Genomic DNA, 72,089 nt, shown 5'->3' with positions numbered 1-72,089 from the left:
TTTCAGTGTCAGAATGACCATATGTTTGCCGTCCAATAGCCGATGATAAGATAAAAAATCAATGTGCTCTAGTGGCGTCGTTAAATAAAACAAACTTTACTTTTTATACATAGTGAAAGTGTTCAGGCCACCTTATTTTCCTCGAATACCTCTCTTGTTTTTGCCCGAATATGAGGATTTTCTTCAGGACTGGGGTGGAGAATGGGGAGTTGACCCCGTGTCCCCTGTCTCCTACGCTTATGCGTCTTCAGCTAAACAAAAGGGGCATCTTTTCGTATTTGTCTGGGGTGGTAATAGGAGGAATCCAATAGAACAAGTATAATCTTAAAATGCGTATTATAAAAATGCGAGTGAAGTTTAAAATGTTAAAATGTATGTTATATAAATGTGAGTGAAGCTTAAAATGTTAAAATGTATGTTATATAAATGTGAGTGAAGCTTAAAATGTTAAAATGTATGTTATATAAATGTGAGTGAAGCTTAAAATGTTAAAATGTATGTTATATAAATGTGAGTGAAGCTTAAAATGTTAAAATGTGTATTATATAAATGTGAGTGAAGCTTAAAATGTTAAAATGTATGTTATATAAATGTGAGTGAAGCTTAAAATGTTAAAATGTGTATTATATAAATGTGAGTGAAGCTTAAAATGTTAAAATGTATGTTATATAAATGCGAGTAAAGATAAAATATGTAAAATGTGTATTATACAAATGCGAGTGAAGTTAAAATATGAAGTCGCCATAGGTGTTATAGCTTTAGCAAGTATGGATCCTCGTCTACAGACGTTTTCGCATTTGTTTGCCTTGAGAAGTCTAACGCCATATGATACCCTTTTGAAAATGGATATTAACACAATTAGGTTTTCTTTTGTTTTCTTTTCTGACGAATGTAACTGAATGAACAGAAGTCGCAAGTTGGTTATGTAGGTTCTTGTATTTTACTTTCCAACATAAAACATGATTAATAAGTTAACAACATGGATATATATATATATATATATATATATATATATATATATATATACTCTGTCAAAAAAGAAACGCATAGGTGATAGGGAAAGAAAAGTGTTTGATTTTACAAAATATCGTGGGTTTTTTACAATGTTGCTGAATGACCATGTTTGTTAATGTTCCTGGAATGGGACAGCATGCCCAAATGCACCCTAAAACAAGTTTAACGACGTTGTGGCACGTTGTGCAACAATTGCAGGAAATCGGCGTGAAATGGTCAGATTTTGGTGAATGCACGTGAAACTCGGTGGAAAGATTGGGGTAGTGATGGGTATTTGAAGCTGCAATGCTCGCAATGATGCCTTATTTCCATTTCGACGTAGACGAGTTACAAGATGCCAAGACTAAGCCTGCCGAATCAAAACATTGCAATAGGCCGCCTCCATTTAGGTGAATCGCAGTCAGCAGTCGCACGCCACATGAACGTCCATCAGAGCACCATTTCACGTCTCTGGGACAGGTACCAGCAGTTTCAATCAGCTGAAGTCCGGCCCAGAAGTGGAAGACCTCGTATAACAACTGCAGCACAAGATCGCTACATCCGGGTTCTGCACTTCCGTCACCGAACTGCCACAGCAACGAACACTGCTGGACGCATACCTGGTTTGAGAAGGGTGTCTGCACAAACCATTTGGAACCGACTTCGAGAAGCTGGTTTATGGACTAGGAGACAGTATGTTGGCCCCGTCCTGCGACGTCAACATCGACATTTACGTGTTCATTGGTGCACGAATGTACAGGGGTGGAACTTGGGAAACTGGCGGCGAGTATGGTTCAGCAACGAGTCACGTTTCCTTCTACAGCGACGTGATGGACGACAACGTGTTTACAGACGCCGCAATGAACGTTTTGCCAACAATTGCGTCGCCCAAGTTGACAGATTCGGTGGAGGGAGTGTCATAATATGGGAGCCATCTCATACACCGGCAAAAGTGAACTTGTGTTCGTACAAGGCAACCTGACAGCTGTACGCTACCGGGATGAAATTCTTCGCCGTCACATGCTTCCCATTTTGGATCGACAGAGAGAACTCTTTCAGCAAGACAATGCCAGGCCGCATACGGCACGTGTAACAATGGATTTCCTACAGAATGAGAACATTAATGTGCTGCCATGGCCATCAAGATCGCCAGATCTCAACTCCATTGAACATCTATGGGACGAACTGGACAGACGTGTACGCCAGCGTGACCCGGAGCCTCAGACGCTTCCGCAACTGACACATGCACTGCGGGAAGAATGGGCTTGGATTCCACGTGTCCGGATTCAGAGACTCATTCAGTCTATGCCAAAGAAGTGTCGCTCAATGATTGCTGCTGTTGGTGGCTACACAAGGTACTGATTTCAGCGCCTTCGTGCGACGCTGTTTGGTGACGAAAGCGCCTCCACTGCCGTCAGTCCATAACAAGAACATTGTCACATACTCATGTCAAATTTTACTGTGATATGATCATAAATAACAAAATTATGCCACTTTGTATTAAAGAGATAATTCCATGAATATTTCGCCTTTGCGGTTTTGGGTTTTTTTTTTGAGTATATATCTATGATCACAACCTATAGTCCTTCCCACAGCGAACGCCTTTTTTCATACTATGGAATTTACTACAAGTTATTTATTTCCGATTAATTTGTAAATTGCACACAAAAATAATATTTTTGTTTTTGTTATCTCCAAAACACTTTTAATTTTCTTCCTACGTCAAATGAAACGGAAGTTACTTAGAATTTGTTTTAATATAGAATGATAGGACGGCCAATAGGTGGACAACCTTGCCAACAAGCTACTGGAAGTTTAAAATCACTGTTAAATACGATGCCACTCTGCGATAATCACGCTATGTTTGCCACCTGTCCATATGTCGGTCTCGGATTTGGTCTGTTTAGGAAAGGATTCAGTTTATGTTTGAAGTTGATTATAAATGAATTTTTCCCCCTAGAAATTCGATGGTGCCAACAAATTTTTGATAAAATGTGCCTCTAATTTAATTTAGATGGGGGCTCGGGAGTGGTCTCAGCATTACTGGTAGTAGAAATATGACTACATACAGCAATATAACCTTTCAGTCCTGTTTATTCCAGTTCAAGCCCTCCTGCTAGTTTGTGTAATGTCCGTAGTTAGTGTGTATTTACTTTCTCTTTCATATGATCTATCTCAGTAGCTGTTATTTATTATGAGTAGTGCAGGGTAGTAGGCTGCGGAGGTTGGGTTCAGTACAGTATTAGGATATCCATATGTAGTAGTGTTGGTATAAAGTGCTCCTACTGGCAGTAGCTAGTGGAAATTTCCCTATTAGCTCAGTTGGTAGAGCGCTGGACTCTCGTACTGAGAGTCTGTGGTTCAAATCCCTTCAGTGGAGGTTGATTTTTCTGTTACACGTGGGAAATGTACACAAAACGGTCCGCATGGTTCATACTGGACACCTACCCCCATCCCCGTTCAGACCATGCTACGCCCCTGTACTGTCCATGCTTAGTATGTATTCCTCCTGTTCCAGATGTTTAAGTAGTCAGCGCACGACTAACGGTAAATTTCCCTGTACATATTATATAGGCTTCTGTTAATAAAATAATCTAATGTATAAGCTTATATATTATTCAATACATTTTATTTATTTAAAAAAAAAAAAATTATATTATTATTATTATTATTATTATATTTGTTTAGGGCAGGACGTAGCCCAGTAGTAAAGCGCTCGCTTGATGCGCGTTCTGTCTAGGATCGTTCTAGCCAGTGCACTACGACTGGTATATCAAAGGCCGTGGCATGTGCTATCCTGTCTGTGGGTTGGTGCATATAAAAGATATCTTGATACTAAAAGGAAAATGTAAGAGGTTTCCTCTCTAAGACTACATGTATGTCAAAATTACCAAATGTTTGACATCCAATAGCCTATGATTAATAAATCAATGTGCTCTAGTGGTGTCGTTAAACAAAACAAACTTAAACTTTTATTCTTTTTTAGTAACTTGTTTTCATTTGTTTTGTTTCAGTTTACCCTACTTCGTAGAGGACGGTCAAGTGTCCTTGTTACACGAGCTTGCCAAATCATTTTGACACTGCAGTTATTCAGGAGATTCCCGACATGTGATTCAAAATATAATACGTCATACGTGTTTACTCCAAATCGCCGTTATTATTTCTGATTTATAGACCGTCGCCATAATACAATTATTTTTACAAAATATCAATTATAAGCGGGATATGGTGGTTATGTAGATGGTTAGATAAAGAACTTTTAGGGGCAAATCAAATGTTTATATTTTCAGATAATACATTATTGGATCATTTAAAAGTGTATACCATAATAGCAAATCACATAGACAACAACAGTAGCATATCAATATAATTAAAATTAGCTCCACTATTACTACTGGTTAGACCAGTAGAGATAATATTAATCAGATTGGTAGTATATGTGGCTAAAACTGCTACACGCAGGGTTTTAATCAGCAAATATACTCCATGGATATATATATATTGTCACCCATCACATTTAAAATAAATCAGAAAAGAATTGGGGGTTAAGCTGCTCATTTCAGACATGAAAGGAAGCGTCTATGACTACCCTAGTTCCGGACAAAACTGTTCATCCTATGTTTAGTAGGTCCACGCACATGTTTCAAGCACATGCTGACATATTGACACTTGTTCAAACTAAATTACAAGAACTTACTGGCCAGATGAAACACCATTTTATATTTATCACCATTAGCAGGACTGGAAGCTTTAACTGAGGGATCAAAAGTTTAATGCACCTTGAACTTTGACCTGCTGAGATACTATTTGCTGTACTGTTACTTTAAGTAGAACGGTTAGAAAACTAATTTTATTCTGTTTTCTTTTTCAGTTTCAAAGTAATCTTAGTGACACTACTGACGATCCCAGTTCTGATTTTATCACAAGATGAAATAAGTGTTCCCGCAGCGAAGAGGCTTTCGACAACATCTCAGTCTAACCTGACTTGCAGTGTAATCAAGTCAGTTGCCAACTGCTCTAATAGAGGACTCTCGGACGTACCCACCACACTTCCGGCAACAATAACCGTTCTTCTAATGGACCATAACAACGTGACGAATATTACATCGAAAAACGTCGCCAGGTTTGAAAATCTCACTCATTTAGATATTTCTCATAACATAATTAACCAAGTGGCGGATGATTCCTTTCATGGCTTAACACATCTCCAGTGTTTGCACATGGAAGGGAATCGTGTTCAGTGTCCTGGTAAGGCTCTGTCTGTTCTTCACTCGCTAGAGGAACTCTGTTTAGATGGAAGTCCCAATATGACGTTTGGTGAACATTTCCAAAACCTGACGAAACTGACCTGTTTGAGTTTGTCTGGACATGAAGGTAATTGTAGCCTATTCAACATTTACAACAATACATTTAAATATGTCCCACATCTAAAACGGTTAAACCTCTCATTCTGTGATTTGAAGAATATTGATGCTGGAGCATTTGTGCCTTTAAAAAGCATTGAAGAGTTGGACATATCTGATAATAATCATCTGTGTTTCGTAAATTTTCAAAATGTAACATATGGTCTGATAAATTCCTCAATCCAAACATTAAAAGCCAATGCTATTGTTAAACCTTGGTCAGTATGCAACATATTACGCAAAGAACATTTACAACATTTGAAAAACACTGGACTTCAAAAATTGTTCTTTGATCACAATCGACTGGAATTCTTTGAAACTGGAACTTTATTCAACCTTCCAGAAACGCTTTGGTATATATCATCTCGTTTTAACTTGTTTACATTTGGCCCGTACCTGTTTCAGTTGACACAAATGACAGATGTCACTCATTTGTATTTGGGACAAAAACTACACGGACCAAAACTATATTTTCCGCATAGTCAAGACAACATACATAAAGGTATTGGTTTTAGTGACATAGACTCTGACAGTACTTGTCAATCTGGTAACAAATATCAATCAGTATATAACCGAGAGCTCATTGCCATACCAACACCATCAACTCAGAGCAGCAAACTCAAACCTATGTTGGTTATTGTACCACCAAATCTGCAGGTATTGACTCTTCCATGCGAAAAGATTCTTCTCACATTGGTTGGACAAACGTAACCACTAACAATATTACTACTATGGATTTAAGTTGTAACTTGTTCTCACAATGGATTGGCCCCGTGGAAGGGATGGAAAAACTCACAATACTTGACCTTTCTCATAACGTGGCTCAGTATGTATCAAGACGTTTCTTCTCGAGTTTTCCTCAGTTAAAAGAACTCAATATTTCTTCGAATAATATCGGCTCTGTGCTGCAAATGGGAAATAAGTCACTTATATTTGATAATCTTACATCTCTTGAGGTCTTAGACATGTCCTTCAATGTTATAAACAGTCTTCCAGAAAACATTTTTCAGGACTTGGTATCTGTTAAAACAATAAATCTGTCTTACAATTCTCTATATCTGGACCTGCCTCTGCGAGTGACTCACATGAAGAACCTTCAGTTACTGGATCTTTCAAATAATCAGATTCGATGGTTTTCTGACGTTCTTATGCAAGATTTTGACACACTGGCGGCTTCTCATAACATAACAATACATATGACATATAACCCAATTTCTTGCACTTGTAGTAATTTAGATTTTCTTAACTGGATGACATCATCAATGGTAATATTCATTGATGTTCATAATTACATTTGTGCTTTTGAAAACAAGTCGTTTAGTCCGATGGGGAAATTTGAAGATATTGTCATCAGATTGCAGAAGGAATGTTCCACTCATCTGGGACTGGTACTCAGTTGCATCTTTGTCATTGTCACTGTGCTTGTTATTATAAGTGGAGCCATGGCGTACAGGTACCGGTGGAATTTGCGATACTGGTACTATGCTGCTAGACTAAGACTAAAAAGTAAAATGCTGGTGGATGAGGAAGGTGAATCGTTTACGTTTTGTGCTTTTGTTTCCCATGCAGACGAAGATGACGATTTTGTTTTGAACGAAATGATAAATCGTTTAGAAACGGAAGATTCTGGATTAAATCTTAACATACATCACCGAGATTTCATGCCTGGACAAGTGATAGCATCGAACATACTGTCCGCAATTCAAGGAAGCAGAAAGACTATTGTAGTTTTGTCCACACATTTCTTGGAAAGTTATTGGTGTATGTACGGAATTGCAAATGGCAAACATGGAAAGCATAAAAACTGGACGGGACGTTTTGATCGTCATCATGTTTGAAGATATTTCAACAAGGAAAATACCCAAGGAAGTCTTGTATCATCTGAAAACAGATTCGTATATTACGTATCCCCATAACAGAGACGAGGGTCAAATTGATCTGTTTTGGAGGCGACTCATTGCAGCAATTAAAAGGACATAACAATACGTGTAAGAGTTATTTGCCCGTGACCTAAAAACATTGTGTAATTATAATCGGGATGATATACCTCTTGCAATTAAAACGATTCTGTAAATGTTTCATTTGATATTTCCTTTACATTTGATGATTTTCGTTTTCCAGAAAGGGACCGATGTATATTTTATTACAAAGGAGATAATACTATAAAATTATGTGATGATTTTTGTTTTCCAGAAAGGGACTGATTATATTTTATTACAAAGGAGATAATACTATAAAATTATGTGATGATTTTCGTTTTCCAGAAAGGGACCGATGTATATTTTATTACAAAGGAAATAATACTATAAAATTATGTGATGATTTTTGTTTTCCAGAAAGGGACTGATTATATTTTATTGCAAGGAGACGATACTATAAAATGATGTGATGATTTTCGTTTTCCAAAAAGGGACCGATGTATATTTTATTACTAAAGAGACATTACTATAAAATTATGTGATAATTTTCGTTTTCCAAAAAGGGACCGATGTATATTTTATTACAAAAGAGACGATACTATGAAATGATGTGCTGATTTTTGTTTTCCAGAAAGGGACCGATTATATTTTATTGTAAAGGAGACGATACTAAGAAATGATGTGCTGATTTTCGTTTTCCAGAAAGGGGATAGATGTATATTTCGATACAATGGAGGCTATTCTATGAAATGATGTGATGATTTTCGTTCATGAACAAGAATAATGTTGTACATGGAGAAAGATATTACGAACATTGCTTCTGTCAATGAGTATAAAACACTATCGACATAATAATTATGTTCATGGACTTTGGAGTAACCATAATATAGTGCTACCAAATATTGTTAAAAAGTAAAATATTTGCAAATTGAACAATTTGTTTATAAACGGTTATAAACTGAACACGTATATTTCAAGTAAACGTATTGTTCAACACAATAATCGGACTGAATATACGCATTGAAAAGCAATGTGAACTTTATGAAGTTGCGAGGGTTGAAAGCTGAACTGGTCTGTAAATATACTCTTCAAAAAAAGAAACGCAAAAGGGTACAAATGGGTTATAACTCCGATTTTATGTTTCCTACCGGTTCATGCTTTGTGAATATAAGGTCATTGCATGTCCCAAACACATTCCCACGGTTACATTCGATAAAACGCAGCTACTGTACAATAAAGTTCCAAAATGTGAATATTCGCAAAAACGCAGCCACGTGCAAACCATGTCACCACTGCACGTGCGTTGTCTGCACGTGCAACATGAACACCGACAGTATAAAAGTGCAGGGTGTTCGCTTGCTTGGCCTCTGTATCTGGCCGACAGTTGACAATCCAGGACATGCCACGTCTCGGTGAACCGCAGAGAAACAATGCCATCGGCCGACTAGACGCAGGCGAATCCAGAACGGCCGTTGCCAGGGCATTCCATGTGTCCCCAAGCACCATCTCCAGACTGTGGGACCGTTACCAGCAACATGGATCAACACGTGACCTCCCTAGATCCGGTCGACCACGGGTCACTACCCCCGGGCAGGACCGCTACATCCGGGTACGCCACCTTCGGGAACGATTGACTACTGCCACCTCCACAGCCGCAGCAATACCAGGTTTGCGCAGGATATCCGACCAGACCGTACGGAACCGCCTACGTGAGGTAGGAATTCGTGCCAGACGTCCAGTTCGAGGTATCATCTTAACACCACAACACCGTCGACTCCGACTGCAGTGGTGCCAGATTCATCGACAATGGCCTCAACTGCGATGGAGACAGGTGTGGTTCAGTGACGAGTCCCGATTTCTGCTCCGACGTCATGATGGAAGATGTCGCGTGTATAGGCGTCGTGGTGAACGTTATGCGGCAAACTGCGTGCAGGAAGTGGACAGACTCGGCGGGGGTAGTGTCATGGTGTGGGCAGCCATCTCACACACTGGCAGAACTGACCTGGTCCACGTGCAGGGCAACCTGAATGCACAGGTCTACATTGACCAGATCCTCCGGCCACACATCGTTCCAGTTATGGCCAACGCCAACGCAGTGTTCCAACATGACAACGCCAGGCCTCACACAGCACGTCTCACAACGGCTTTCCTACAGAACAACAACATTAATGTCCTTCCTTGGCCATCGATATCACCTTTTGTGAACCCAATTGAGCATCTATGGGACGAGTTGGACCGACGCCTCCGACAGCGACAACCACAGCCCCAGACCTTGCACCAGTATATATATATATATATATATATATATATATATATATATATATATATATATATATACTGTGCCGATATAATAAAACGTGTTTTATTAGTTAACGTACAATACTTGTTTGTTCCCCCCCCCCCCCCACACTCGCTCTCTCTCTCGCTCTCTCTGTGTGTGTGTGTGTGTGTGTGTGTGTGCGCGCGCGCGTGTGTGTGTGTCTACATTATATAGGCGGCGTTACCAGTGGGGTGGGGAATCTAATTTCACAATCAAACGTGTTTGTTATGTCTTTATGTTTAGTAACGTGTGTGGCCACCTCTGGCACCCACAACAGCAAAACAACGTCTTCTCTTGCGACTCCCTGACACGTGTGAACACTGCATTAGGCAATCTGCGCCACTGTTTCACCAACATGTCTCCTACATGTAGTTCCTGAAGAGTCAGAGGTTGGTTTATCAGATTTCTAACACGTCTCCCGAGTTCATCTCAGATGCGTCCTATGGGGTTGAGGTCAGGGGATCTTGAAGATCACTCCATGTTGATTCCTGCATTTCCACAGTAAAGGTAGTTAACGTTTAAAAGGCGTCAAAATTGGTCATAAGTAATGTACTTGAAGATGAGTAGCACGCAGCCGATTTCTAATTGTTTTGGCAGTGATGTCGCCGTCGGGCATCAGCATATGACGTCACACGTGGTCTTCCTGGCCGGGGTCGATCATTGCTCGTTGTAGTAAATTGAATTAGTATTATGACTATTGGTATATACATGTATGAGGTATAGAGTCTCGTTAATATGAATTGTTAATTAGGTGGTTTGTTACGAGTGATCTCCCTTGAGTAATGACTGAAATATGTGATGCAGCCAGACGAAATTGGTGGTGATAAAAAGTAAGGTTTGTTTTATTTAACGACGCCACTAGAGCACATTGATTTTTTTTTTATCTTATCATCGGCTATTAGACGTCAAACATATGGTCATTCTGATACTTGTTTTTTTTTTAAGAGGAAACCCGCTGTCGCCACATACTCTTTTACGACAGGCAGCAAGGGATCTTTTATTTGCGCTTCCCACAGGCAGGACAGCATAAACCATGGCCTTTGTTGAACCAGGTATGGATCACTGGTCGGTGCAAATGGTTTACGCCTACCCATTGAGCCTTGCGGAGCACCCACGATGCCACCAATCCCGGTTTGGTGGTGATAAAGATAATTGTTCATATGTTACTTTTGGTACTGTAGTTATTTGTGATAACTGATGTTCCCAATTACAAAACTCGCCTACTGCAACTCATAGCCCATGCAACATTCTGTATGGACTGTCCAACTTGCAGCTATTTTTGATAGCGATTTAAAAAGTTTGTTTTATTTAACGACACCACTAGAGCACATTGATTTATTAATCATCGGCTATTGGGTGGCAATTTCGACATATAATTTTAGATAGGACATACCACGGCCTTTGACATACCAGTCGTGGTGCACTAGCTGGAAAGAGAAATAGTCCACTGGGCGCACCGACAGAGATTGGTCCCAAACCGACAGCGCTTCAAGCGAGCGCTTTACCACTGAGCTACGTCCCGCAGCTGATTGCGATTTATACTGGGAACAAATATATCGATTCAAGGAAGGAGAAAAACTATCGTAGTTTAGTTCAGGCACTTCCTGGAAAGCCATTGGTGCATATACATCACATTCAAAATTTCAGTCGAGGAGTATTATATTGTGTGGCAGCAGTGTGTGTGTGGGGGGGGGGGGGGGGGGATGGAGGGTGGACATTCAGAAGGCCGAGCGCTCGCGAACAATTTGACTGGTATTGTCGTCTTCTGTCACATCACATTTAATTAACGTTCGGTGTAAAAACCAGTATAGCAAGCGACCGTGATCGTTCGCCCTTCTGAACATGCCTCAAGTAATAACCTTTTGATCATTGCTATGCATTATGTCAATAAGGAAAACCGCAAAGGAAAGCTTGTGTCACTTGGAAACCGAGTCCCATATTGGGTCATTATAACACTATTTAGTTAAAAGAAACGCGCTGCATGTTTCCAGTAGGAGCAAGGGATCTCTTTCCCACTGACAGGACAGTACATACTACGGTCTTTGATATACCAAATGTGGGGCACTGGTTGGGACGGAATATTGTTTTAGATATATACTAAAATATAGCCACAATGAGAAATTTTTAAAATCCTTTTTAGATGGAACTAACCTCATTCATTCATTCCCCTCACTCACTCACTCTCTCTCCCTCTCTCTTGGGTGGTGGAAGGGTGGGGTGGGTGGTGGGTGCAGACCAAGTTTGCCTAATTAAATTAAAATGTTCCAATCTGGATAGCAACGTTTATTCATATTTGCATTACTAACAAACAGTTATATAGAGTTTCAAACGAATCATGGTGCATTTTTACACGGATACTATTACTATTCTATCAGCAGAACAATAGAAATACATTGTGATAGTTTTCAGACTAGCTCATTTTGCCCGAACGTCTCCCCCCTCCTTCCCGAGGATCCGCGCCTGTAAAAGGTGGTAAAACTTTAGTTGTTTTTTCTGTATTTTCAGTTTCTATTTTTCTGGCTCTTTGGTTAAAAAAAAGAAGAAGTAAACAGATACAATGTTTACTAATTACAGTAAATTTACTGACTGGTTTTGTCATCTATTAATATTAATGAGACTGATTTATCCAATAGGTAAATAGTTCATAAATCGGCATGCTCTAGTAGTATCGTTAAACAAAATAAACTTGACCTTACTGACAGGGAAGTAAAATGTTTATCAAGAAAAATGACTCATATGTCGGGCTCTTAACAACCTAACACAAAGACACACTGCTATCGAGATCATAACTCTTTACCTCAGCTACTGTCCTATATAGCGTGTCCTTCTTTCTCCTTCTGTTTAAAATGAGGTATGTTATCATTAAATACTGCTGAGACGAACAAATCAAGAACTTTGTTTCAATTAGTATATTATATTCCATGGGCCAGACCAGAATTTGGTATCACCCAGAGGGACAAAGGCTCATAGGTTTTTTGGTTTTTTTTTTTTTTTTTTTTTTTTTTTTTTTTTTTTTTTTTTTTTTTTTTTTTGGGGGGGGGGGGGTGTATGGGTCTATGCATGTAGATAATAAAATAAGGTCATAGCCTTCCGTATCGAGTAGCTTTCTGTAATTTTCACACTAAAAACTGAATAGTGTGCAGAAAAAACTCCGAAGCAAATGTTTGAGGTAGGGAAAACTTAATTTGGAATAACTTTCGTTAGAATCACCCTATCATAGCAATTCACCACTCAAAATGTGTGTTTTGAAGCTCTCTAACGATTACATATCATAATATGCAAATGAACCACAAAAGTAAGTAATCAGAGGTCAAAATATCACCGATTTTGGGTCGAGCTCAAAATTTGTAGATTTTAGCTTTACCTCGTCATCTATTGGGACATTTGCCAAAATCATACCTAGAAATGGCTGGAAACTGTGTCAGAAGGAATTTCCAACCATTTAAAGGCTCCCATGTTCAGCCATCTAAAACAATATTGAAACGGAAACAAACGAGCCATGTTAAGTTTTTGCAGAAATTGATACTTTTATGATATATCAAATTTACCATCAACATTAACTAACACAACACCCTATTAGAACAAATAAACACTCACAATGTTTATTATGAAGTGCTCTTGTGGCATCTGATGTCTTTTTAAATGGACATTCCTGAGTTTGCTGTGGTTGTGTCCAAGCACCCTAATTCAGTTTTGTTTTGGGGGGTTTTCAGATCATCATGTAATGCTTGTACAAAGTCAAAATGACTGGAAATGGCAATTGAAATGGAATCAGCTGAATTACAAGGTGCTAAAAACATTCACAGTTGTTAGATAAAGTGGGTTTTTTTTTAAATCAATGGTGGCTGCTACAAATTGATCGCGCCCCACTTGTGACTTTTGCCACAAGGAAAACCCGGTTCATGAATACCATATCTCATTACAGCTAAACCGTTTGCACTGCTGGTGAAAAAAAACAACTGTAAATTTTAAAAACAACTCCTTGGCTATAACTAAGCTTAAGAATTTACTTCCTTTTCCAAATAATTAGCCTTCAGACGTGGATCTATGCAAAACCCAACAAACGAACTTCTTCCGGATATACAAGGGAGCTAACTGTATACTGCTACCTTCGACGCGTAGAAGCAAAGTTTTCTCCCCACAGTATAAACAACGATCTGAAAATCGTTCGGTACTGGTTTGGATGGGATCAAAAGAACGGACTTCATATCATACACGACATCAAGCTATACCATTTAAGTTCAATATTGCTATTATGTTACAATGAAAAATGACGTCACGCAATTGTTAGAGGCAATCGACGTTTGGCTCCCCACAGCATAAACAACGATCTAAGAATCGTTAGACATTGGTTGGGACTAGCATAAAGTCATAGACGTAAAATCTTACACGACATAGTGCTCTATGAACTAAAGTCAATATTTCCATTCTTTTTAAATAAAAAACAAATCAGGCATGGAATTGTGGATCCCCACAGCTAAAGCAACGATCTAAGAATGGTTGGGCACTGGATAGGATAAGAATAAAACCGTCAACTTAATATCCAATACTATAATATATAATATACGATATAGCGCCCCATACACTAATAAACTCAATATTACCAGTATGTTACAATGACAAATGACGCCAAACGTTTGACGGTTGGATGAGACGTTCGACTCCCCACAGCATAAACAACGATCTGTGAATCGTTGGGCACTGGTTGGGACAAGGATTAAACCATTGATTTTATATCCTACTATATCCTATTGGACGATAATAAAACAATCGACTCCATATCTTACACGACATCGAGCCCTATACCCTAAACTCAATATTGCCAATATGTTATAATAACAAATGACGTCACACACTGTTTAGACGTAACAAGCGTAGTTTCTCTCCTCACAGAATAAACATTGATCTAAGATTTGTTGGGCAATGGTTGGTATGAGAATAAAACAATAAACTTCATATTCTACATGCAGGCGCGCATGCAGGCTTTCTGAAAGGGGGGGGGGGGGGGGGGGGGGGGGGGGGGGGGGAGGGGTCCAAATTATTTAAAGCTAAAGTCTCTGGAATATTTTTTATTATTTAAAGGGACATTCCTGAGTTTGCTACATTTTAAGATGTTTCCGACAAATAAAATATTTCTACGATTAAACTTAGACATTAAATATATTTTCTTGTTTAGAATATCAGTGTCTGTATATTTAATGTGTTTCTGGTTGTCTTAAAGAAGCCCAATCTGGATTGCGTCTTCAAATAATTTCGTACGTATGAATAAAATACATTTTAGCAAATAAAATGAAATTTAACCTAGTACAAATATTAGAACGATTAGAAACACATATAATATACAGCCACGAATATATTATGCAGAAAAATGTCTTTTATATGTAATTACAATCATTAAAAAGTATCTGTTAGTCTATAACATCTTTAAAAATACAGCAAACTTAGGAATGTCCCTTTAAGTAATCTAAATGGGAATACCGTTAATATAGAACAGTTAATATAATCACGTTTCTCCTTAAAGGTTATGGTCGGTTTTTAAAAAAAAAGGCTTTGTTTCTAGGCAGGGGAAGGTGTCATAGTGTACGGAATCGTGGTCGATTTCAATGTAATTTGCTTTGTTTCTAGGCAGGGGAAGGTGTCAGTGTACGGAATCGTGGTCGATTTCATTGTAATTTGCTTTGTTTCTAGGCAGGGGAAGGTGTCATAGTGTACGGAATCATGGTCGATTTCAATGTAATTTGCTTTGTTTCTAGGCAGGGGAAGGCGTCATAGTGTACGGAATCATGGTCGATTTCAATATAATTTGCTTTAATTCCTGGGCGGGAGGGTGAGGGGGATGTGAATGTTTTGACACGATTGCATAAATTTCTTTTACCATTATAACGATAGTATGTTTTGTCAAAGACAACACAAGTCACAGAAAGGGTTTAAAGTTTATTCGCATGCGTGACACAGACTGAACTTCCGCATACATACAGGCGTACGAGACAGGGGGTCCAGGGGGTCAAGGGGGTCAACTGTCTCCTAGTTTTGGAAGGAAGGAAATGTTTTATTTAACGACGCACTCAGTACATTTTAATTACGGTCATATGGCGTCGGACATATGGTTATGGACCACACAAATATTGAGGGAGGAAACCCGCTGTCGCCACTTCATTAACTACTCTTTTCGAGTAGCAGCAAGGGATATTTTATATGCACCACCCCATAGACAGGATAGCACATACCAAGGCCTTTGATTTACCAGTCGTGGTGCACTGGCTGGAGCGAGAAATAGTCCAATGGACCCACTGACGGGGATCGATCCCAAACCGACCGCGCATCAAGCGAGCGCTTTACCACTGGGCTACGTTCCGCCCCTCCTAGTTTTGGAGCAAAATCTCGAATTCGGCCAAAAATCTGAGAAATATTCGGGCAAAATGTGCTAACCTGAGACCTTTTTACTATGTATTTCCATCATTCTCCCCCTCAAAATTAGTTGTAATCCATGCAAAAATGCGTAGTGATTCATTTGCAACCCTATATAGCTGTTTGGTAGTAATGCTATTATGAACAAATATCCAGTTGTTATCCAGATTAGGGCATTTTCGGGCAAAAGCCAGCCCCCTACAAAAATGAGAACCCGTACGCCTATGCGCATACACCACACATATGTACAAGCAGGCCCGTAGGAACGGCTTTGGGAGTGGGAGGGGGGAGGGGCACTGACGGCTCGGGTACAAACTCTGTATCAGGTTTTGGTTACAATGGCAAAAGAAATGTTTTTTTAAAAAAGGCACACAAGGCACGTGACACACACACACACACCCCACACCCCACACACACACCACACTTCGGTTCCTACGGGCCTGACAAGGATAAGAAAAACGACTCTGTAAAGACAATAGACAATAATAAATACCATAGGTTTATATAGTAAAAATACACATAAAACATTCAATCATATATATATATATAAATTCATAATTCAAATATAATTGTTCACATGTTCAACATGATCTGCCTTCATTAAACGCCTGCATAATACTACAGGCACTACCTACTTGTCAAAATAACAAAAATACTTATAAAAGAATAAATGTAAATAAAATGCGTAACGCTAAAAAAAGATAGGTTTTTGTTATATTTATATTTAGTAGTTAATTGATCTGTTAAATGTATCGAAATACTTATCTATTACATCGGTATATTAATAGTTACTATTAATATATTTAGACATCTCAATATATCAATTTCCAGTTATAAAATATACATAGTTATAGTTTAGAAACAATTAAAACAAGCATTCTGAGAGCTCTACTAAAGCAATGCATGTCTTCTACAGGGCCCAGACAAATTTCGTATATCCTAAATTCAAGAGTTATATCTCTGCAAAAATGGATAAATCGCCAGGAAAGTCAAACTTGATCTGTAACAGTACATTATAAAGTTATACACAAAATGTCTGCTCAATATCTCAAGGCATTGTGGGAGAAAAAAAACCCATCCAGAAAACAAATTTCCAATCTCCCAAGTCCAAGTCATATCTCTGAAAAAATTGGTAAATCGTAGGAAAATCTAACTTGATCTGTAACAGTACATTATAAAGCTATACAAAAAATTCTGCTCAGTATCTCAAGGCATTGTGAAAAAAAAACATCCGGAAAACTATATGTAGAACAGACGGACAAACACAAGACAGAAGGATGGAGGTGAAAACTATAGTCCTCTTCGGACCACAGGCTCCCACAGTGGGATCGCTTTCGTTTGCAATGCAATTTCCTTTAGTCTCAGGCAGGGAAGGTTTCAAAGTGTCAAATAACCTTCAAAGTGTGTCAAATAGTGGCCCTTTTCAATCTTAAGTTCCTATATTCCTAGGCGTGGAGGGGGTGAGGGAGGTGTGAATGTACTGACGATTGTATACATTTGTTTTGCCACTAAAGTGCGTTCTGCTACAACAGTTTTTGGGTCACATACTGACTTCCAGAGGATTCTCGTATTCATCGAGTGGTGGATACCTTGCGTGAGTAGTCCCTGTCGGTTATATAACAAACACTGTATGTATGAGGCTACTGATGACTTTGGACAGTGCATAAACTATCAAAAATCATTCAGCAACATTTGTTTTCTAGATATTTTTGAGTTATTTACCTAATATTTCGTCCTTGGACTAAATATGTGTGTACGCTTCGTCCACACACTAAATACATAAGATATATATATTTATTATATATATATATATATATATATAGTTACAAACTTCCCGCTGTTGTACGATTTACTTTATTCTGATTAGAAGAAGTTATGTCAATTGAGACATCATTACATATAACAGGTCATGGAAATGACGTAAAAAAACAGATGTATGTGTATTTTTACTAAATATGGTGTGTTAAGGCACGTGTGCATGAATTTTGGTATGGGGCGAGGGCTAGACTGTGGCAAATGATTTTTATAAGGGGTTTAAGCCATGCTCCCCCGAAATATGCATTGAAAAAAATTTCATGCACACACACAAACTATCCACAATTCAATTTGAACACTTGAATATAAATGTACTTTGTATTCTCTGTGCAGTTTTTAAGCAAACATTCTGCAGCAGTATGAACCCACAGTAGAGCGGAAACAGATGCAGTTTCCACACTGTATTCCTTCAGTTTTGGTGTCAGCTGAAACTAAATCAGTTACCATGTAACATGTTTTAACACAAATGTCAGTTGAATTTGTCTTTCAGTCTTGTTTGGGGGTTTTTAAAAATTAATCACAGAATTTTAATCTTTAAATTTTTAATGACATTGGCAATATTTAATAACAAAACCCAGAAAATTAAATGTGTCTGTTCTCATGACCATGACCCCAGTCCAGAAGCAGAAAACCAAAAGCAGTGTCAGGCCCAACTTTACAAACAGGAGGACGTAGTACTTCTTGGGATCTCCGCCAGCTTCTGTTTGGCTGAGCAGGAAAAGTAGAATAAATAAGAGAAGAAACCTGAATTGGAAAAATCTTTTGTTCGATTTGGTCTGCTATATGCCAAGGTCGATAAATTCAACACTTACTGTTTTTTGAAGATGTTGCTTACTCTGCCATTCCAAAGGGTTCTCATTTATCTTGTCTGGTGGTTTCATTGGGTTTTATTTAATCACTGAATTTTAATTTGCAATTGCATTAGCAATATCTAACTTAATACCAAGAAAACTATTCTCGTCTGTTTTCATAACCACAGCACCGGTCCAGAAGTAGAACGCTGTGATCAATGTCCACCCATAATTTATAATCTGGAAGAAGGGGGGCACCTGGGGCTCATTCTGTATCATGATAACGAAAGTGATCATGAGAAATGATTGTAACAGTGATTGAAACAGATAACAATCCCCGGATAGCCTGGACTGTTGTAGGCCATTGTTAATCAATTCAAATGCTTCCAGAAGATGTTTGTTTCTCTCTGAATACTGATCATCAACAGGATCTGAAAAACAGGATAAAATTATTAAAAATGATAAGTATTAGATACTAACACATTAATATTGATATAACTATTCAGTATTGTCGGCACCAATATGGGTGGCCCTGCCTGGTGTTGGCACCTCTATGTAACTGCCACCAAACTCACCACCACCACCAAAACCATCATCACCAAACTCACCACCACCACCACCACCATCAGCACCACGAAAACCAGCACCACCACTATCACCATCATCATCATCATATCATCATCATCCATTATCATCATCATCATCCATTATAATCATCATCCATTATCATCAGCGCACAAAATTTACTGGACAAACCCTAATTGAGAAATACTACAATTCAGTGTTAAACGGACTCCCGATACCAGTGAAAACTTACAGACGACATCTGAAAATTGCTCTATTCTGAGTACAGCCTTCAAAGACTCGTGCTTCGAGTAGTGGAACGGTGTTCCGAGAATGCGACCCATTATCACTGAGGCCTCTTCAACAAAGACTTTCACACCTGAATCAACAAATTACAACTCATTAAAGAGATATAGGGGATAAAATTTCAATATTTTAGGTGAATGGGAACTGATTCACATGACTGTTTATCTAGGTAACCGATTTTTGTAACACATGCATAAAGTTCTGGTCACCCTGAAGTTTGCAACTTTAAATTTTTGTATGTAACGGTTCACCACATATATAAAATGCTATACAACTTTTCACTTGATATCCTTTTCTAATGTCCGAGGACCATTGGAGCTGATGATAGGGCTAGGGCATCCAAATTAATCAAAATGATATATATAGAGAATAACTCACCTGACTAAGATTGAATCATACTCATATTAATTAGCTTGACAAACCAGGATTAGCTTGACTCACCTGGATTAGCTCAAACATACCTGGATTAGCTCAACTTGTCTTGATTTTAGATCATCTAGGAATTAGTAATATATGGCTATCACAAACCTTTCTATCGGTAAAATAGCTATCACAACAAATTAGCATAGGACAAAACGACCAGTATTTACAAACATGGAAAAATAATATTTCAGAATCATCGAGAGGTAAAACCTACAAATATTTCAAAGACCAATTAAATTTAGAAAATTATCTTAATATTATTCCGGAAAAATTATTGACTGTTATGATAAAATTTAGGACTTCTAACCATTATTTACCTGTTGAGACTGGATGTTGGAATACAGTTCTATTAGAAGATAGACTTTGTACTATTTGTGATGAAAACGACATAGGAGACGAATGTCATCATGTATGTAGTTTTTTCAATAATTCATATAAAAACAGCTTTATTTCTAATACTTTGGAGTTATGGGATGATCTTGACAGTTTAACTCAAAATGAACCATGTCCGTGTACCTATAAAAAATTAATAAAAAAGCGAAATCCCAATCCTTCATCTACTCTCTATCTTTATGGAAATCATAAATGTAACATTATCCATTGTCAGCTTCGTAACTATGCTAGTAACTTAATCTATCATTTATTTTTAAGCCATCTTTCTGATAGCCCAAGCTGTGCATGTGGAGATAACTGTGAAGATAATTTTCATTATTTTTATGTCTGCCCTCTGTTCATCAGACAAAGATATTTATTTGCATCGTTACGGAATTACCTTGATATCTTAGACATTGATCTACTACTATCTGGGTCAATAAACCTACCAATTGAAGAAAACAATTTAATTTTTAACGCAGTACATAAATATATAGCTGAAAGTAAGAGATTCGAGTAGAACTAACTTATTATTCTGATTTTACTGCCCTATATAAGGTTAGCTCCAACAATAGGATCATTACTATCATATATTTTTTTTGACTATCCCATTTCTATTCTATCTACCTTTTATTACTATATATTAAAAAATATTAATTATGTTAAATATTTTATGCCATTGACATTATTATGTTTTTTTTATATGATTATGAATATTGTCTGATGTCCATCTTGTTTAGGAGAGCACTTATATAGGCTCTGCCTGTTGTGCAATCCTTTTGATTCTTATCCTTTTGATTCTTTTTTTATCAATAAAATATCTCAAAACAAAAACAAAACAAAGAATGTTTACATCCATATTATTATATATGACCAAATATATATAAATTTAGAGAACTTATGAGCAGTAAAAGATTAAGCACACTAAAAAAAATTAGCTAAATTCATGAATATAATTTTTCAAGTATTTAAACGCCCATAACAACAACAATACCCAACAACCAAAATTACCATACATTAACCAGTTAATGAAACTAAACTTCAACATACAACTATACTTGATATATTTTAAATCATATTACATTAATTTATGTCTTATTGTTATTTTATAAAAATTTAATTTTTATTATTACATTGTATTATTATTTATTTTATTTATATCTATATACTGTAATATCAAGAATTGTAAATTACAGTTGTAACCGAAATTTTCTGAATAATTATATTTTGCAATATACCTCTACTCTGTTACATCGCGGAATGCATCTATATTGTTAATACACATATTTCTATAATGTAATATCATGTATTTATATTATTAATACACATATCTTAATAATGTAATGTCTTGTACTGTATTTGTATTCATATATGTACCAAGCAATGTATTCCTATTATTTGTATCCTCCTGTTAACCATCTTGTCCAAATCAGAATATGTATGTTCCTCTTACGCCGTTGCATAAATTTGGCCTGAGTGTAATAAAGTTCTGTTCTGTTCTCAACCCACCTTGATTAGATTGACTCACATGGATTTCCTTAAACATACCTGGATTAGCTCAACCCGCCTTGATTAGATCAACTTACCTGGATTTGCTCAACCCACTTTGATGAGCTCGACTCACTGGATTAGCTCGACTCCCCTGGACAAACCTGAATTAACTTGACTTGACTGTCATTTGGATTAGCTCGACTCATCTGTCATTTGGATTAGCTCAACTTACCTGGATTAGCTCGACTCATCTGTCATTTGGATTAGCTCAACTCACCTGGATTAGCTAGACTCATCTGTCATTTGGATTAGCTCAACTTACCTGGATTAGCTCTGTACATGATGTAATCTATCCGCTTGCCAAAAGGATACTCCTTCTTATCTGCAGCACTCGTGTAATTGTTGTAGGGCAAAGCACAGGTGTTACCAGCCGCATCACTATATGTCATTTCCTGATAAACAATTAAAATAAACATTCTGAGAGTACTGCTAAAGCAATACACGTCCTGTACTGGGCCCAACACATTTTCATATTGCCTATGTTCAAGGGCCATAACTCTGTTAAAAAATAAAAGTTTTATTTAACGACACACTCAACACATTTTATTTATGGTTATATGGCATCAGACATATGGTCAAGGACCACACAGATTGAGAGAGGAAACCTGCTATCACCACTTCATGGACTACTCTTTTCGATTAGCAGCCAGGTATCTTTTATATGCATCATCCCACAGACAGGGTAGTACATACCATGGCCTTTGATATACCAGTTGTTATGCACTGGCTGGAACGAGAAATAGCCCAATGGGCCCACCAACAGGGATCGATCCCAGACCGACCGCATCAAGCAAGCACTTTACCACTGGGCTACGTCCAACCCCTCTCTGTCGCACGCCCTAGTTTCAGTCCGTGAAAATTAATTCTAATTTGGTTAATCTACAAAACTGTAACACACTTGGCTTGTGGTCATTTGCCCCCTAGGACATTTGCCCCCCCCCCCCCCCCCCCCCCCCCCCCCCCCCCCGGACATTTGCTCCCCCCCCCATTTGCCCAGATACGAAACACACCACCCACATTGCTCCCCCCCCTCACCCCCCGGGACATGCTGCCCGGACTTTGCCCTAACAAACATATTATTAAATAAAACAATATTTTATTCAATACTACATGACATAATTACAAAGCACTTTTTCACAATGGCCTATGCCCTTCAGGGTGGTTTTCACTTCAGTCTGATACAATGGCCTATGCCCTTCAGTGTGGTTTGCAGACACTTATCACCAGCAACATACTGGTTACACATGGTGACCAACCGCTCCTGTAGCTGTTTGGTGTGGCGACGTACTCTCTTCTTGGGGGGCTGGCCAATATCACTCAGTCGCAGTATTCCCTCTACAGTGGAAAAGTCCTTGCGCAGACATTCAATTAGAGTCCATATTGTAGGATGAGCATGGCCCACAAGGGTACTGAACCACCGATTCCATGCTTCACACATATTGTTTGTTCGGGAGCCACCATTCATAGTCACCTCATGTACATCGGTCGGATCAGGTTGATGCTCCTCACACCGATCAATCACTGCAGTGAGTAGTTCCTGGTATGTGGCCTCAGACTTATCACTGAGTAAGGCATATACACAACTCACTGATCCGTCGTCGAGTGGAGCACGTATCACATACAACTGCGCAAAGATATGAGGAGCCACTCGAATGTTCCATCCATCATCCAGATGTCTGCTTTGGCAAGGTGTTGTAGAGCTGTGTCTGAACCAAACACGAGCATGCAACTCCTGCTGTCGGCGCCGTTGTCATAGAATAGAAACGGCCTGGGATTATCTCCCCCAATTGTAGTCCACTCGTCGTCTATGGTCAGGTTAGCAGTGGAAGAAGGGTTCTTGGGATGATGTTTCGCCTTCTGGCGACGTAGAGTACGTTTGAGAGCATCAGTGTTCCCTAGTGCTGCGCGAACATCAATAGTTGGGAAAAGTGTGGTGTCTGAGGTAAGCTGGCCAGGAACTGGAACTGGCAACTCATTTTGCGTGCCCCTATCCACTAAGGTTCAGGCACGCCCACCCCGGATTCAGCCTCTGACTTCGCCAGTGACCGACTCCGGGGCGGGGGGGGGGGGGGGGGGGGGGGGGGGGGGGGGGGGAGTGTGTGAGAGAGATGAGGGTGACAATTTTTAATAGTGTGGTAGGACCACTTAAAAAAGGAGCCAAAATTAAAAATAATTTGGGGTCTATCATTACATATGTTTATTTATTATATTAATATAAGAGCACCATAATTAAAATTAAACCTATAACATTCTATTATTTTATAATATAATTAGTAGGTGCATAATTATAATTAAATTTTCAATCGGGCAGTTCAAAAATAATATATACTATACTTATATATTTAATAATAATATTTATACATATATATATATTATATATATATATATATATTTTTTATTTTTTTTATTATTTAACTTTTAGCCCTAGAGGAAAAAGGATTCGCAAAGGGGGGAACCCAGCATCACCGAGCAGTCCGGCGCTCCAACAGGCGGGGGCCCAATAAGGTAAATCCGGATTTCCATGGGGGGGCGTTCCGGGGGGGGGAGGCCTCCTAACAGGCATCCCTACCGGCCCAAACCGCCAACGCCCTATCGCACCCAAATATGCACCCTACCACGGCGTCCCCCCCCATCCCACCCCCCCCCCCCCAGGTTATCCATAGAACACAGATGGGCCGTATTTAGATGAGATGAGTGGTGTGAGTATAATGATATATGAGAATAAACCCGCGAGCTGCCGTCTGGTGTGGTTGTGAAACGTATAAGATGTCGTTGTTGTTGATGATTGACAAGTGGATTGATCCAGTTCTTGGAGTGAGGTGCCCTCGCCGTTCTCCTCAAGCATTCATGAGCTCTACACCCCGAGGGGTGCGCCACCTAAACGGATGACAAATGTCATTGCTATATAATCCTCGGTGTCACCCAAGTAACCACTTATTCGTTAAGTGGGTGGCTCCGAGTACCGATCAGGTTTTTTTATTTGTATATATACAATTGACCGATCAAATTAATACCGTTTAAAACCTGTTTGATAATTAAAAAGAACGGGTACATGTAAATTAAAATAATAATATTTTAAAATGCTAAGAGGAAAAATTTAACAATAATAACTAAATTTATTATAACAATTAATTAAAAATATAATAACTATACCATACTTAGTTAAAAACTAAAACACATTCACACACAGCCATATATTCCGCCCATGAAGGGCGGCGCAGACACTGCCAGGTGTCCGCGCCGCCAAGTCAAGGCGGAAAAACAACATTCACGCAACCACTCTCACACTAGGTTCAGATTACACTTTTTGGCCAGCTATAAGCGCGGACCAAATAGAAAACATTTATAACGGGACCGGGTTCTAATTGGTCAGAACCCGGGCCCAGAAAGCCAATCGCCCCAGCACCCAATAATTAATCATTCCAGTAAAGATAACAGTAAAGAGTAGACGTGCTAGCAGCGGCCAGCAGAGAAAGAAGAGAAGTAAAGCGAAAGTTTCCATACGGTTGAAATGTGGGAAGTAGTAAAGAATACCGGACAAGATAATGTCCCAAGGCTACCCACGGCAAGACCCGGCTCTCCGGATATCACCGAATGGCACCTCGGGAACACTCGTGAACGGCATTCAGCAGTTAAGACAGAAGAAAGAATACACAGTGTGTGTTAGAAGTGAACCGGATCGATATTCGACACTCAGTATGGAAGGGTGCGTTGCGATTGGCTGAATCTCGATCCCTAGTCGGAGCCGTTTGAAATAAAAGAAAGCCAGTGTTAAGAAACAACAGGCGGAAATTGAGCAGCTGCGATTGGCTGGATTTCGACTCCCTCCCTGGACAAAAAAGAAAGAAAGGAATGTGGATGTTACAACTCTCCAGCCAATCGCCAACATGTGAATGAAGATTATTGTGTATAGGCTGTTCGGTGTTTCTAAAATTGTTTAAAAGGAAAGAGAGATTTATTAATATAATTAATTAAAAAGAAATAAACATTTATAGTTAAAAAGAGTTAAAATATTATATAACTAGTGGAAGTTATTCGGTTTGTCCACGGGAGGGTAAGGCCAGCGCCGTTACCACCGTGGACAAGGTTTGCCACCAGCCAACTGTCCGCCGCTGTAAGGTGAGTTTAGAAGTTAAGCAGGCTCCTGATTGAGTATAGATTTATAGTCCTCGGACCGCCCTCGACCAAATTTACTTGGTTACCAATTTATGTGCCAGCTACTTGTTATATATTTATTTTAGTATCTTTTACAAAGTTTAAAATAGCCCGTTCCACCTCCTGTTTGAGAGCGGGGGGCGGGTTAAATATTTTAACCGGATTAAATTTAATTTTACATTTATCTATTATTATTTTAAGAATATTTCTTTCCTTAGTATATTTTTTACAATAAAAAAGGAAACTGGCCAGGAGTTCCCCATGACAACCTCTATTACTAGTTATCATTTCCATGTTGAAGAGATTAGTGATTTTTTAATATCTGACTGGGACCCCAAGTTATATAGGGAATTTTGTCATCCTAGATTAATCATATTATTAAATGCATCCTTTCATGCTTATTAATCACACCTAATCCTATTCTGCCTATATACACAATGCCACATTTAGTCTTTTGATCAAAGCTGTAGTTATGGAGGCCATGACTATCAAGTAGATTAAATGATTTTCACTTGACAATACCGATCGGAACTGTCAATTAACATCGGTGGTAATTAAGAAAACAGATATTTGATGTTATTATAAACAAAGCTCACTGGTAATGATATGTGTGTGTGTGTGATTCTAAGTTGAAGAGATTAGTGAGTTTTTTAAATATTTGACTGGGACTCCCAAGTTCTATAGGGAATTTTGTAATCATAGATTAATCAGATGCGAGATTATTAAATGCATCCTATTCTGCCTATATACACAATGCCACATTTAGTCTTTTGATCAAAGCCGTAGTTTTGGAGGCCATGACTATCAAGTAGATTAGATGATTTTCAGATATTTGATGTTATTGTAAACAAAGCTCACTGGCAATGATAGGTGCGTGTGTGTGATTCTAGAAATATTTTTCGTAATTCGTTAATTTATTTCCATAATAAATGGAAGGAAGCCACATACATATTCATGCCTTCATGTATCTCAGTTGCAATATTTAAGAAAAATATTGAATAATTTACACAATAAAAAAAAAATTAAGGTGGGGGGGCAAATGACCGGATTTTCATTAAGCAAAAGGGCAAATGTCCGGGGGGGCAAATGTCATAGGGGCAAATGTCCGGGGGGACAAAAGACCTGGACCCAACACACTTAGATCATGTTTTTATAAAATAGAGTGAAAAAGCAGATTATTTATCGATAAATACCATGGGAATCCCCATGACCCAATTACTTGAAATAATTTTGAAAGTTAGTATTCTGATGTCACCGGTAGATGTCGCTCAAAGCACAGAAATGCCTATGTCACGACAAATTTCTCAGAGTGTACACAGACTTGGGGTGCGTTCCTTTCACCTCTCCTGGGCACGTTCCAACTGTTCTGTCCTGGACAGTGAAAGGAATAAGTTTGGAACAGGAAGTTACTTTACCAACATGGTTGCTTCTGTTGAGGAAGTGGCTGCTGCAGCAATCATGATACTTGAATCGGAATAAGACGACAATGATAGTCCGTCACTGACCATGTTGACTATACTACAGTGTTTGAAATAATAAATTTTATATATAAACCGTAATTAGCCTACATTTGCTATTCAGCACTGGGTACTAGTGGCTAACCTATTGTTATTAGCAATTAGATGCACCATTTATTATTGTTGGTAGTAGTAGTGGTAGTGGTAGTGGTAGTGGTAGTGGCAGTACGGTCTGTAGGAACCAGAGGTGGGGAGGCACTTCTCCTCCCCAGGACGAAAATGTAAGGATTTTTTATTCCTACTCTATTTAAATAAAGGTAACAATATAGCTTGTGCCCTCCACCCCCATCCCCCAAGGTTGTATCCTCTCTCCACATATCGTAAGACTTAGGAAAATAATTGGTTTTAAAGGTTTGTAGGTTTGTAACGCTTTGTATTGAGATATTTACTTGTCTGAACTTTATTGTTAATGAAAATGTTCACAAACTGCGAAGAAAAACCTCACAAATGAACAACAAGCAAACGACAACAAATCGGATGTTGATTGCGCGAACCGTGCACGAGAAAACAAACCGAACCAAAATGATAACGGTCACGTGGTATACCAACGTCTGTGACGTTGAAATGGGAAGATCCCCTCTAAAAATAGATTAGACTTTGTCTGCTCAACGTATTTTTCTCAGACGCATTTTTAAGAAATACGAAAAATGCATTTTGTGGTATTACAAACACCAGGATTACCAGGATTACCAAAAAACACTTCAGGTGAATGGAAATGTATATTCTAAATAATAAAATATAAGTAAAGTGCAATTTTATTTGTGAGAAAATGGGTTTAATAGCGAAAAACAATGCCGTAATGGTTAACAACTAGTGTCCCTTTAAAAATGCATAACTCACTATGAAATTCAAATTTGATCTGTAACAGTACATGATAAAGCTATATGCAATATTATGCGGAATCATGAAAAAAATGTCCAATAAACTATATGTGAGACAGACAGACAGACAGAAAAACAGACCAAGTACTTAAGTAAGTACCCCACCCCCTATTATTTTGTAATGGTTATACTGTTTTAGTATATCTCCTAATGTTTTTTTAGTGTTTCCAAAGTGTATCTCCTATATACCTGAACTTGTCATAGTAAACTGGTGCACTATTTTTGTCCCCATATGTGACTGAGAGGGGGCAGGTGGGTGGGTGCTGCTTGGGTGAAATTGAATACTTGTGTGCATATGCTGTTGTTTTTGTTGTTTTGTTGTTTTGAGCAATACCTGTATGTGTTCTGCTTTGTTGTTATTATTCTGATTATAATCAAATGCTACAAACCGTACCTCTCCATGACCTTGTTTACACACTTAGATCTTCTACTATTGTTTATTGCTTCTCTTTCCTGTCCTACCTGCTACTCTACTGTCTTTCCTTTACCTGAATGGTTAAAATTTAAAATCATGTTCAATGCTGACTTTAATAACATTCCAAATTTAAATGTATTGGTAAAAAAATGGGCATCGCTTACCTGCTGGATATAGGACAACAAACAAAATCTTCGATATGTTTAATTCTGTTGTATTTTGTACTGTATATTTATTTTCCCCATTCTGTTTCTGTGTGCCTCCTACCTTGCCCACAAATAAATTGTGTTATATTTTGGTGTTCGATGTCGACTGACTTAGCGATTTATTGGGCAAGAATAGGACTGTACTACAGTACTGGATGTGGTAAACAGATCATTGACTTTTTGTGTTTGTACATTTTTTTAAGTTATAGATTTCTGGGGCAACGAGGTGTACTATTGGTTTTCTTGCTGATATTTTTGTCAGGGGATGTCATCTAAATCCTGGTCCTTCCCTTACTGTGTCGGCTAGTTTATCTGTTGTCCATCTGAATGTAAATGGTCTTGTATCAAAAGTGAACCTTACTGAAATGGAATTGTGTGATTTTGACGTGATTGCTGTTATGGAAACCCACTTAAACCCAAATATTTTGAATGAAGAAATTATAATTAAAGGCTTTAAAGAACCATACCATAAGGACAGGACTTACAATACTTGGGGCGGTGTAACAATTTATGTAAAAGAAAATATCATATCAAAACATAGGGATGATATAGATATCCTTGGTCTGGAAGCTCTATGGGTGGAACTAAATCATAATAATTGTAAAATTTTAATTGTTAACTTTTATCGTGCACCATCTAGTCTTATGCACACATGGAATCTAATTAAAGAATCATTTAGTTGTGGCATGGATGATCGAATAAACAAGGTTGTTATTGTCGGAGATTTTAATTCAAATATTTTCGAACGCAGCCATCATAAAATTGATCATTTGTGTGCCCGCTTCCAGTTGTATCAACTAATTAAAGAACCTACACGAATTACTCAAAACAGTAAAAGTATTCTCGATTTAATATTTGTCTCTTGTCCACTATATGTTGAAACTGTTGAAGTTCTAACTCCTTTCTGTAGCGACCATTCCCCAGTTGCACTTTATATTGGTCCCAAATTACCAAAAAAAAAAAAGAAAGGCAATCCAGAGGACTTTATGGGATTACCCATCTGCCAATATTTGTGGTCTTAAAACATTTATTTTAGACTTTGACTAGGGGTAATATTTTTGATTCTGAGTCGATTGATACAATAACTTCAAATTTAACGAGCATTCTATTGAATGCGGCTAAAACGTTTATTCCTTTCAAAACTGTTACAGTACGACCAAATGACAAACCCTTTATGAATGGAACCATTCGAAGATTAATCAGGCAAAGGCATAAGCTACACCATAAAGCTAAGACTCTCAACACACCAGTAGCTTGGACAAACTTTAGGAAAATAAGAAATCTAGTAATTAAGGAAGTACGTAAATCTAAGTACGATTATTTTAACACACTTGATAACAAAATTAATAACACTGATGATACTGGATCAAAACACTGGTGGAAGCTTGTTAATACGTACTTAAAAAATCGTGGTTCTAGTAATTCAGTGATACCCTTGTTTGTTGATGGCACTGTCATTGAAGACCCCAAAGAATTAGCTAATGCATTCAATGAGTTTTTTATAAAACAATCTACCTTAGATTCTCTAGCCATCTTGATGTATAACATGTATATTTGTTAAATGTAGGGAGAGGCCTTAATATAGGCACTTGCCTGTTGGCCAATCCCAAATTTGATTTGCTAATAAATATTGTTTAAACCAAAACAGACAGAATGACAGAGACAAAACCTACTAAGAGCAAGTCATCTAAACTGCTGAACATACACATTAAAGGGATTATTATGAGTTTGTAACATGTTTCCAACTAACAGTTTTTCTGGCGATTAAAATTACATATTAAATACATTTTCTTGTTTAGAATACCAGTGTTTGTATATCCAATGTGTCTGTGGTCATATGCTAATGATTGTAACAATTATTTGTTATTTTACTTCGTAATATAATATAAATTTATTTTGTTGGACGTACAAAATTATTGGAGGCTATTACAAATATTCAGATGACAAGAAACACTGGTGGGGAGTGGGGGGGGGGGGGGGGGGGCGCTGCAAACTTATCAACTTCATAAATTTAGCCACTTGCAAATTTTATTAGCCATTTTGTGTAAAAGTGGCTACCGACAGCGCTAGCCCTGAAGCCATTCAACACACACAAAACATATACCTCAATCCACTATGGGCCAGTCTCCCAATCAAAACATATACCTCAATCCACTATGGGCCAGTCTCCCAATCAAAACATATACCTCAATCCACTATGGGCCAGTCTCCCAATCAAAACATATACCTCAATCCACTATGGGCCAGTCTCCCAATCAAAAAGGGGCAGGACGTAGCTCAGTGGTACAGCGCTCACTTGATGCGCGGTTGGCCTGGGATCAATCCCCATTGGTGGGCCCACTGGGCTATTTCTGGTATGTTAAAGGCCATGGTATGTGCTATCCTGTCTGTGGGATGGTGCATATAAAAGATCCCTTGCTGCTAATCGAAAAGAATAACCCATGAAGTGGTGACAGCAGGTTTCCTCTCTCAATATATGTGTGGTCCTTAACCATGTGTGACACCATATAACTGTAAATAAAATGTGTTGAGTGCATTGTTAAATAAAACATTTCCTTCCTTTCTTCCTTCACAATAAAAAAAGTGAACAATTAAATACTATATACAGATTAATTCAAACTGTATTTGACAAACAACATACAAATGAGTTGCAACAATATCCAGGTGTGTGTGCAGGAAGTTATGCGGTGGATGTAGGGGGAGGGGGATCTAAATTGTGGCAAGCGAAGTTTCTGATGGTGTTCAGATTTTGCTGCCCCAGAAATATTTTACAATTTTTAAAATTTGTTTTGATCAGGGGAGAGGGGGTTGACCCCCCCACACACACAATTCCCCCCCCCCCCACACACACACCCCGAAATCCCCACTCTGTACACGAGCCAATATGGAAGTTTTCCCTTCAAACCTTATCAATCCAGCAGTCTCTGAGATTCCCATTGGTCAGTATAAGTTTGTAGTTGAGATCAGACGGCTCAGAGTTGAGATCACCAGCAAGAATAACGAGATCACATGCCTCGGACGTCTGCTTTATGAACTGACTAATCTCAAAAGACTGCGCAACGCGGTGTGCTGCGTACTCATCGAAGTTTCGGCTGTATCTCGTGTGAGTCTGAGGAATTAAAAATAACACAAAACATTGACCCGTATTCATCCGATTGGGGGTTTATAAAGCCCAGCGACAACTTTGTTTATTTTTTACAGAGATAGTCCTTGCGTAATTCCCAACAAATCTATTTTTAACACATGCATTGAACTTAAAACCATTTGTTAAATGTATGTAATAGGTGGTTAGCAATTAAAAAACATTTCCAGTAATGGCAATACCCAGGTCTTGTAGGTCTTGAAGTATTTTCAATCCACAAAATAACTCTAAACCAACCATTTAAGTACTAATAAGCCAATGTAACACATTGTACATCTATTAACTCTTTTTTTTTTTTTTTCCCCATTACTTTCAGTTTAAAGATAGACACACACACACACACACAGAGAGAGAGAGAGAGAGAGAGAGAGAGAGAGAGAGAGAGAGAGAGAGAGAGAGAGAGAGAGAGAGAGAGAGAGAGAGAGAGAGAGAGAGAGAGAGAGAGAGAGAGAGAGAGAGAGAGAGAGAGAGGGGGGGGGGGGAGAGAGAGAGAGTCAGTGAGTCAATGAGTCAGTGAGGTGACCAAATTCTAAAGGTTTATAATAAAATGATAAACAGCCTAAATTAGTTAGAAATAAGATGCAAGTCAATGAAGAGAAAGGATAGCAGGCTGTGGGATTAAAAGAAAAATGCTCAGAACTATGACTTTTGTTTTGGCCCTAAAAACAAGTTCCATGTTTCCACTAGATAGAACATCCGTGGTATTAACCTTCAACAAACTTAGGAATATCCAAAAAGAATGTACATGTAATTTTATTTACCGTTTTCAAATTACAGTGAATCAGACCCTCTGTAAACCAGAATTCACCCATAGCCGGACATTTAGCAGAGTCCTGTTTTAAAAAATCACGACAGAATTTAACTTCTCTAAACAGGATACCTTAAAACCAGACATTTTACTTTTATTTGTCCAGAGGGTGTCCGCTTTAATAGAAAGAAGTGTTTTATTTAATGACGCACTCAACACATTTTATTTACGGTTATATGGCATCAGACATATGGTTAAGGACCACACAGATTTTGAGAGGAAACCCAGCTGTCGCCACTACATGGGCTACTCTTCCGATTAGCAGCAAGGGATCTTTTATTTGCGCTTCCCACAGGCAGGATAGCACAAACCATGGCCTTTGTTGAACCAGTTATGGATCACTGGTCGGTGCAAGTGGTTTACACCTACCCATTGAGCCTTGCGGAGCACTCACTCAGGGTTTGGAGTCGGTATCTGGATTAAAAATCCTATGCCTCTACTGGGATCCGAAACCAGTACCTACCAGCCTGTAGACCGATGGCCTGCCACGACGCCACCGAGGCCGGTGTGTCCGCTTTAGATGAGTTTTACTGTATATACTTTTCCATCACTCCTTTTACATGTATGGCCCCACAAAAATTACATTTAAAACAAGCATTCTAAGAGTACTGCTAAAGCAATACATGTCCCATGCCATGCCCAACAAATTTTTGAATCTCTTAAATTCATGAGCCATAAATATATGAAAAATGCTTAAATGAAAGTCGTACATGGTAAAGCTATATACAAAATTTCAGCTCAACATCTTGAGGCATTGTGTAAAAAACCCAATCTGGAAAACACAATTTCAAATCTTAAAAATTGCTATGGAAGTCAAACTTGGTCTTAACAGTACATAATAAAGCTATATGTTAAAATTTTCAGCTTTAAAATATCTTGAAAAACAAGTCCGGAAAACTATATGTGGAACAGAAGGACAGACAGACAGACAGACAGAGGGACAAAGATAAAACCTACAGCCCCTCTGGTTGGATCATTAGGGGACTGAAAAAAGCAACATAATGGATCAGTCTCGTCTTCACAAAGAGTGGTTGTCAGACCTTGATATATTGGTTGTATACATTCATTTAAAACTGTATTTTGGGAACACTATAAAATTCAAGGGCAGGGGGATGTGCACCCCTAGCACCAACCCCTTGGATCAGTGCCTACACAGTACCAGGTATCTACCAAGCTTGATATGATGACCACAGACCACAAGAAGACCATATGTAGGTGTGGAATTAACTGACTCTCATATGACTGGAGTATGAGTTGATATGATTACCATAGACTTAATACATGTAGGTGTGGAATTAACTGACTCTCATATGACTGGAGTGTGCGTTGATATAGAGACCACAGAGTTAATACATGTAGGTGTGGAATTAACTGACTCTCATATGACTGGAGTATGAGTTGATATGATGGCCACAGACTTAATACATGTAGGTATGTAATAAAACTGATTCTCACATCACTGGAGTACAAATTGATATGAAGACCATCGATGACCATCTTACAGAGACCGACCCCTTTCCCAGCATACCAGTCTCCATGCCAGATCTTGTGAGCAAACCCGTTGAGGCTGAAGCGATAATACATCGTCTCTCTGATAGGGAACTTGGAGAACACACAGCAGCCACTGCCAAGCATTCCGCTAAGGAAGAGAAACAATAAAACATGTTACCAAAATCTACACGGTCTGCATGGTTCATGGTATGTACTTTGTCATCAACCATTTGGATTCCATGACTTTCCATAACCTTTTTACAGGGTTCAGTTATCAATCAAACTCCACAAATTTCCATGACCTTTTAAAGGCATTATGGCCCTAAGACACTTCCTTTCTCCGATGGTCCAACCATAATAAAGGTATAGATCTACTTTATATTTCTAAGTCACCGACTTCAGTTACCAGGCATTGCGAAATAGGTTTGGCGATTACAGATTATTTTTACCATTATTAATTTAGCAAGTGAATTTAATATCATGACCAGTAAAACATTTATCCACTGGTCAGTATGGGAAGTTTTTTGTTTTGTTTTTTTAATTCTAGAACCCCTGATATACATACAGAAGTACTGTAGGGCTAGTGAATATTCAATCATGGCTAGTGAATTTTAAAAATCACCAATCCCATAGTTAGTGAATTTTTTTTAAATTCTAGAAGGCCTGGATTTTAGTTTTAGATAAATAAATTACAATCAGTAATTCAGTAATATTTATTATCTGTTTTGACATTATGCAAATATTTAATAATAATAAACATTATTATTAAAATCTATCTTACAATAGATCCTTCTCTAAGTGTACATGGCACCCACATGTACTCCATAATGCATCTAAAAGCAACTGAAAACTTTTTTAAAATTTTCGGGGGAGCATCCCGAACTCCCATAGCATTTTCACGCCCTTTGAGGGCTCAGTTCATGTAAAACTATTTTGCCAACCCTCTGAACAAAAATCCTGGGGGAAACACTGCATCAAAGAAGACTTTACTTATAACTTCTTGATTAAATTGTTAGTTTTTGAAAATCCAATGTATTTCTAATGTTTGAAGTAACTCAAAATGTACTGAGAGGCATAAATAACACAATGGGTATTTGCATGAATCGTTCATTATAGAAATGTCTTATCATATATATACTGAACAACTAAACAACTGTTAAGTCATGATTTACAAAACAAGCATTGTGTAAGACTTTGTCACAGATTTATTTTTAAGCCGCTGTCACATGTAGTTTCCGAGGTACGTAACTTTTTTGTTTCACTTAAAATGAAGGAATGAAGGAAGGAAATGTTTTATTTAATGACGCACTCAACCACTTAAATGAATTTTACAACCAAGACCAAAACTTTTTATATTTGCCAAAACTGATAATTTAAGAAAAAAAGGTTGTAAGCAAAAAGGTTATAATAACCGAAACTATTTTGCATTGCATATAATTATAAATTTATAATAAAGGTCAGTGGCTTTAAGAAAAAGTTAAAGTTTGTTTTGTTTAACACCACCACTTGAGCAAATTGATTATTAATCGACTACTGGATGTCAAACATTTGATGATTCCGACATATAGTTTTAGATGGGAAACCTGCTACATTTTCCCATTAGTAGCAAGGGGTCTTTTATGTGCACTTTCTCACAGACAGGACAGCACATACCATGACATTTGATATACCAGTCGTGGTGCACTGGTTGAGATGGAGGGTGGGGTGGGGGAGAACCCAATCAGAAAATGGGTCTTCTGAGGTGATTCGATCCTACAACATAAGTACCTCAGGCAAGTGCCCTACCAACAGAGCTAAATCCTGCACCTGGCTTTAAGAATGACTATATCTGGAACATTGGATTAATTATTAATTATTACTCCAGCGGTCACTCATAACAGGGAAAATATTTTCCATATTTTCTCAGTGAGAAATATTCTGCATTGGTCTAACGAACAATACTATTGAACAATTTGACGCTTACAAACCAATGACTTTGTCGGTACTAAATATGACGTCATCACGATTTGACAAACACACAAAATGACATCATGTAGTTTAAAGAGTTTGCCTTTACGGTTCTCTGTTTTTGGTGTTAAATTAATAACAAAATGTCATTTTAATGCAATTCATTATAGATTTGGAAGCAGAATAAAGAGAACTTGTGTTTTTTAAAATTATCTATGAACATGATTAAATTACAACGTTATAGTAATTCTCAGAACAGTGCGTATTTAGTGGTTTACATCGTTCCTATACAGGTTGGCCTTCGTGCATGTGCGTTGAAAATAAAGGCTTTTATTTTAGAGAAAAAATAGCTTAGGTAATAAATAGAATAACAAACTCGGTACCAGTTATTATCAAATTTATGTCCCTTGTGAAATAATTTTCATTTGTCACCCGCTAAAGCTCGTGACAACTGAAAATTATTTCACTCGGGACATAAATTTGATAATAACTGGTAACTCGTTTATTATTCTCTATTTACCGGTAGATATTGGTGGTTGTTTTGTTAACTTTGATTAATGTTACATGTCAAAATTCAACAATCAATTAATTATCACCTGTAGAAATAGTGTGAATACGGTAAAACTGGACATATTTTGTCACACAGTTTCTTGTAGTCTGATGAAAGCCAAACCTGAAAAAAACAAATTCCATTTACAAATAAAATTAAAATTTATTTAAGAATACATTTGATTTTATTCTACTGACATTAGAGATATATATGCAATATTACATTAAAAGAGTTCCAGCATTTTAAAAGAAAAGGAAAGGAATATTTGTTTAATGACACCTCAGCACATTTTTAGTGGTAAAGTGTTTGCCTGATGTGCTTTCAGTCTAGGATCGATCCCCGTCAGTGAGCTAAATTTTATACATAGTGGCTACAATATTTAGAATTTGACTACTACATTTTGTTTAAATAAACCATTTTTCAATACTTTTCAAACAAATATTCTACATATCTAAAAGTTGGCTCAAACAACATTATTTCCAGTATGACTTCTGACAGTTTACCATTATTACTGGAATATAAATGTTGAAAAATACAAAGTGACATCTCTGAGACATTAAGAATTTGAACAAGTGCACCGAGTTGGGTTTCATAAAATGCCAAACAATTTACTGTTATATGTGAGCTATGGCCCGGGATCGGGGCCTTTAAAATTAGAATAAGTATTTGTCAATTTCCATACATGTATATATGGGTATGTGTTTATTTTTCATAAAAATTAAAATATAGAGTTGTAGTTTAATAAGGTGCAACAAACCAGGGTTTTAAAAGTCTGTTTTGTTTAACGAAACGTTTAGAACACCAGCTACTAGATGTCAAACATTTGGTAATCCTGACATAGCTAGTCTTAGAGAGAAAACCCTCTACATTTTTCTATCAGTAGCAAGGTATCTTTTATATGCACCATTCCACAGATAGGATAACACATACCATGACCTTTGACATACCAGTCATGGTGCACTGGCTGGAATGCGAAATAGCCCAATCGGCCCACCGATGGGATTCGATCCTAGACCGACCGCACATTGAGCGAGCGCTTTACCACTGGGCTACGTCAGGTCCTCAGATTTCATGGAAACAATCATTTCTGGTACTGTGTCGGTAAAATCACGAACCCAAATTTTCTTTTCCCATGATTATTATATTGGGTACGACTATTCAACAAAAATAATATACATCTATAATTATGTTTTGAAAACAGTTTCTGATGGGTTCCCATGATCACAAGGCACGAATCCGAAAAGGTGTTTCCCATGAAATTTGAAATCCTATGGCTTGTACGTCCCAACCCTCATCAAAGGTAGCAATATATGTGGTACAGTATGTGATTATATTTTATTGTGTTCAAAAGTGTTTCCCATGAAATTTGAAATCCTTGGCTTGTACTTCCCAGCCCTCATCAAAGGTAGCAATATATGTGGTAAAGTATGTGATTATATTTATTGTGTTCAAAGCAGAAAGGATGGTACCATAATGCCTCGTCAGGAATGTTTAACTGAGGGATGTAAACTGGATAATACTCGGTTTATTGACTGATATGTTCATACCTTCTCCAAAATAACTAAATTATAGTCTCTTTTGGAAATTTCATCACCTATTGCCCCAATTCGATCACACAGATCTTCATATATAAATGGAAGTGGCTTTCCCCTACAAAACAAAATACAATATTGTTTATTTGTGAAATATTGAACTCTGTAAATGCATATACGCAGAGGGAAGGAAGGAAATGATTTATTTAACGATGCACTCAAGACATTTTATTTACGGTTATATGGCGTCAGACATGGTTAAGTATCACACAGATATTGAGAGGAAACCCGCTGTTGTCACTTCATGGGCTATTCTTTTCGATTAGCAGCAAGGGATCTTTTATATGCAGCATCCCACAGATATACCAGTCGTGGTAAACTGGCTGGAATGAGAAATAGCCCAATGGGTCCACCGATGGGGATCAATCCAAAACCCACCGTGCATCAAGTGAGTGCTTGACCACTGAGCTACGTCCCGCCCCTATATGCAGAGAGAGCCAGACTTGATTCATTTACCTAGAACTAGATTTTTCATCAAATTTAAATATTACACTGGCACTAAGAAAATAAAGTTTTATGGCAAACCGTAAATATTTATAAATGACAAATTCTAAAACTATTCTTTGAAATGATAAATTTAACATCTTACAAAAAAGAACATCATATATTTTGTTTACCCCGATTGTAGAACATTTGAGTTAGGAATATAATAATAGCTCTGGCACTCACGAAATTATCAAATTGTATATTTAAAAAACAATTGGCTAATTTTAATTTGGTGAAATAATTTTCTGTAATTAATGACATTTTCAGAAAAAATAATATGGGAATTTCTGAATTTTTTAAAGTTTCATATATAATATATATAATATTTTAATTTATCATATAATATCTTACATTTTCAGTGCAGTCAAAGTATGTGATATTTTTCAGATCAAATACTTTAAGAATTTGATAACTTTGCAAATTAGATGTAAATTAGTCGAGGACTCAGCATTAGGTTTATTGACATTTAAGCAAACGTACTTGGGTGACACTCCATGATTGACGTATGCATTCATAGTCATCAAATAACAACATTTCAGTGGCAATTTGACACTGAAAGCTGTCCAGCGTTCAGAAAACAAAAAAAGTTAGGCATAACTTTATTTTGATGTAAGGACATCCAAAATGACGTCATTTCCATTCAAAAATACACCGCGCCACATATTCTTACGTCATTTGAATATCTAGTAATGGCGGACTGGAATTAAAGTTGCGTGTACAGTTTACAAAAACATGTTGTATTAAGCTTGAGCTTATATGATAAAGATATTATTACCCTCGTGTATTTCGGTATCGTCAATATCATATATTAGGAATAAAAATAATGTATTATGCTCACCAGAGCCTCGCATAATACAATTTTTATTCCTAATATATGATATTGACGATATCGAAAAACACTCTGGTAATAACCTCTATATATATTTAATATATATATAGAGCTAGACCTGAAAGATAATTTCTATAAAAAGGATTGCAGGATAAAAATAATAACATGTCAATGAGCTTTATCCTCTTCAGGACAAATGGGGAATTCTACTTGGCAAGCCTAATCAAGATCCCCATTCTTACCTTCACATAAATGTGATATCCTATCACAGACAACCAACACTACACTAAAATAACTAGTACTAGTATACTAACATAAATATTGATACTTACCAGCAGTTCAATGTTAAAATTCTCAGCGTTGTCATTGTGACTGCAAAATTGTTGAAAGACAACAGAAGTAATAATATCGTCCAGCAATTACAGAACAATTAAGGCACTGAAAAAACACACACAAAAAACAACATTACATTGATCACTTTCGAGTTCGCTCATGACAAATATTTCACATATTAACCACTAATACACACACTTTAGGAACAAACCCGACAGCAACCCCCTTTCAATAATGTTCTGGTTAAATACGTAGGTGCTGACGGGTTTCTTCCTGTAGTGTGTGTATTAGTAGTTAATATGTCAAATATTTGTTATTGATCAGCGAACTCGAAAATGATCAAGGCAATGATATTCAATATCAAACATAGGGTTATTGTTGTATTAAAGCGGGAGTTTTAGCCTACCCGGTGACAGGCAGCAAATACATGTTTTCACAATAGAGTTATCTCTGGTTCAGTGAGTGATCATAACCATCCAAATGTACATTTAGCTCTTGAATGGAAGAGTACTCAGGCTAAGTTAAGACAAGTGAATGGTCCTTCTTTTTTTCGCCTTCAAAAAAAAATTGGGCTTCTTTTAAGGACAGTTTAGTGGGAATATTTATAGGGTAAATGCTAATAAAGGTATTTTAACCCAAAATATGGCTTACATTTAGCAAATTTTAACAGGCAAATGTTTTTTACGTCCTGTCAATTTCAGGGCATGGTGTTATCCAGTGGTAAAGCACTTACTTGATGTGCCGTCAGTTTAGGATAAATTCCTGTCAGTGGTCCGCTTAGGCTATTGCTTATTCTAGCCAGTGCACCACAACTGGTATATTAAAGGTCATGGTCTGTACTATCCTGTCTGGAATGGCATAAATGACCCCTTGCTACTAATAGAAAAATAAAGCGGGTTTCCTTTCTAAGACTATATGTCAAAATTACCAAATGTTTAACATCCAATAGCCGATGATTAATAAATCAATGTTCTAGTGGTGTCGTTAAACAAAAACTTACTTTTCTTAGTTAAATGGGAGTTATTTCCCCTTAATAGAAAATGTTAATTTTGAGAGGTTAGGGCCAACTTAATTTTTGTATTATTTTTTAAAATACAAGCATGTCCGGTGTATCAACGCATCCGGTGATTCGGCGCAATTGGTATTTTGTTCAAGTATGCTTAGGAAGTAGTCATGTTGTCAGTGGTTTTAATGAATTAAAGTTCAATTCCATTTTCAATTTTTTAATAAAGTATCAACATATTTATTATTAAGGGTATAATTTGTTTTGTTTTTTTAGAATTATCAATAATTATATCATAATTTCAAAATAAATCATTCACCCGTTTTCGTGTATATAAACGCGAAGTAGGTTAGCCTCATTGATATTAAGAATGTTAAAACCAGTTTAAAACACCTTTCCCGCATTTTTAAAATTGTAGTAATTATTTTCTTCGGTTATTTTTATTTAAACTGAAAAAGAAGATACAGACAAATACAAACAAAACAAAAGTTTTACACCTTTATTGACAGTCATTCCAGTTCACAATTGTCACATTGTTACCAAAAATAATAATAATAAAAGAGAAATAAGATCCACGTCTGTGCACAATCTACCCTAGAATAAAATACATGTAGGCATCTTAGCCATGCATGACAATGAACATGTATGCATCTGCAGTACTATGCCACTCAAGAAAAACGATTCCGAAACTGATCACGAGATAGGTCATGATAGACAAAACAAAAAAGTACTAAAATAATCCTGGGACAACAGTATAGTGTTTATGGGCTACAAAGTGAGGTCATGGGTGATTTATAAATAGCAGTGTCACCGATCCACATCTACTGCGCCGAATCACTGGACATGCAAATCGTTTTGAATACAAGGGGGTGTCTACATTTATGGATAATTTTTAAATGTTTATTTACTATAGACATAAAACAATTTGTAGTGTATTTCCGACTATGCACTGCTTCATTGGTGAGAGGCACATTTTATTAAGTATTTCAGTTTTCATATAGAAAATGGTCTTTGAATGCTTAGGTGCGCCGATACACCGGACAGCACTGTATGTAGTTCTTTTAAATTGTTTGACAAAATATCGCTATCATTCTCGACACAACATATTTTGAAAGTGTCAGCGACCCCTTGATAGCATAGTTCATCAAGTTAAACGTCTCTGGCATGATATTTATTATTGTGATGTTTATTGCTGTGCGGTAATGTCAAAATGTTTAAAAAAAATTTTTAAATAAAAACAAACAAAAAACACGGCATGAGTTCCTTATTTTCCCCATAACGATTTTAAAGAAATATTTGTTAGAATTAGTTTAAGGTTAGGGTTAGGGTTAGCGATAGTTATATAAAATATATTTTAAAACAATTTGTTCTATAAAACCAACATAATGTTTATATTTCGTAATCTAGGCCTAGCACTACGTCGATTGTAGTAGTGGGGAAAATAGACGGTGAACTAGAATGTCATGTGTTACGAAAATTCAAACATATGCAAATAACAATTTCGGTAAAATTACACCACAGCAATCTTCAATACCATATATTTTTTCAATAAGTGTTTTGTTGGTGTGACATCAATATTTAAATAAGTTACTAACTTAGTAACTAAGACTATTTACATCAAAAACAAATGTAAAACATGTCCACGTAGAGATCTAGTTAGAGTTCTATCCCTTTCGCCGGTGTCGAGTGATTTTGTACCATATTCACTGCGTACCGTTTAAGGTTCAAGGACGCTGTTTTGGGTAAACACTTCAGCTATCTGGATTGTCTGCCCAGGACAGTGGGTTAGTTGTTAATTGTTAGTAGTTAGTGAGAGAGAAGAGGGTGTAGTGGCTTTACACCTACCCATTGAGTCGTTAAAACTCGCTCTGGATGGGAGCTGGTACCGGGCTGCGAACCTTGTACCTACCAGCCTTGTTTAACGACACAGCTAGTCCATATTGATTTATTAATCATTGGCTTTTGGATGTCAAACATTTGGTGATTCTGATACGTAGTCTTCAGAGGAAACCCGCAACGTTTTTTTCCATTATGTAGCCTACTGTCCCACAAACAGGACAATATTTACCACGGCCTTTGATATACCAAGTATACCATGATTTGAGCTATGTAGTATGTAGCCTATCTCGAATATTTTAGTTATGTAGTTGGTAAAATCGAGATAGATCTGTAATTCTCTGCTTTGTCTGTTTAACCCCCATTTAAATAGTGGACCAAGTCTAGCAATTTGAATGAACATGGAAAGGTTCTATATAGCCTGAACGTTTGTCGGGTAAGGTTGTGTTTTGGTTGTGTGTGGGTTTTTGGGGGGCTTTTAATATTATTATTATTATTATTATTATTATTTCATAGGAAACTAAAGTTTGTTGATTTCAACACGTTTTTTTAATAAATCGTTTTTGGGGTTTAGTTATTAACTTTGTTGTTTTATTCAATTAAGATTGGGTTCATGCCCATGCTCTCTGTTATGTATGTCCATGAATGACGTTAATTTTTAGTTTGTTACTGGTTAAATATTCAGAGAGACTGAGAGACAGAGACAGAGAGATGATGATGTAGTGGGCTTAGATAGGCCCTATTTCCAATGACTTGTTAAATCCGGTAGCCTATCTACCAGTCTCAACCACTTCGTACCACTGGCGTAGCCAGAATTTTATGGGGGGGGGGGGGGCAATCCATATTGGGGAGGGGGCAACCCACACTATGTATGTATGTATTGATGTATGAATATCTATATATTTGTATGTAGGCCTATGTCGAGGTTGACTGTTACATACATAGATATTAACGCACTGGCACAGGGAATAATTAAATCCTTTCTGGCCTCACAAATTGCACCATGCCGTTGCTGGGACTCGAACCTGTGGCACTGAATCGCCCGCAAATTGCGAGACTAACCACGATGCGCTCTGAGCTAGCGAGGCATCCGGTTAAATCCCATATCTACCAGTCTCAATCACTTCGTACCACTGGCGTAGCCAGAATTTTATAATGGGGGGAAGGGGGAATCCATATTGATGAGGGGCAATCCACACTATATATGTATGTATGTATGTATGTATGCATTTATAAAATTTAATGCAGGTTTTTTTTTTTTTAATGTTTGATTGGGAGTGTGGGGACATGGTATCTTTTATATGCACCATTCCACAGATCGGATTTCACATGCCACGATCTTTGATATACCAGTTGTGGACTGGTGCACTGGCTGGAACGAGAAATAGCCCAATGGGCCACGGAAGGGGACATCGGATCAGAGTTTGGTCCAGCCAAAACAGGTGTAACAAAGGCCGTATTATGTATTATTATGTCTGTCGGAAAGTGTATTTAAAGGATCGCTTGCCACTAATGTTATCCAAAATCAAGCTCTTAGAATCATAGCTAAAGTTCCATCTAACACCAGCGGACAAAGCTTAGAAGTAGAGTTAAGCATTATGCCACTGACTTATCGCCGTAATCTTCAGTGGCGCTCTACCATATTAACCAACCAAGCGAATGTAACACACCATACCTAATCAAAAAAGCTACGGACGCAACTCCATTTCCTCCCTTTAAAAAAATCCTGTTCGAAGCCGCAGCTAATGAAAACTATCCCGGGCACATCCAAATCTACACGCATGGCTCTAAAAATCCAGATAACGGTAGGGTTGGCTTTGCAGTAGTCGAAGATAAACTTTCCAGACATTCTAAAATAGTTAAATACGCCAGGCTGTCAGACAACTTATCAATATACACAGCAGAACTGACAGCCATTCATGAAGCTCTCATTTGGATAAAAACTCAAAAATATAACAACAGTGTCATCTTCTCAGATAGTCTTAGCTCTATACAGTCACTTCAAACAAATAAATCTACTAGGCCAGATATAATAGCAGCTATTCATAGTGAACTTAACGAAATAAACCAACTTAAACTTAACGTAGTCTTCGAATGGGTCCCAGCTCACGTAGGAATAATTGGCAATGAAGTAGCAGACTATGGAGCCAAAACAGCACTATCAATCACTAACAGAATTAAAACACTCCCATTAGGCATCAGCGAACTCGTGTCCAAAGCTAAGAAACACTACATTAATAAATGGCAAGAAAGCTCGGATCAAACACAAAATACATGGCATTATAATATTAAACTAATAGTTAACTCTTTAAGACCTAAATATCCAATCTCTCAAATAGATAAAATCATCACTAAACTTAGAATAGGGAAATCAATGCAACTTAATAAATGCTCTTTCACAATAACCAATAAAGATCCTAACTGTGAGTGCGGCACCCCAGAAAATATGAAACACTATCTTCTGGACTGCACGCTGCACAATAATGACAGAAAAACCATGCTTGAACCACTAACTAAAGCCAACCCTGCCCCAAAAATCACTCCTAGCTCACTACTTAACCCAGATAAACATCATAAACAAGAAATATTTAAAGCCATATTCAACTTCGTTCAGTCCACCAAGCCTAAACTCTAAACGCCATCATACAACTCGCCCCGCCGGCGTTCAACTGATACGGAGCAGCGACCCTACACCTTTATGCACTCCAACTCGGTCAATTGCCGGTGGGATGGGGGAAGGTAGCACAATCAAGGGCTCCTGACACCCTAAAAATAATTTAGAAATGTCTTCATAAAACAAGACTAAAACAATCACACAATCAATACCGCCAGCCTGTACGTCTTTCGGATGGAGGAGCGACCATAAGCACTCGACCTCGACTATGCACTCCAACCCGAAGGACCAACGGCGGAATGGTGGCAAGCAACATAAAACTTCGATGCCAATTAAATTAAACTGTACTGTTAAACTCGTTCCACCTGCGATTCCCAGGATGGAGGAGCGACACTAAGCACTCGACCATGCACAAACCCAAAGAGAGAACGGTGGAATGGTTAACCTAATATATATCTAGCCAAACGACGAACGACATGCAACACCCCTCGCCTGTACGTCCCTCGGATGGAGGAGCGACCCTAAAGCACTTGACCTCGACTATGCACTCCACCCAGGAGGACCAACGACGAGGGGTAAAAACACGATATTATATCCGATAAACGTGTATATTTGTAGATATAAATGTTCTTTATTTCTTCTTCTTTTTAGGAAATTATTGCAGTGGTTATCCCCTTAATTGGACACCTCAATACTGTAAATAACCTTCACGACTTTGCGTTTGCACTTGCACCTGCACCATGCACTACCAATTACAAGCTCTATTATAGCAATATAAGGTGAGTCACTTAGGATTCCAGAAGAAGAGACGGGTAAGAAACCAGAAAACCAGATTATCAAACAACCAGATAAATAACAAGTAAGCTCACTTATTAGACATCATTTAACTTCATATTACCAATAACTGTGCAAACTTAGCAAAGAATTTAAGGGGGTGGAAAACAATTTTCAACTTACAGTTACTTACATACTATTCTTCCTACCGATAGTTGACTCCCTACCTTAATAGATGCATTGTTTCAATGGTAACCAAACTAAGTATGCTAAGCACTAGGCTTTTTAACCAATACTCACAGCTTGTTGTGAATGTGCATGTAAAACCCTATGACCTGACCTGACTAATAGAAAAATGTAGCGGGTTTTCTCTGACAGCGAATCACGTTGACCAAATGTTTGACATTCAATAACCGATGATTAATATAAAGAAATGTTTTATTTAACGACGCACTCAACACATTTTATTTACGGATATATGGCGTCAGACATATGCTTGACCACACATTATTGAGAGCTATCCCATAGGCTACTCTTTTCGATTAGCAGCAAGGGATCTTTTGTATGCACCATCCCACAAACAGGATAACACATACCGCGGCCTTTGATATATCAGTCGTGGTGCACTGGTTGGAGCGAGAAATAGCCCAATGGGCCCACCGACGAGGATCGATCCCAGATCGATCGCCCACGAGCAAGCGCTGTACCACTGGGCTACGTCCCGCGATGATTAATAAACCAATGTGCTATATAATAGTAGTGTCGTTGAATAAAATAATGTTTAACTGTCCTGAAATTACAGACCTAGAATTCCCACGCACCCATCCCCACCCTAAGCTAGTGTGTATGTGGGCACACAGACACACACACACACACACACACACACAAACACACACACACACAGACACACACACACACACACACAGACACACACACATACACACACACACACACAGACACACACACACATTTATATATAAACCATAATCGCTGCTGCTACTGGATCAAGAAAAGTGGGGGACACATGCCCCCTTGCCCCCACCCCACTCCACCCCACACCAATGAATTGTATGACTAATTTGTTCATATTTATTATTCATATTGCTAATGGTACTTGTGAATAGAACATTCGATTATCTACAGATATTTATTGATATGTTTTACATGAAACTAACTAGTGAAATAATTATTTATATACAGTTAGTTATCTCAATGTTGACTGCATTCATTTACTCTCCATTATTGTTCCGCACCATTATATTAATTCTTTTTATTGTTATAATGCTGATATGTTGTAAAAGACTCCACTAGAGCACATTGATATATTAATCATCGGCTTTTGGATGTCAAACATTTGGTCATTTTGACATGTAGTCTTAGAAAGGAAACTCGCTTCATCCATTTGTAGCAAGGGATCATTTATAATGTGCACCAAATCACAGACAGGATAGCACATACCATGGCCGTTAATATACCAGTTGTGGTGCACTGGCTAGAACGAGCAATGGGACCAATGACAGGAATTGATCCTAAACTGACTGCACATCTTGTGAGCGCTTTACCACTGGGTTACAGCTCGCCTTGAAATTGACAAGACCTAAACAAAATTTGCCTGTGAACATTAAATTTTGTTAAATTTAAGCCTTAGTTAGTTTGGGTTAAAATACATTTATTAGCATTTACCCTATAAATATTCCCACTAGACTGTCCTTAAAATAATCCCCTTTTTTCAAGGCGAAAAAAAAAGGACCATTAATTTGCCTTGAGTTAGCCTGTATTAGAGAGGAAACCCGTTACATTTTTCCATTAGTAGCAAGAGATCTTTTATATGCACCGTCCCACAGACAGGTAAAGTAAAAGTAAAGTTTGTTGTATTTAACGACGCCGCTAGAGCACATTGATTTTTTATCTTATCATCGGCTATTGGACGTCAAACACATGGTCATTCTGACACTGTTTTTAGAGGAAACCCGCTGTCGCCACATAGGCTACTTTTTTTACGACAGGCAGCAAGGGATCTTTTATTTGCGCTTCCCACAGGCAGGATAGCACAAACCATGGCCTTTGTTGAACCAGTTATGGATCACTGGTCGGTACAAGTGGTTTACACCTACCCATTGAGCCTTGCGGAGCACTCACTCAGGGTTTGGAGTCGGTATCTCGATTAAAAATCCCATGCCTCGACTGGGATCCGAACCCAGTACCTGCCCAGTACCGATGGCCTGCCACGACGCCACCGAGGCCGGTTAAGCACATGTCACGGCATTTGATATACCAGTTGTGGTGCACTGGCTGGGCTGATAAGTTGTGAAACTTAATGCAATAAACCATGTGTGGCTACAGAAGATTTGCTAGATCTTATTATCTGTGTGGTCTTGAACCATATGTCCGACGCTATATTATAATCTTAAATTTTAAAAATGTGTTGAATGCATCATTATTTTTTTATTTTTTTTCAATAGTTGAATATGCACTCACAGACACTACACACACACACACGCTCTCTCTCTCTCTCTCTCTCTCTCTCTCAATAATATCCTGAATATGCCAGTGCGCACGCGCATACACACACACAAACACAATGTCACCACTCGAATAGCAATGTTTTATTTCATTCGTATATCACACTGAAGACTATCGACTGTGCTCAATTTACTATTTTGAGATTTCACGGTTAAATCGTGACAAGTAGGATAATACCACAATACTTGGTCGTGATGGCTAGATGGACTGTGGCATGCGAGTCGTGACCAGTCTAATATGATCTCCATGTGTGCGTAACAATGCCCACCATGCAGTTTTATCTTTCCTTTATTGAAGATTTTTTTGTTTAGGTCCAAGGTCATCGAAACTTTGTTTATAATTGCATTTTAAGATAGGCAGTCTTAAATCAATGAAACTAGGTTTATATTCCATGTCAGTGTAGCCTATGTTTTAAAGGAACATACCCTAGTTTTTAAACGCTATTAAGGCATATGTTTTACTATTAGAGCCGTTTTTGACAACTGAAATCATACTTTACTTAGATTTTATTGTTTAGATTATCTATTTCCGTACATTCGAAGTATCTTTGGTTATCCCGGTGTTTTTAATATCACAAAATGCATTTGTCATATTTTTAAAAACGCACGTGTGTCTGAGAAGTAACAGTTATGGAGTCGAGTTTTAGTCGAGTTTTAGAGGGTATTTCACCATTTTAAAGTCACAGAATCATGTTTCACTCAATTGTAACTTTATTCAAATGTGTCACAGGTTTGTAGATTAACTAAACTTGTGTGCATTTTCATCGGCTGAAACTAGGGTCTGTCCTTTTAAAAAATAATAATAATCTGAGTAATTTGGGGTGCTGGTTATTTCTTTATTTGTTTTTAATAACTTCTTTTTAAAAAACTAGACTAATGATGGCTTTTACATAACAAATCATTTCATTTATAAAGTATTAATTAAAATATTAATTAATGAATGAAATTCCCGAAAGAATCGTGGAGGGGGCACAAGTACGACACCCACTTGAAGATGTGTTATCCAAAAGCCGAAAATTAATTACTCAATGTGTTCTAGTGGTGTCGTTAAACCAAACCAAAACCAAAACCAAACCCACTTGAAGACGGACATGTTTTGTCCTAGTCTATAAAAATAGAATAAAATCTGGCTTGTACCACCCCACCGCCACCACCACCCCTCCACTAGAGACTGCGCCCCACTCGACTTCAAATGTGTCATAATTCATATCGGGTCTGTAAGGCTGGCTTTCCATAGAAGTTCACTTTTCACGTGTCATTTTTCACTTTTCACCATTCACGCGTGAACGGAAGAAAGAACTAGTAATGTTCAACGTACAGGCCCCATAGGCGTTCACGTTTTACACCTTCGTGTCATCTGTCATGTGAATAAAGAAACGAACATGCTCGGTTTTTTGTGTGTGACATGAACAGCGAAGTACAGTTACACTAGATTTATAACTATGCCTTTTTAAATCATTTTATCCTTGTTGTTTGGCAAAAATAGCTTTGTAGTTGCGAAAAGTTACTTTGAAGGAACTTCAGTCTTTAATAGGGCTTCTCAATTTTGCGTGCGAAGTTATAGCACCTGGTAGAACGTTTTTACGCAGGCTTATAGATTTGACAAGGGGTGTTGTAAAAGCACATTATCACATACGTCTGAATAAGGAAGCAAGAGCTGACATAAGCACTTGGAAACTTTTCATTGATTCGTTCAACGGGATTTCCCTATTTTTGCCCGATAGGTGGTCCAGTTCTCAGAGATTGCACTTTCATACGGATGCCAGCAACTGTGGGTTTGGGGCTCTGTTTGGACATTCATGGTTTTGTGATAAGTGGCCCAAGCAATATCACCCTTAACGATTAAGGAACCTTTCCCCATTGTTCTAGCAACTGAAGTTTGGGATCCGTTACTTGCAAATTCATGTATTTCGTTTCACAGTGACAATGCTGCAGTGGTTGATATTTTGAACAAACAATCTAGCAAAGACAGAATAATCATGAAACTTGTCCGTAGGTTAGTAGCAAAATCTCTAGAAATGAATATTTTGTTCAAAGCTCAACACGTACCAGGAAAATGCAATGTTTTAGCTGATCAACTGTCTCGTTTGCAGGTCGACAAGTTCCACCAGCTAGCACCTCAAATGGAACACACACCGACACCCATCCCACCCCAATTGTTCCACGTTTGACAGCTGCGTTGTAACGGTTGTTGCAAGATGCCATTGCTCCGCAAACCAGGCAACTTTATAAAAGAGCTTTTACACTTTTGCAACAGTTTATGCAAGACGTATATCGTGTTCCTCATCAACTACCTACTACTGTTGACAGTTTGGCTTTTTTCATCACTTATATGTGTAATAAAGGTATGGCTGCTGCAACTATACATAGCTACGTGGCTGCTATAGGTTATGTGAACTGTTTGGCTGGGTTTACAAACCCATCCCACTGTTTTTTTATTAAGAAATTATTAACTTCGATCCAACGAAGTATTTCGCGGTCAGACAGCAGGTTGCCAATTACACAATTTATTTTGGGGAAACTCCTACAGTCGTTACCATTTACTGCCTCTTCTGCATACCAACAAATAATGCCGAAGAGTATGTACCTTCTGGCATTTCATGCATTCTTGTGAGTAGGTGAAATTACTCAAAATAAGTCCATGTCAAATGTTCTTCATCTTAAAGATATTCAATTTTTTCAGAACGAGGCTGGTCAAACTGTACGTTTAGAATTGACATTTCGTTCATTTAAAGGTCATTACAACATTCGACCAATAATATTACTTGGCCAGTGCTTTGCCTTTACAATTTTATCAAAGTACGGGAAATACAGCCTGACCTTCTCTTTTGTTTTATAGGAGGCATTCCTTTTTCGTATCAGTACTTTTCTTCCTGCATGAAACACTCCTTGGCGTGGGCAGGTTTTTCAACAAACCTTCATAAATCCCACAGTTTCAGAATTGGCGCAGCTAGTTGGGCTGCCACCAAAGGAATATCAGATGAAGATATTCAGAATATGGGTCGTTGGCAGTCTCAAGCTTTCAAGCGATATATTCGTCTACTAACTCTTTATGATGTATCAGGAAAAAATCTGAAAAACACACATATATATATATATATATATATATATTATATGTATATATGCCATAAGTAAGCAACAACTCAGCATTAAAACCGTAGCCATTAGTATCTCCTTGGGCATTGGGTCGAAGAGGTGCTGATAACAAGCATATTTTATTAATATACAAGTTTACATGCAGATATATGGGTATATTATTTTGTGTCTGATGTATGGTCACCTTCTTGGGCATTGGGTCGAAGAAGGCTGGGCATATATCACTTGCATACCTGGTGTAAATATTTGTAGGTTTTGCATGATATGTAACAGTTTTGGAGCAATGCGTTAAAGGAACAGTGACGTATAATAAAAAAAGACAAAACAAAACACTGTTCATATGTATGTCCAGATGGACGTACTTGTAATATGTTAAGTCCGATATTTCTTCTTGGGCATTGGGTCGAAGAAGTACTGCATTTTGTGCAGAATTGTTTTATCAACACTATACTTGTTTTATTATTATTGTGCAGGATAGGTCAACTTCTTGGGCATTGGGTCGAAGAAGTATTGCTATTATATAGTATTTGTATTTAAACTCCATAATTGGGTTACTGTTTTGTATTCGATGTACCGGCTTTTAGGCTTTAGATTGAAAAAGTTGGTAACGTAGCAATTGTATTCAATTTATATTGTCCTGTGAAGATATAGGTATATTTTATGTTAAGTAACATATGATGTGTCTTATTTTGGGACATTCGGACGAAGAGGTATTACTTTTCAATAGAACCTTTATTCATCTTGTTGAGCCATGATGGGACCTTAGCAACGAGAGCTGCGGGTGGGGGCATGCTGTACAACTTTCCAGAATTAAATGTTCAAGCTGTAAAGCATGAGTGGCGTTTGTTCTGAACCCCACCTAAGACCATTCTTTACTCATCACAAAGATTGGAGTATAAACATACGTTTTGTATACTCTGTGTTACATATAATTTACATGTCATGTAACTAACTCTGTCGTTTTGAATAAACGGCCTTTTCATTTACAATCCGTCTGTCTCCTGTTTTGTTTATCATTGGTCTTACAAGCTTGCTTTCTTTGGGATCCTGTATAACTATACCTTTTTAAATCATTTTATCCTTGTTGTTTGGCAAAAATAGCTTTGTAGTTGCGAAATGAACCTACATAATGCAAAAAAACTGTTACATTATGTTGAAAATGTAAATACGGTAGTTTCTTCCTGCATTAATTTTGGGTACATTTTACATAAATCTTTGATTGCATGATGTTTGGTTGCTAACTGGGTAGAAATGATATGATATGATATGATATGATGATATGATGATATGATATGATATATGATATGATATATGATATGATATGATATGATATGATATGATATATATATGATATTGATATGATATGATATGATGATATGATATGATATATGATATGATATGATATGATATGATATGATATGATATGATATGATATGATATATATATGATATTGATATGATATGATATATGATATGATATATGATATGATATATATATGATATTGATATGATATTGATATGATATGATATGATATGATATGATATGATATGATATGATATGATATGATATGATATGATATGATATGATTAGATTATGGTATGGTGGTATGGTATGGTATGGTGTGCAAAACGGAAGTGACAAATGAACTCCGTCTACGTGAACTAGGTGGAAACCGTCATGAAAGCGAATTCATGACACGTGAAAAGTGAACTTCTATGGAAACCCAGTCTTACATATACACCAAGCCAGTTTATGGTGGCAAGACGTGTGTGAAATGAAATATATTTTTGTTTTATATAGTGTAATAAAAACATTTTTCTTATAAAAATGGGGAACCATTACTGCTGCTACTGAATCAACCCCCCCCCCCCCCCCCCCCCCCCCCCCCCCCCCCCCCCCCCCCCCCCCCAACCCCCGCTTCCTACGCCAGTGGGTATGTATGTATTCTAAACGTGATGAACCCCTTTAATAAATAAAAACTGGGGCGGATACAGTTTTTCTGATGAGGGCGGTCCAAGACAAAAAGGGCACCATAACATTATGAAAAGGCACTATTGAAAAATTACACACGGTTCACATGGACCATAATATAATAGTTCTGCAACAGGGAAGCTGGCAGACGTATTCTACAGTGTTCTATACATTGACAGAATAAATAAATGTGTAAAAAACTAAAAATCCTAAATAAAAGGGGCACTTCTCAAATTTGGACACCTTAGACCCCCCCCCCCCCTCTAGATCCGCCCCAGAAAAATTTAAAACGGTACTAGTGTACATGTATATAGAAACCGAGATTCAGATATTTAAAAAGATGATGAAACTATGTATGAATCTGCGTTGTTTTTGTTAATCCTGTTGTATCACATTACAAAAATAGACCGTTACAACGTGCTTCTGATAACCGAGTTCTTGTATTTACTTCCGGAATGTGTTTCCCATCGACGTGTCATTGACCTTTCTGCGCACTGTAAAGCTGTAGACGTTAATAACTTTTAAATTTATAGTAGAATCACGTTCTCTATGGGAGGCAGTTTAACTGCTGGGCCATTCTCCTGAAATGTGCCATATTGCGTTACCCACCCCTATTGATTGCAAACAAATTTTATTGTACAAAGAACAAAAGAATTGATAAAAGTAAAAAATACTGAAATAAACATAACTTAGATAATTCAATATTAATTAAAAACTCACAGAGAAATGTTTAGGCCTATAGCACGAAGGCACCTGAATTTATAAAACAAAGTGTTTGATTTAATAGGGTAAAAAAACCTGAAATTGCCATGTTACAAATCAAGGCCATGAGACTGAATCTAAATCAGAATAACCCGAAACTGATTTCTTTCAGTATTTTATAACAATCAGTCGACTAATAAAGACTTGAAGATAAAAAAAAAACCATGTATTCTCAGGCTGAAATTACAGTTATGGTTTATTTTACAAAACTGTTCTTCTCTGTTACTAATTTTGCAAATAATACGTCAACACCGTAACGCCGGTCAGCAAACACAGCCTATGATGTATAATGATAAACCAAGACATGTTACATGATTCCTTCCAAGTAGAGAAAACCACAATCTTTTCTAATGATAGTAACGAAAAGTGCCGTCAATTTCAGTTTTCTACAAATGATCAGGCGAAAAAGGGATGGGTCACTGCGTATGTTTATTATCTGTCACCACCGTAACGGGCATGATTAATATATTGAGGTATTAAATGCATGTGATTCATTCAGAGATTATCATAAATGGAAGCTTTGAAGATAGCTTGGCAATTCAACATAGCTAATCAACAAAAATTGAAATGAAAAATTTTGTTTTTGTTAAATTTTGTCACCAACGTAACATTATGACGTTACGATTTTGATCAAGTGTCTAAATAACTACATGTTCAATATCAAATAACTTTAGTTGTTGCTAAACAAATATTCCTTTGCACTCCTATTGTTTTGGCCATTTACTTGTGTGCACATGCAATAATTGCGTTCAAGATTCTAATTTTCATGGCAATTGGAAGCTTTCTCGGTGTTCCTTGCTAAAACAAAATAAATATGTTCATGCTATTTTGCTCTTTGATAGGCTACTTAAAAATACGAATCAGTAAATGTTCATCATGTATAAAATATTTCGATTTTTGTTTATTAAAAGAAAACAAAGTGTGTCAACACCGTAACATGGCAGCCATTGCTACCAGACCCTATTTCGGAAAACAAAATTTGATAAAAATAATACAATCCTATGTAAAGATCGCTGCTTGAATTTGAAATACATTCACCTGACCCCAGAGATAAGATATGACCATAAAACATCATATTTGAAAAATATTATTTTTACAAAGGTACTACTATGCAAAGTGACTACTTCTAGGAGAATGGCCCTGCTGCCGAAACGTCGGACATTAAATGCAACAGAAATTGCTAAATATGCTAACTGTCGATTTGTGCATGGTTGGCTAAAATAAAGTTGGGCGTGGATTTTCCAGCATAACAATTTACAAATTAAACACTGGGTGACAGATACTCCTTAAATGCTATTTGGTGTCTAACGTGCTTATTTCGACGAGAGGCAGAGACAGAGAGACAGTGTGTGTGTGTGTGCGTGCGCGCGCAATGGCGTAGGAAGGTGCAAAAGGCGCACTCTCTCTCTCTCTCTCTCTCTCAATAATATCCTGACTATGCCAGTGCGCACGCGCATACACACACACACACACACACACACACACTGTCACCACTCGAATAGCAATGTTTTATTTAATTCGTATATCACACTGAAGACTATCGACTGTGCTCAATTTACTATTTTGAGATTTCACGGTTAAATCGTGACGAGTAGGATAATACCACAATGCTTGGTCGTGATGGCTAGATCGACTGTGGCATGCGAGTCGTGACCAGTCTAATATGATCTCCATGTGTGCGTAACAATGCCCACCATGCAGTTTTATCTTTCCTTTATCGAAGATTTTTTTGTTTAGGTCCAATGTCATCGAAACTTTGTTTATAATTGCATTTTAAGATAGGCAGTCTTAAATCAATGAAACTAGGTTTATATTCCATGTTAGTGTAGCCTATGTTTTAAAGGAACATACCCTAGTTTTTAAACGCTATTAAGGCATATGTTTTACTATTAGAGCCGTTTTTGACAACTGAAATCATACTTTACTTAGATTTTATTGTTTAGATTATCTATTTCCGTACATTCGAAGTATTTTTGGTTATCCCGGTGTTTTTAATATCACAAAATGCATTTGTCATATTTTTAAAAACGCACGTGCGTCTGAGAAGTAACAGTTATGGAGTTGAGTTTTAGTCTATTTTTAGAAGGTATTTCACCATTTCAAAGTCACAGATTCATGTTTCACTCAATTGTAACTTTATTCAAATGTGTCACAGGTTTGTAGATTAACTAAACTTGTGTGCATTTTCATCAGCTGAAACTAGGGTCTGTCCTTTTAAAAAAAAAAAAAAATCTGAGTAATTTGGGGTGCTGGTTATTTCTTTATTTGTTTTTAATAACTTCTTTTTAAAGAACTAGACTAATGATGGCTTTTACATAATAAATCATTTCATTTATAAAGTTGATTTAAAATATTAATTAATTAATGAAATTTCCGAAAGAATCGTGGAGGGGGCACAAGTACGACACCCACTTGAAGATTTGTTGTCCAAAAGCCGAAAATTAATTAATCAATGTGCTCTAGTGGTGTCGTTAAACAAAACAAAACCAAAACCAAACCCACTTGAAGACGGACATGTTTTGTCCTAGTTTATAAAAATAGAATAAAATCTGGCTTGTACCACCTCACCGCCACCACCACCCCTCCACTAGAGACTGCGCCCCACTCGACTTCAAATGTGTCATAATTCATATCGGGTCTGTAAGGCTGGCTTTCCATAGAAGTTCACTTTTCACGTGTCATTTTTCACTTTTCACCATTCACGCGTGAACAGAAGAAAGAATTAGTAATGTTCAACGTACAGGCCCCATAGGCGTTCACGTTTTACACCTTCGTGTCATCTGTCATGTGAATAAAAAAACGAACATGCTCGGTTTTTTATGTGTGACATGAACAGCGAAGTACAGTTACACTAGATTTGTAACTATGCCTTTTAAAATAATTTTATCCTTGTTGTTTGGCAAAAATAGCTTTGTAGTTGCGAAAAGTTACTTTGAAGGAACTTCAGTCTTTAATAGGGCTTCTCAATTTTGCGTTCGAAGTTATAGCACTGGTAGAACGTTTTTACGCAGGCTTATAGATTTGACAAGGGGTGTTGTAAAAGCGCATTACCACATACGTCTGAATAAGGAAGCAAGAGCTGACATAAGCACTTGGAAACTTTTCATTGATTCGTTCAACGGGATTTCCCTATTTTTGCCCGATAGGTGGTCCAGTTCTCAGAGATTGCACTTTCATACGGATGCCAGCAACTGTGGGTTTGGGGCTCTGTTTGGACATTCATGGTTTTGTGATAAGTGGCCCAAGCAATATCACCCTCTGCATATAATGATTAATGAACCTTTCCCCATTGTTCTAGCAACTGAAGTTTGGGCTCCGTTACTTGCAAATTCATGTATTTTGTTTCACAGTGACAATGCTGCAGTGGTTGATATCTTGAACAAACAATCTAGCAAAGACAGAATAATCATGAGACTTGTCCGTAGGTTAGTAGCAAAATTTCTAGAAATGAATATTTTGTTCAAAGCTCAACACTTACCAGGAAAGTGTAATGTTTTAGCTGATCAACTGTCTCGTTTGCAGGTCGACAAGTTCCACCAGCTAGCACCTCAAATGGAACACACACCAACACCCATCCCACCCCCATTGTTCCACATTTGACAGCTGCGTTGGAACGGTTGTTGCAAGATGCCATTGCTCCGCAAACCAGGCAACTTTATAAAAGAACTTTTACACTTTTGCAACAGTTTATGCAAGACGTGTTTCGTGTTCCTCATCAACTACTACTGTTGACAGTTTGGCTTTTTTCATCACTTATATGTGTAATAAAGGTATGGCTGCTGCTGCAACTATACATAGCTACGTGGCTGCTATAGGTTATGTGAACTGTTTGGCTGGGTTTACAAACCCATCCCACTGTTTTTTTATTAAGAAATTATTAACTTCGATCCAACGAAGTATTTCGCGGTCAGACAGCAGGTTGCCAATTACACAATTTATTTTGGGGAAACTCCTACAGTCGTTACCATTTACTGCCTCTTCTGCATACCAACAAATAATGCTGAAGAGTATGTACCTTCTGGCATTTCATGCATTCTTGTGAGTAGGTGAAATTACTCAAATAAGTCCATTTCAAATGTTCTTCATCTTAAAGATATTCAATTTTTTCAGAACGAGGCTGGTCAAACTGTACGTTTAAAATTGACATTTCGTTCATTTAAAGGTCATTACAACATTCGACCAATAATATTACTTGTCCAGTGCTTTGCCTTTACAGTATTATCAAAGTACGGGGAATACAGCCTGACCTTCTCTTTTGTTTTATAGGAGGCATTCCTTTTTCGTATCAGTACTTTTCTTCCTGCATGAAACACACCTTGGCTTGGGCAGGTTTTTCAACAAACCTTCATAAATCCCACCGTTTCAGAATTGGCGCAGCTAGTTGGGCTGCCACCAAACGAATATCAGATGAAGATATTCAGAATATGGGTCGTTGGCAGTCTCTAGCTTTCAAGCGATATATTCGTCTACCAACTCCCCTGCGCGTGCTGTAACCTCACCGTGGTGCAGGGGTGTAACATTCTCTTTGAGAATGGCCAATACAGCACAAATTGAAGTTTAGAGTAAAATTCGGTGTCCGTAAAATTCTGTGATATTTGTATTTGTATTTTTGGCACAGTTCTTTACACTGTTTTTGTTTAAACCTTGAATTTTTATATTGATGTTGATCATCACTTTATTTATTTGCATTACCATAGTTTGACACCCAATAGCCGATGTATTTTTCGTGCTGGGGTGTCGTTAAACATTCATTCATTCATTCATTCATTCGTCTACCAACTCTTTATGATGTATCAGGATAAAACCTGAAACACACACACACACACACACACACATACACACACATATATAGATATAGATTGATATATATATATATATATATATATATATATATATATATATATATATATATATATATGTATATATATGTATGTATATATGCCATAAGTAAGCAACAACTCAGCATTAAAACCGTAGTCATTAGTATCTCCTTGGGCATTGGGTCGAAGAGGTGCTGATAACGAGCATATTTTATTAATATACAAGTTTACATGCAGATATATGGGTATATTATTTTGTGTCTGATGTATGGTCACCTTCTTGGGCATTGGGTCGAAGAAGGCTGGGCATATATCACTTGCATACCTGGTGTAAATATTTGTAGGTTTTGCATGATATGTAACAGTTTTGGAGCAATGCGTTAAAGGAACAGTGACGTATAATAAAAAAGACAAAACAAAACACTGTTCATATGTATGTCCAGACGTAACATGGCAGCCATTGCTACCAGACCCTATTTCGGAAAACAAAATTTGATAAAAATAATACAATCCTATGTAAAGATCGCTGCTTGAATTTGAAATACATTCACCTGACCCCAGAGATAAGATATGACCATAAAACATCATATTTGAAAAATATTATTTTTACAAAGGTACTACTATGCAAAGTGACTACTTCTAGGAGAATGGCCCTGCTGCCGAAACGTCGGACATTAAATGCAACAGAAATTGCTAAATATGCTAACTGTCGATTTGTGCATGGTTGGCTAAAATAAAGTTGGGCGTGGATTTTCCAGCATAACAATTTACAAATTAAACACTGGGTGACAGATACTCCTTAAATGCTATTTGGTGTCTAACGTGCTTATTTCGACGAGAGGCAGAGACAGAGAGACAGTGTGTGTGTGTGTGCGTGCGCGCGCAATGGCGTAGGAAGGTGCAAAAGGCGCACTCTCTCTCTCTCTCTCTCTCTCAATAATATCCTGACTATGCCAGTGCGCACGCGCATACACACACACACACACACACACACACACTGTCACCACTCGAATAGCAATGTTTTATTTAATTCGTATATCACACTGAAGACTATCGACTGTGCTCAATTTACTATTTTGAGATTTCACGGTTAAATCGTGACGAGTAGGATAATACCACAATGCTTGGTCGTGATGGCTAGATCGACTGTGGCATGCGAGTCGTGACCAGTCTAATATGATCTCCATGTGTGCGTAACAATGCCCACCATGCAGTTTTATCTTTCCTTTATCGAAGATTTTTTTTGTTTAGGTCCAATGTCATCGAAACTTTGTTTATAATTGCATTTTAAGATAGGCAGTCTTAAATCAATGAAACTAGGTTTATATTCCATGTTAGTGTAGCCTATGTTTTAAAGGAACATACCCTAGTTTTTAAACGCTATTAAGGCATATGTTTTACTATTAGAGCCGTTTTTGACAACTGAAATCATACTTTACTTAGATTTTATTGTTTAGATTATCTATTTCCGTACATTCGAAGTATTTTTGGTTATCCCGGTGTTTTTAATATCACAAAATGCATTTGTCATATTTTTAAAAACGCACGTGCGTCTGAGAAGTAACAGTTATGGAGTTGAGTTTTAGTCTATTTTTAGAAGGTATTTCACCATTTCAAAGTCACAGATTCATGTTTCACTCAATTGTAACTTTATTCAAATGTGTCACAGGTTTGTAGATTAACTAAACTTGTGTGCATTTTCATCAGCTGAAACTAGGGTCTGTCCTTTTAAAAAAAAAAAAAAATCTGAGTAATTTGGGGTGCTGGTTATTTCTTTATTTGTTTTTAATAACTTCTTTTTAAAGAACTAGACTAATGATGGCTTTTACATAATAAATCATTTCATTTATAAAGTTGATTTAAAATATTAATTAATTAATGAAATTTCCGAAAGAATCGTGGAGGGGGCACAAGTACGACACCCACTTGAAGATTTGTTGTCCAAAAGCCGAAAATTAATTAATCAATGTGCTCTAGTGGTGTCGTTAAACAAAACAAAACCAAAACCAAACCCACTTGAAGACGGACATGTTTTGTCCTAGTTTATAAAAATAGAATAAAATCTGGCTTGTACCACCTCACCGCCACCACCACCCCTCCACTAGAGACTGCGCCCCACTCGACTTCAAATGTGTCATAATTCATATCGGGTCTGTAAGGCTGGCTTTCCATAGAAGTTCACTTTTCACGTGTCATTTTTCACTTTTCACCATTCACGCGTGAACAGAAGAAAGAATTAGTAATGTTCAACGTACAGGCCCCATAGGCGTTCACGTTTTACACCTTCGTGTCATCTGTCATGTGAATAAAAAAACGAACATGCTCGGTTTTTTATGTGTGACATGAACAGCGAAGTACAGTTACACTAGATTTGTAACTATGCCTTTTAAAATAATTTTATCCTTGTTGTTTGGCAAAAATAGCTTTGTAGTTGCGAAAAGTTACTTTGAAGGAACTTCAGTCTTTAATAGGGCTTCTCAATTTTGCGTTCGAAGTTATAGCACTGGTAGAACGTTTTTACGCAGGCTTATAGATTTGACAAGGGGTGTTGTAAAAGCGCATTACCACATACGTCTGAATAAGGAAGCAAGAGCTGACATAAGCACTTGGAAACTTTTCATTGATTCGTTCAACGGGATTTCCCTATTTTTGCCCGATAGGTGGTCCAGTTCTCAGAGATTGCACTTTCATACGGATGCCAGCAACTGTGGGTTTGGGGCTCTGTTTGGACATTCATGGTTTTGTGATAAGTGGCCCAAGCAATATCACCCTCTGCATATAATGATTAATGAACCTTTCCCCATTGTTCTAGCAACTGAAGTTTGGGCTCCGTTACTTGCAAATTCATGTATTTTGTTTCACAGTGACAATGCTGCAGTGGTTGATATCTTGAACAAACAATCTAGCAAAGACAGAATAATCATGAGACTTGTCCGTAGGTTAGTAGCAAAATTTCTAGAAATGAATATTTTGTTCAAAGCTCAACACTTACCAGGAAAGTGTAATGTTTTAGCTGATCAACTGTCTCGTTTGCAGGTCGACAAGTTCCACCAGCTAGCACCTCAAATGGAACACACACCAACACCCATCCCACCCCCATTGTTCCACATTTGACAGCTGCGTTGGAACGGTTGTTGCAAGATGCCATTGCTCCGCAAACCAGGCAACTTTATAAAAGAACTTTTACACTTTTGCAACAGTTTATGCAAGACGTGTTTCGTGTTCCTCATCAACTACTACTGTTGACAGTTTGGCTTTTTTCATCACTTATATGTGTAATAAAGGTATGGCTGCTGCAACTATACATAGCTACGTGGCTGCTATAGGTTATGTGAACTGTTTGGCTGGGTTTACAAACCCATCCCACTGTTTTTTTATTAAGAAATTATTAACTTCGATCCAACGAAGTATTTCGCGGTCAGACAGCAGGTTGCCAATTACACAATTTATTTTGGGGAAACTCCTACAGTCGTTACCATTTACTGCCTCTTCTGCATACCAACAAATAATGCTGAAGAGTATGTACCTTCTGGCATTTCATGCATTCTTGTGAGTAGGTGAAATTACTCAAAATAAGTCCATTTCAAATGTTCTTCATCTTAAAGATATTCAATTTTTTCAGAACGAGGCTGGTCAAACTGTACGTTTAAAATTGACATTTCGTTCATTTAAAGGTCATTACAACATTCGACCAATAATATTACTTGTCCAGTGCTTTGCCTTTACAGTATTATCAAAGTACGGGGAATACAGCCTGACCTTCTCTTTTGTTTTATAGGAGGCATTCCTTTTTCGTATCAGTACTTTTCTTCCTGCATGAAACACACCTTGGCTTGGGCAGGTTTTTCAACAAACCTTCATAAATCCCACCGTTTCAGAATTGGCGCAGCTAGTTGGGCTGCCACCAAACGAATATCAGATGAAGATATTCAGAATATGGGTCGTTGGCAGTCTCTAGCTTTCAAGCGATATATTCGTCTACCAACTCCCCTGCGCGTGCTGTAACCTCACCGTGGTGCAGGGGTGTAACATTCTCTTTGAGAATGGCCAATACAGCACAAATTGAAGTTTAGAGTAAAATTCGGTGTCCGTAAAATTCTGTGATATTTGTATTTGTATTTTTGGCACAGTTCTTTACACTGTTTTTGTTTAAACCTTGAATTTTTATATTGATGTTGATCATCACTTTATTTATTTGCATTACCATAGTTTGACACCCAATAGCCGATGTATTTTTCGTGCTGGGGTGTCGTTAAACATTCATTCATTCATTCATTCATTCGTCTACCAACTCTTTATGATGTATCAGGATAAAACCTGAAACACACACACACACACACACACACATACACACACATATATAGATATAGATTGATATATATATATATATATATATATATATATATATATATATATATATATATATATATATGTATATATATGTATGTATATATGCCATAAGTAAGCAACAACTCAGCATTAAAACCGTAGTCATTAGTATCTCCTTGGGCATTGGGTCGAAGAGGTGCTGATAACGAGCATATTTTATTAATATACAAGTTTACATGCAGATATATGGGTATATTATTTTGTGTCTGATGTATGGTCACCTTCTTGGGCATTGGGTCGAAGAAGGCTGGGCATATATCACTTGCATACCTGGTGTAAATATTTGTAGGTTTTGCATGATATGTAACAGTTTTGGAGCAATGCGTTAAAGGAACAGTGACGTATAATAAAAAAGACAAAACAAAACACTGTTCATATGTATGTCCAGACGTAACATGGCAGCCATTGCTACCAGACCCTATTTCGGAAAACAAAATTTGATAAAAATAATACAATCCTATGTAAAGATCGCTGCTTGAATTTGAAATACATTCACCTGACCCCAGAGATAAGATATGACCATAAAACATCATATTTGAAAAATATTATTTTTACAAAGGTACTACTATGCAAAGTGACTACTTCTAGGAGAATGGCCCTGCTGCCGAAACGTCGGACATTAAATGCAACAGAAATTGCTAAATATGCTAACTGTCGATTTGTGCATGGTTGGCTAAAATAAAGTTGGGCGTGGATTTTCCAGCATAACAATTTACAAATTAAACACTGGGTGACAGATACTCCTTACATGCTATTTGGTGTCTAACGTGCTTATTTCGACGAGAGGCAGAGACAGAGAGACAGAGAGTGTGTGTGTGTGTGTGTGTGTGTGTGTGTGTGTGCGTGCGCGCGCAATGGCGTAGGAAGGTGCAAAAATGTGGGGGTCGCGCGCGCGCACTCTCTCTCTCTCTCTCTCTCTCTCTCTCTCTCTCTCTCTCTCTCTCTCTCTCTCTCTCTCTCCATATTTCTCTCTCTATATATATAAACTATCATTACAGCTACTGGATCAAGAACAGTGGGGTTCATGCCCTCCTTGTATTCCTCCCCGCTTCCTACGCCAGTGGTGTGTGTGTATGTGTGTGTGTGTGAGAGGGAGAGAGAGAGAGAGAGAGAGAGAGAGAGAGAGAGAGAGAGAGAGAGAGAGAGAGAGAGAGAGAGAGAGAGCACTGTAGCCACATATCCCACCGAGAAAAAAGCAAAAGATCTTTTTTACTTCCGTGTTTCATATTATCGCTGTCAATGACCTTACTTTCGACTGTGTATTATATACGCAGGTATCCAATGCCAGACCAGGTTTGCCCTCACGCTCACCGCCCTACCCAGAAAAAAACCGCAACACTAAATAGGGCTACAACAAAAAATAAATAAAGATAAAAATAGAAGGAAAATTAACCTACAATAATATTCTAATACACAATTACATTTTTTTATGGTTTGTTTTGGGGTTTTCTTTAAAGAAAAAGAAGAAGAAAACAAAGTTTGTCAAAAATATTTTATTTTATTTTATGGATATTAAGTGTTCGAAATAAACTCTTGGACTCAGTGGCGTAGGCAGGATTTTGTATTGGATGGGCATATATATATATATACACTCTTCTCTGCTCTCTCTCTCTCTCTCTCTCTCTCTCTCTCTCTCTCTCTCTCTCTCTCCATATTTCTCTTTGGACAAAATGTAGTGGGTTTCCTTTTTAAAACTATATGTCAAACTTACCAAATGTTTGACATCCAATTGCCGATGATTAATAAAATCAATGTGCTCTAGTGGTATCGTTAAACAAAACAAACTTTATTTACTCTCTCTCTCTCTCTCGCTATATGTTTCTATATAGCCTTAGTGGCTATAACATTTTTATTAATATCAGCAGGCCCGTGGATTTTTGTATGAACCTTTGCCTGCCTGGGGGACACATACCCTGAAAAGGACAACTCCTATTGTCCAGCTCTTTCTCCCAGCATATTGGTTTAAACAAACACACCCTCTAAACCAGGCCGGAGTACTCCCATTTTACACAAAAAGCACTACTTTTGCATGGGCCGGAATTACCACAAACAAGTCTTCAATGTCAACAAGTTACACATGTTTACAAACTACATGATCTCCCGTCACTTCAGTCAAATAGTTGCCACTTCATAGCTGTCTGCCATGAAATAATCACAGTCATACAGCAGACTACTTGTGCGGTCAAATTTCCGGATTTTGGACAACCAAATGGGAAGATAACTGTAATCTGAAGCCACATAGAGGACCGGCCATTTTCCCCAACAGTATCTAACTGATAACTGTTAGGATCCTTGGCCAAACCATCTATACATAGAACACCCAAAGATCGCCTGAACCGCTTGGATTCGTAAGACTAAAACACCTCAACAGGCCCATTAAGGGTTTTTTCCTGTCCCATGCAGTGTCTTACGAAGTGGTATATCAAAGGCGTTAGACAGTCATATATAAAGAAAAATGCACATAACAGATTTATTGCTGCTAACGGGAACATGTAGCGGGTTACCTCTAAAGGTAAATAAATTATTAAGTGCACAGGTATCGGAAGATGTCAACGACAGTAGGAGGGTGGGGAGGGCATATATCAACAACAACAAAACAAAACAAAACCCAAACAAACAAAACACCACACACACACACACACACACACACGCACACACACACACACACACACACACACCCAGCCGGCCTTGGTGGTGTGGTTAAGCCATCGGACATAAGTCTGGTAGGTACAGTGTTCGCAGCCCGGTACTGGCTTCCACCCAGAGCGAGTTTTAACGACTTAATGGGTAGGTGAAAGACCACTACACCCTCTTCTCGCTCACCCCTGCGCGTGCTGTAACCTCGCCGTGGTGCCGGGGTGTAACATTCTCTTTGAGAATGGCCAATACAGAACAAATTGAAATTTTGAGTAAAAGTCAGTATCTATCTGTGATATTTGTATTTTTGCACAATTCTTTACACTTAAATGTTGAATTTTTATATTGATGTTGATCATCACCTTATTTGTTTGCATTACCATAGTTTGACACCCAATAGCCGATGTATTTTTCGTGCTGGGGTGTCGTTAAAAATTAATTCATTCTTATTCTTCTCGCTCACCAACCACTAACAACTAACTCACTGCCCTGGACAGACAGCCCAGATAGCTGTTTAGGAAAATATTTACTGTACCAAGGCAAACGAGCGGACACTGTGGCCTTTGAGGGTGTACCAAGGAGGACGTAAAAAAACTCAATGTACCATCTTTTCTGTGCAATTCATGATTTAAAAAAGGGGGGAAAATGCCGTATCGCCGCATTAATTCTGGAACTTTGGTTTGACCAGAGATCGACGTATCTTTTGTTCGTCCTAACATCCGCCGATTAAATAATGTACTGGGTGTGGTTGAACCTTTTTTTTGTCCTAACAACCGCCGATTAAATAATGTGCTGGGTGTGGTTGAACCTTTTGTTCGTCCTAACAACCGCCGATTAAATAATGTGCTGAGTGTGGTTGAACGTTTTTTTTCTTTCTGCTTTCTTTCTTTCCCTTCTTTTTGTTTCTTCTCGGGAGTGTATCCGGTGTGATGTAGTTTCTAAATAACTACGTTTTAGTGTTCAAATAGTTGTAGTTTAATGGACTACGGTTTTATTTATTACGTCTGCTTCTTCTTTCTTGTTCATCTGCTTTTTCTTTTCTTCTTTTTCTTTTTCTTCTTCTTCTTCTTTCTTCTACTTTTTCTTTCTTCTACTTCTTCTTCTTCTCACCACCTTTGTCTTATTATTATTGGGGGTTTTTGGTGTTCCGCGTTCCTGTTGGTATGGAATAAAGTCAATAAATATAATATTATTATAATATATTATTTATATTATATATATAATAATATAAGTCCTCCTGGTTCTAGGCTTTTTTTCCTTTTGTTAAAGAGCAAATACATATACTATAATGAATATACATGCATATGTAATAACTAAAAGTAAACGTGACATCTGAAATGCGCAGCCTTTACTTTCTAGTGAGTGACTAAAGAAGCCAACAAGCTCCGGTTACTTACATTCTGTGTAAGGTTTTATCTTGTGCTTGCATACATGTCCACAGAGTATACAGTAGGTGTGTATTTATGTCAGAAACTAAAAGGAAGTATGTTCCGACTCAAAAGGAATGTGTACTCGATCACTGTCTTAATGTAAATATACAAGCAGTGTTTAGCATATACACTTATACAACTGACATACATATATATGGTAATATCGAGGGCCGTATCTAGCCAAAAATAATTTTATATCCGTAATTTTGTAGGCTCATATACGTACACGCAATACATGACATGACTCGAAAGTGCATGTACCCCATTTACGTATAATTATACAACCCACTTACGTATATACAATTCATTTATGTAGATAAAACCCATTTACGTATATACAACCCATTTACGTATATACAACTCATTTATCATTTGTTATTCTCTTCCTTTTTGTACGGGCTTATTAAAAATAAAAATAAAACTATATCCGAAAGCAAGCCTGTTGGAGAAATTGGTGGATGGGTGAGTGGGTGGGGTGGGGCGCATGTACAGCGAGACTACAAGTTTTGATTGTGTTAAACTGTATTTAACAGTCACTCTTTAGTAAAGAATATATATATATATATAGATAGATAGATAGATAGATAGATAGAGATAGAGATAGAGATAGACAGACAGATAGATAGATAGATAGATAGATAGATATAGTTGTGGGGTGGGAGGGTTTTTTTTTTTTAAATACATATATAAAGTAATATTTAATCCAAATTGAACGACAAAATCATTAATACTTTTTTAAATCGTATCGTTGCATTAGGCAGAGCCAAACGGATGTTTTGACAACGTCGTGTCTCCTCCCATCGCTGTCAAGGATATCGCCTATAGCAGGACTTATCTTATCAGGACGATATCAGTACTGCCACTCTCAAGACTGGTTTCACAAATTTAAACCTACACAAGAAAGACAATATTGGCCATGATTGTGATGACATGAATTGTAACAACCATTATTGTAACCCGAACCATTATTGTAACCCGAACCACTATTGTCACCCATTAACACTGACGGGCGCAATAATTTATTGCACCCGTAACAATGAATGAAAGTGTTTATTTAACGACACCCAAGCACAAAAATACATATCGGCTATTGGGTGTCACAAATGGTAACACCCTTAACAAAACCGATGACGCCCGCCATGAACAAAACCTGGCTGTGGCCATTATTAGTTGTCTTCAACTCTGTGCCCGATCCGTTTTGTTCTTTGTGCAATAAAATATGTTTTCAGTCAAATTTGATGGCAATTTGGTTTTTTATTTATTTATTTATTTTATTTTTATTTTTTTATTATTATTATTTTTTTTTTTTTTTTTTTTTTTTTTTTTTTTTTGAGTGGGTATGAATTTAAAATTTAATAATATGTTTGTAAGTTCTAACATTAAACATTATGGAGTTACAAGCCAATTCACTGGTTTCCTTTTGACGTAAACTGAATATATTTATGGATGTAGTGTACATATTTGACTACATGGCCCCTTCTTTTATCTGTTTGTTTTGGACGTTCATACGTAAGGATATAAATCACTAACACTAAAGGCACGTGTTTAGGGATGTGATTCCTCTCGACCTTCCCTTTCTAATAACTGATTATTTTGAAGAGTACCATTTTCCTCATCTTGGAATGTTAAGGAGTGTATTTTTTCATTCACATGGGTGTTTCAAAAACGAAAGTCTCATTCTGGTTGAAATAAGATTTTGAAAGTCTGAAACTGTTAATTTGTTAAATATAATAATACACAAAATTATTCAGTTAAGCAAAATTACATGTCAAATAGAAAATGAGGAATATTTGTTATTATTTCATAACTCGGTGTGCCTCACTATTATTTTTATTATTTGTTTTTTTTTATTATTTTACATATACGATATTGCTGATGCCCTGTTGCACCTGGGCCGTTTTTAGAATACGACTGGGAGAGAGGGCAGTGAAAACCAAACTCGGGCACAGTAATATAAGGTATGCTCCAATTAGATAGAAATGGAACACCTGAACTTAATGTGGACTATACAGTGATATTGCAGATATTAGCTGAAAATTGGTTCTACACGCAAAATATTAACATAATTATATCTGGGTGTTTTTTTGGGTTTTTTGTTGTTGATGTTGAGTTGGGGGTGTGTGTTGTGTTTTCTGTTGTTGGGGGGTTGGGGGGGGTGGGGTTTTTGGTTTTTTTTTTTTGGGGGGGGGGGGTTTGTTTGGGGGGTTTTCTTACACGCCCGTTGGACAACATCGTATGAGAATTCTGGCATCACATAGCGCCCTCTCATGTATGTGCAATATATCGGTTTAAAGATATCCGGTTGTCTGTTCAACGGTGTTAGCCATGTCATCCAATGAAATTAGCACTGCTGAGACTGATACTATGTGACTTACAAGATGGAAGAGAGGTTTATTTTTTAACTTATTAAATTATTATTTTTTAATGAATGTTTTTTGTTGTTGTTGTTGTTTGTTGTTTTTTGTTTTTGTTGTTTTTTGTTGTTGTTGTTGTTGTTGTTGTTATTTTTTGTAAAGATATGTAAGTACTACTACTATATGTTGCATTGTTATAACGATAAGTTGTATTATATAACTTAACGTAATAATAAAAGAAGTTGACATATGTGAGCAGTGTATTTGTTAGTTTACTGAATGGCAAAATGTTTATACAGGGTAAAATGTGTTATATATACGTGTGCATGTACTTTGTCTAAATAAAACAGTTTGGTCTGTACAGCGCTCGCCTAATGTGCTTGGCTTGTATGGTCGAATTCTCTCAGTGGACCTGTTGGACTTTTCCCTGTAACAACCGATGCCTCACGACTGGCACTGTATATCAAAGAGCATGGTATGTGCTCTCCCGCCTTTGGAAAAGTACAAATAAAATATCTCTTTATGCTAATGGAAAAATGCAATGGGTTCCCCTGAAAATTATGTGTCAAAATTATCAAATGTTTGACGAAGATTTATTAAAGGGACATTCCTGAGTTTGCTGCAACTTTTAAGATGTTATCGACTAACAAAGACTTTATAACGATTGTAATTACATATCAAATATATTTTTCTGCATAACATATTAGTGGTTGTATATTTAACGTGTTTCTGATCGTTCTAATATTTTTACTAGGGTAAATTTCATTTTATTTCCTAAAATATTATTTTTTCGTACGTACGAAATTATTTGTAAACAGAATCCAGTTTGAGCTCCTTACCAATATTAAGACGGCCAGAAACACACTGAATGTACAGACACTGATATTCTAAACAAGAAAATATATTTAATATGTAAGTTTAATCTTAGAAATATTTAACAATGCAGCAAACTTAGAAACATCTTACAATGCAGCAAACAATGTGCTCTAGTGGAATCTTTTACTTTAGTCTTTTTAACTTCCTAATTGTATATATTGCTCAATGACGCTTATGAAATCACCGGGTAGTATATTCAAAACGTGATAGCGTGACATTGTATAGACATGAATGAGTCTCCCACCCTCCCACCGAATGCCGTCGCAGTCGTGACAGGTATGTAATATAACTGCAACGTCCTGATAGATTGCATGAGACAAACAATTACCTGATATCGGTTTACTACAGCTCACTTTTGTATGACGCAACGCTATCTCTCTCTCTCTCTCTCTCTCTCTCTCTCTCTCTCTCTCTCTCTCTCTCTCTCTCTCTCTCTCTATATATATATATATATATATATATATATATATATATATATATATATATATATATATATATATATAATAATAATAATAATAATAATAAAACAAATTTAAACATGATGGGGATTTTTCTATCTATCTCTATTTTTAACCAAGGATTCTTACCAAACAACTGAGCAAAAAAAAAGTGTATTTGTTTAACGACACCACTGGAGCACATTGATTAATTAATCATCGGCTATTGGATGTCAAATATACAACTGAGTACTTTGATTAATTAATCATCAGCTACTGGATGTCAAATATATGGTAATTATAACATATAGTTTTAGAGGAAGCCCGCTACATTTCACCATTACCTGCAAG

The 72,089-nt window shown here is 37.3% G+C and overlaps 1 protein-coding gene across 4 annotated transcripts; it reads right to left on the bottom strand.

The window, feature by feature from the left end:
• Positions 1 to 16,521: 16,521 nt before the first annotated feature.
• On the bottom strand, positions 16,522 to 42,917 carry LOC121370442 (putative neutral sphingomyelinase). 4 transcript variants are annotated; one of them, XM_041495666.1, is made up of 9 exons: positions 42,837 to 42,917; positions 40,217 to 40,322; positions 38,525 to 38,627; positions 37,024 to 37,100; positions 34,445 to 34,628; positions 31,945 to 32,148; positions 22,128 to 22,257; positions 19,467 to 19,592; positions 16,522 to 19,080 (listed from the first exon to the last, which is right to left on the bottom strand). In XM_041495666.1, the coding sequence occupies exons 2-9, from the start codon at positions 40,249 to 40,251 to the stop codon at positions 18,764 to 18,766; spliced, it is 1,176 nt and encodes a 391-aa protein (XP_041351600.1). In that variant the 5' UTR covers positions 40,252 to 40,322; positions 42,837 to 42,917; the 3' UTR covers positions 16,522 to 18,763. The 4 variants fall into 4 exon arrangements, with proteins under 4 accessions (XP_041351600.1, XP_041351602.1, XP_041351603.1 ...); XM_041495668.1 differs by having other exon boundaries at positions 42,755 to 42,891; XM_041495669.1 differs by having other exon boundaries at positions 42,816 to 42,887.
• Positions 42,918 to 72,089: the final 29,172 nt, after the last annotated feature.

This window comes from Gigantopelta aegis, chromosome 4 (genome assembly GCF_016097555.1).
Source record: "Gigantopelta aegis isolate Gae_Host chromosome 4, Gae_host_genome, whole genome shotgun sequence".
Classification (NCBI taxonomy): Eukaryota; Metazoa; Mollusca; class Gastropoda; order Neomphalida; family Peltospiridae; genus Gigantopelta; species Gigantopelta aegis.
This window is presented reverse-complemented; position numbering and strand designations above follow the sequence as displayed.

Coding starts and splice junctions, on each gene's coding strand:
- LOC121370442 (XM_041495666.1), bottom strand. CDS start 40,251: ATGACAACGCTGAGAATTTTAACATTGAACTGCTG. Junction 38,628..40,216: donor ATTTTAACATTGAACTGCTG/GTAAGTATCAAT, acceptor TTTGTTTTGTAG/GGGAAAGCCACTTCCATTTA. Junction 32,149..34,444: donor TCAATTTGTACTCCAGTGAT/GTGAGAATCAGT, acceptor TTAATTCCTCAG/ACTCACACGAGATACAGCCG.